Below are 72089 nucleotides of genomic sequence, written 5' to 3'. Positions count from 1 at the left end.
GTTGAAAGCGCTTCCTGAAAGGTGAAGGCAGTGGAAAAGGTGGACAGAGAAATGGAGAGAAGAAAGGTGGGCAAAATCATTCCTAACATTCAGTGTACAAACGTGAAGCTGGATCTGAGTGAACTGAGGGAGGGGTTGGAGTGAGGGGAGTTGTGGTGACATGGATGAAATGGTCTTTTACTCAAAAACTGATCATTGAATTGCAGCCACATTGTACAAGTAGGTAAGAATAAGGTTTAGAAAAATACATTTCATAGGGACTGCAGCACAGCCTACTGATAGAGTGCTTGCCTAGCATGCATGAACACCCGAGGTTGAATCCTCAGTACCACTCACATAGAAAAAACTGGAAGTACTTCTGTGGCTCACTTAATAGTACTCTAACTTTGACAAAGCCAAGGACAGTGCCCAGGCCTTGGGTTCAAGCCTCAGGGCTAGCAAAACACAAAACTTCACAGTCAGTGAATACAAGACAGGGATATTTACCCACATATTACAATATGAAAGTGAGTGGAGCCAATTTTGGCTGTGCAGGTCAATCTAGGAAACAAAAAAGGCATCTGGCAGGGGAAGGGCATGACCACCTGAGCGGGCAGTGGGCATTGATTGAACTTTTCCTTACTTGCCCCAAGGAAAACAGCCAGGGCTATGACAGCACAAAACCACACAGGGGAATCACCATTCCTCCTCCTGGGCCTCTCAGATGACCCTCAACTCCAGCCCATCCTCTTTGGGCTCTTCCTGTCCATGTCCCTGATCACCGTGCTTGGAAATCTGCTCATCATCCTGGCCGTCACCTCTACCCCCACCTCCACACGCCCATGAACTTCTTCCTCTCCAACCTGTCTTTTGTGGACATGTGTTTTACTACTACTACCATCCCCAAGATGCTGGTGAATATCCAGAACCAGAGGAAAGACATCTCCTACCCAGAGTGCCTCACTCAGGTGTATTTCTTCATGATTTTTGGTGGAATGGAAAATTTCCTATTGACCGTGATGGCTTATGATCGCTTTGTGGCCATCTGTCACCCACTGAACTACCCAGATATCATGAACCCTCACTTCTGTGGTCTCCTGGTTCTGGGGTCCTGGTTTCTCATTTTCTGCATCTCACTACTCCATGTTCTACTGATGAGGAAATTAACCTTCTCCCCAGGATCCACCATCCCCCATTTCTTCTGTGAACTAGCTCAAATTCAAAGAGTGGCCATCTCTGACACCCTCATCAATGACATCTGTGTGTACCTGGCTTTTGTGTTGTTTGGTTTGTTTGCTGCCTTAGGAATCTTCTTCTCATACCATCAGATCCTCTCCTGTTTAATGAAGTTTCCCAACACGGCTAGCAAGCACAAAGCCTTCTCCACCTGTGGCTCTCACCTCTGCGTGGTCTCCTTGTTCTACGGGACAGGACTTGGGGTGTACCTCAGCTCTGTGGTGTCCTCCTCCGCCCACAGAAGCAAGGTGGCCTCAGTGATGTACACAGTGGTCACTCCCATGCTGAACCCCTTCATCTACAGCCTGAGGAACCAGGACGTGATGGGGGCTCTGGGGAGACTGCCAGGCAGAGTGGTCTCCTGTCTTGATGGATTGTGAAGCACAGAACAAAGTAGTCCACTGCAAGAGGGAAGACTAATTGGCTGAATATCAGCATCATTGATTCTTTTTCTTCATTATAGGACTCAGTATTTATATATATATATATATATATCCATCTAGAAAATATATATGAATTCCAGAATACCCTGCAAAGCCCCTATGGCTTTGTCTGTCTATATGTGGACATCTGTCTTTGAAAGAAATTTACTTGCTATACTTCAGAAAAACAACTTTCTTGTCAGTGTGAATTTTCCTTAATATTCCCATTTGGCGAGGTGTTATACAAATTCTTCTGGTCATTTCTAATTGAGCATAGAAACCACCTATCACAGTCCGAGGTTACACAGCATCCCCTTAAGTTATCCCCTTCTATATTAAATCTTCCTCCTAAAAAAAATCTTCTTCTTCCTCCTCCGCCCCCTTTTTCCTCCTCCTCCTCCTGCTCCTCTTGTACTTCTGCTTCTGCTGCTACTTCTGCTGCTGCTTCTTCCTCTTCCTATTCCTCTTCTACAGCCCTGGGACTGAATTCTGTCTCTGGTGCTGTTTGTGAGCATTTTTGATCAGGGTTATTCCTCTGCTATTTGAGACACATCTACACAATCCCCATATCAGGGAGCTATTCAGAGGTAAGACCCTCATAGACTTTTGCCTGTGCTGGCTTTAAACCCCAATCCTCAGATCCCAGTCTCCTGTGTAGTTGGGATAACAGATGTCAGTCTCCGCCATTTGGCAAGACAAAATAACTTCATTTTTTACTTAGCAGAAACAGAATAAACACATACAAGAATCCAAATAAAATCTCAACACTTTCAGAACAGCAGTTATGGCCTTACATGTGAGATTTTGTTTAATTTTGAGGGAATATTTTTTTACTAATTCGTCTTTCCACTCAGGTATGAACTTGTTTCCATGATAGCTATAGTAAGTGGCATCCTCACACAACAGTATCTGAACACGCCTGTTTCTTCTCAACCTCACCAGAATTGGTGTTGTAGACTTCCTTCAGCATTGACATAATACAGAATCACACTGTTTTCTTCATTTGCAATCCTATGTAGTTAACAGGTTGAATATTTCTTTGTGGATTTCTTCATGGCCATTTTTACCTCCTTTAATGATTGTCTTGCTTGTGAGCATTGGCTCACACCTGTAATCCTAGCTACTCAGGAAGATGAGATTTGAGGATCACAGTTCAAAGTCAGCTTAGGCACTAAAGTCTGTGAGACTCTTATCGGCAATTAACCACTAGAATACCAAATGTGGTGCTGTGACTCAAGGGCAGTAGCCTTGAGCTGAAGAGCTCAAGAACAGCAATCAAGCCCTGAGAGCAAGCCCATGACCAAACAAAAAAATACATGAATAAATAAAGAAATAAACATTATCTTATCCATCTTTTTCCTCATTGTGAAGTCAACTTAACTGTAAACCTTAATATTTGGTGTTGAGTAGCTGAGAGGCTTTCCTTCTATCTCCTGGGACTAGGGCTCTTCATAAGTGAATACCCCACACACATCTCTCATTCTTATCAGCCTTTCCCATGCTCTGAATAAAGATTTGATTTCTGCAATCCCTTTTGTCAATTTTTCCTCCTATTTAATGAAATACTACAGAACTTTCCAGAAAGTACTAGTCTAGGCTATATCTCCAGTTATGTTCTCTATGATTTCCTGTTGTAATTTTAGCTTCAGGTCTTACAGGCTGAGATGTAGGATGGTGCCTCCAAGCCAGGTTGGGCAGGAAAGTCTGTGACAATCTTACCTCTACCCATAAAACTGCTGGAAGTAAACGGGGCAACCTGTGCTCACACCTGAATCCTAGCTCTTCGGGAGCCTGAGATCTGAGGATCACAGATCAAACCCAGCCTGGACATGAAAGTCCATCAGACTCTTACCTCCAATTAACCACCAGAAAACTGAAAGTGGTGCTGTGGCTCAAACAAGGAGAGTGTTAGCCTTGAGAGCTCAGAGATAGTGCTCAGGCCTACAGTTCAAGCCCCACAAGAAAGAGAGAGAGAGAGGAAAAGAGAGAGAGAGAGAGAGAGAGAGAGAGAGCGAGAGAGAGAGAGAGAGAGGGAGAGAGGGAGAGAGGGAGAGAGAGAGAGAGGGAGAGAGAGAGAGAGAGAGAGAGGGAGAGAGAGAGAGAGAGAGAGAGAGAGAGAGAGAGAGAGAGGCAGGCAGGGGGTGGGGGAGAGAGAGGGGTGAGCTCTCTCTCTCTCTGGTAAGAGAACAACACACAATGTACTGAATGGAGAAACCTGGGAGGTTCTCTCACAGATCTAAATTACACAGGAGCCTGCATTCACCCCTGTCACTCAGCACTATGTCCCAGCCAGAGCAATCCTTCAAGAGAAAGAAAAACATGCACTCAAATTTGAAAAAATAATACATCCCAGAGTGTCACTGTGTGTACAAGATATGACCTCCACTAAAGTAACTCCAATAATCAGTTCTGGTGCTGGTCGCTCATGCCCGAATCCCCAGCTACTGGACAGGCTGAGATCTGAGGATGGAAACTCACAGTCATAATAGGCCTCAAGTCCTCCAGGACCTTTTTTCCAGTTCAGTAGGAACAAGACAGAAGTGGAGTTGTGGCAGAAGTGATAGAGCACCAACCTTGAGCACAAAAGGTTAGGGGGAATTCTCCAATCCAGAACTCCAGGCGTAGAACCAACACACACACACACACACACACACACACACACACACACACACACATACACACACACCATCCATCTTTCAACAGGATCAGGAGGAAATCATATGTTTCCAGTTTTATTTAGGGGGTGTCATTTCTTTTCCTGTGTGTCTGTCTGTGTGTGTGTGTGCATGTGTGTGTGTGTGTTGCTGTTGGAGCTTGAACTCAGAGCCTGGGCATTGTCCATGACTCTTTTTGCTCAAGGATTCTGCTCTTCTGCTTGAGCCACAGCTCCATTCTGCCTTTTTAGTGGTTCATTGAAGAGAAGACTCTACAGACTTTTCTGCCCCACTGGCTTCTAACTCTAAATACTCACATCTCAGCCTCCTAAGTATTTCAAATTACAGGTCTGAGCCAGCAGCACCTAGCTGAGATTGTTTTCTTTTTCCTTTTTCTCTTTCTTTAGATTTTTTTGTCCGTTCTTGGACTTGAACTCTGAGCCTGGACGCTGTCCCTGAGCTCTTCAGCTCAACACTACCTCCCTACTCCTTGAGCTACCACCACACTTCTGCTTTTGTGGTGGTTAACTGGAGATAAGAGTCTCATGTATTTGAATGCCTGGGCTGGTTTTGAACCAAGATCCTCAGATCTCAGCCTCCTGAGTAGCTAGCATGACAGGAGTGAGCCACCATGCCTGGTGGGTGTTTTCTAAGCTGACTTCATAGAAATCCAGCATTTGGGCCAAGGGGAGCAGTAACAGAAGGTAAGGAATAGGGGCTGATATGAGAGATATGAAGATCAGAAAATCAAATGTCCAGTTAACCAGGGAGGATACATTCATTAGATAATAATTAAATGATCATACATTGATTAAATCCACTGAACAGGGCACTGAGCTATTCTTGTGATATTCTGAATGGATACTAAGGGTAACATATATGAGGTAACAAATATAATTTTATAGGGTTCTGGGTGTCTCAGTGTGCTGCTGACCAAATAAAACGTGGTATTTTTATCTATAACTTCAAAGTATAAGACACTGCCAGATCTGCCCACAGTGCACCTCCGATTTCCGCCCATCGTGCACCCTGGAGTACCAGTCCTTCCCAATCCAGAAGGGAAGGTCTCAAGGATCAGCTGATTGTGAATCTTCTTAAAGAGGATCATGTCCCCCAGCACAGATTACACTTGTTGGGGATGGTGCTGTTGGCATGGCCTGTGCCATCAGGAATTGGCAGATGAGCCTGCTCATGTTGATGTCATGGAAGACAAACTGAAGGGAGAAATGATGGACCTCCAGCTCAGCAGCCTTTTCCGCAAAACACCAAAAATTGTCTCTGGCAAAGACTACTCTGTGACTGCAAATTCCAACCTGGTTATTGTCACAGCTGGGGCCCATCAGCAAGAGGGTGAAAGCCATCTTAATTTGGTCCAGCGCAATGCAAACATCTTTAAGTTCATCATTCCTAATGTAGTGAAGTACAGCCTAAATTGCAAGTTGCTTACTGTTTCCAATTCAGTGGATATTCTGACCTAGGTCCCTTGGAAGATAAATGGCTTCCCCAAAAACTGTGTAATTGGAAGTGGCTGTAAGCTGGGTTCAGCCCGGTTCCATTGCCTGATGGGAGAGAGGCTAGGAATTCACCCCTTAAGCTGTCATGGATGGGTTCTCATGGAGACTAGTGTGCCAGTGTGGAGTGGAGTAAAAGTTGCTGGTGTCTCCTTCAAGAATATGAATCCTGATTTAGGCACTGATGCAGACAAGGAACAGTGGAAAGAGGTTCATAAACAAGTTGTTGACAGTGCCTATGAGGTGATCAAACTGAACGCTATACATCCTGGGCCATTGGACTGTCTGTGGCAGATTTAGCAGAAAGTATTATGAAGACTCTTCGAAGAGTTCATCCAATTTCAACCATTATTAAGGGTTTCTATGGAATAGAATGGGACAGAATGGAATTTCAGATGTGGTGAAGGTCACTCTGACTCCCGAGGAAGAGGCTCACTTGAAGAAAAGTGCAGATACGCTTTGGGGAATCCAAAAGGAGCTGCAGTTTTGAAGTCTTCTATGTACCACTTCACTGTCAAGGCTATAAGAGAATTTTAGTCGGGGATTATGCATGTTGTCCCATACTGATCTGTGACTAAAGCAGTAGCATTACAAAAAGACCTGGGAAAAATATTCATTTCCTGAAATTAGGACTAGGACTGGTTCAGGAAAACATGCAGCTGTATTCTGATGGTGGATGGGTCCTGTGTAACTGTAAAAACTGGTAAGTGTAAACAATTTCACCCTCTCTGAGACACCACTGCCAATGCATGGTGCATAGCCCCTAATTACACTTTGAACTAGATATGTTACTGTGTGCTTTGTAAATCACCAAAATACCTAGTTCCAAATTCTTTTCCCAATCACACTTCCTGATATGGGTTGTATAAATCCATTTTCGCATGTCACATGCATCACTGTTTTAAAGGATATCTAATGTATTATATATCAATAGTGTGCATTGCATGTTATGTAAAAAGCTACAGATGAACAGTGCAAAAACTATCCAAATGGGCATATATTGTGGTTTGATCAAAATAAACTCTGTAACTCTACTTTGGCACATAGTCCTGCCCCGATTTCAAGGTTTAGTGGATTTTTATCTTCATCTTCACATATATTGTGCATTATTCAACCCAACCATTCCTTCCCTGTCCCTCAGGCTTGTCCCCATAAATATTTACATTCATTATATATATATATATATATATGGAGAGATAGATAGATAGATAGATAGATAGATAGATAGATAGATAGACAGACAGATAGAGCATTGAGCATATGAATCAAATTCATTCAGTTTATTATTGCATGATCCATTAATTCTGCTGATTTCCATACAATATGTTCCTGCTCCAGAGCATGAAATCTCACACATGGATTGTATATTGTGCGTGAGTGTGTGTGTGCGTGCCATTCCTCAGGTTTAAACTCAGAGTTTCTGAGACTTCTTACTCAAGGCCATTGCTAGACCCACTGTCATCTTTTTAGTGCTAAAAATATAGATAAGAGTCTGACCGACTTTTCTTGCCCAGGATGACTTAGAACCCCAAGCCTTAGCTCTCCACTTCCTGAGTAGCTGGGATTACAGGCATGAACTAAATGCGCTAAGCACATTATGTTATTTTAATGATATTGTGTTCCTTTCTCCTCAATTCTATGTAGCTGGTAGTCTCTTTTTTACCCTCTCTCATATTTTAGAAGAAATCACATAGAAGGAATTCTCTGTCGGGAGGCATCCACAGCCATGTTGACCAGCCATGCTATATTCCATGCACATCCAGGAACTCCATGTACTGAGATCTTCCCCACAAATGCTCCCATTCCCGAGATAGATGCTCGCTCCATGGACTGCACACAATGGGAGGAAAACTCCATCCTCTTATATTGTGAACATTACCTCCACCAGGAAAATAGGTAAAAGAATTAATTGTGCCTGAGAGTTGAAAGCGCTTCCTGAAAGGTGAAGGCAGTGGAAAAGTTGGACAGAGACATGGAGAGAGGAAAGGTGGGCAAAATCATTCGTAATATTCAGTGTACAAATGTGAAGCTGGAACTGGGAGAACTGAGGGAGGGATTGAACTGGGAGGGGTCGGGGAGAGCATGGAAGGAGTGACATGGATGAAATGGCCTTGTACTCACAAACTGATCATTGAATTATAGCCCCATAGTGCCACTACTTAAAAGCAAGGTTTAGAAAAATACATTTAATAGGGACTAGAGCAAAGCCTAGTGGTAGAGTGCTTGCCTAGCATGCAAGAATACCCGAGTTTGAATCCTCAGTGCCACATATTTAGAAAAAGCAGAAGTGGTGCCGTGCCTCAAGTACTAGTGCTCTAACTTTAACAGGTCCATGGACAGTGCCCAGGCCTTGGGATCAAGTCGCAGGACTAGCAAAACACAAAATCTCTGAGTAAATGAATACAAGACAGGGATATTTACCCACATATTACAATATGAAAGTGAGTGGAGGCAAATTTGGCTGTGCAGGTAAACTCCGGGGAGCCATTAGGAAACAAAAAAGGCACCTGGCAGGGGAAGGGCATGACCACTTGAGCTGGCAGTGGGCATTGATTGAACTTTTCCTTACTTGCCCCAAGGAAAACACCTAGGGCTATGACAGCACAAAACCATACAGGGGAATCACCATTCCTCCTCCTGGGCCTCTCAGATGACCCTCAACTCCAGCCCATCCTCTTTGGGCTCTTCCTGTCCATGTACCTGATCACCATACTCGGAAATCTGCTCATCATCCTGGCAGTCACCTCTGACCCCCACCTCCACAGCCCCATGTACTTCTTCCTCTCCAACCTGTCCTTTGTGGACATCTGCTTCACCTCCACCACAATCCCCAAGATGCTGGTGAACATCCAGACCCAGAGGAAAGACATCTCCTACCCAGAGTGCCTCACTCAGGTGTATTTCTTCATGATTTTTGGTGGAATGGACAATTTCCTATTGACCGTGATGGCTTATGATCGCTTTGTGGCCATCTGTCACCCACTGAACTACCCAGTTATCATGAACCCTCACTTCTGTGGCCTCCTGGTGCTCGTGTCTTGGCTTCTCATTTTCTGCATCTCACTAAGCCATGTTGTACTGATGAGGAAATTAACCTTCTCCCCGGGAACCACCATCCCCCATTTCTTCTGTGAACTAGCTCAGGTTCTCCAGGTGGCCAGCTCTGACACCCTCATCAATGACATCTGGATGTACCTGGCTATTGTGCTCTTCGGTGTGTTTCCTGCCTTAGGAATCTTCTTCTCTTACCATCAGATCCTCTCCTCTTTAATGAAGATGTCCAACACAGCTACCAAGCACAAAGCCTTCTCCACCTGTGGCTCTCACCTCTGCGTGGTCTCCTTGTTCTACGGGACAGGACTTGGGGTGTACCTCAGCTCTGCAGTGTCCTCCTCTGCCCACAGAAGCAAGGTGGCCTCAGTGATGTACACAGTGGTCACTCCCATGCTGAACCCCTTCATCTACAGCCTGAGGAACCCGGACGTGATGGGGGCCCTGGAAAGACGGCCAGGCACAGTGGTCTCCTGTCTTGATGGATTGTGAAGCACAGAACAAAGTAATCCATTGGAAGTGGGAAGACAAATTGGTTGAATATCAGATCAGTGATACTTTTCCTCCATTATAGGATTCAGTGTATATGTATGTTTTAGACTCTTCCATCTAGAAAAGACGTACTTATTCACGTGTGCCAGAAAAGCCCCTATGGCTTTGTCTGTCCATGTTTAGACATCTATCTTTCATGGAAATTTACTTGCTATCCATCAGAAGAACAACTTCTGTTTTCAGTGTGGATTTTTCTTAATAGTCCTATTTGGGTTACTGTTGCACAACTTTCGTGGGCATTTCCAATTGAACATAGAAAGCACTTGTCACAATCCAAGTTTACACAGTATCCCTGTAAGTTATCCTCTTCTATATTAATTATTCCTCCTCAAACACAAAACTACTTCTTCTTCTCCTCCTTCTCATCCTTCTTTACCTCCTCCCCTTCTTCCTCCTCCACCTCCTCCTCCAAGAATCCAAATAAAATCCCAACACATTCAGAACAGCAATTGTGTCCTTACATGCGAGATTTTGTTTTAAGTTTGAGGGCAATTCTTTTTTTTCTTTACTAATTTCTCTTTCCCACTCAGATATGAACGTGTTTCCATGATAGATATACTAACAGACATCCTCAGACAACAGACAAGAGTCTGAGGATGCCTGTTTCTTCTCATACTCACCAGAATTGTTGTTGTAGATTTTCTTCACCATTGACATAATACAGAATCACAGTGTTTTATTGATTTGCATGTCCTATGTAGTGAAAAGGTTGAATATTTATCTGTGGATTTCTTTATGGCCATTTTACCTCTCTTAAAGATTGTCTTGGCTGGGACCAGTGGCTCACATCTATAATCCTAGCTACTCAGGAGCTTCAAATTTGAGGATCACAATGGAAAGCCAGCCTGGGCATTTATCTACAATTGACTGCTAGAAATCCAGAAGTGGTTCTGTGACTCAAGGGGTAGAGCAGAAGCCTTGAGCTGAAGAGCTCAAGAACAGCAACCAGGCCCAGAGATCAAGCCCTATCCCCAACCAAAAAAAAATGAATGTGTAAATAAATCAACATTATTTTGTCAATATTTTTCCTCATTGTGAAATCAACTTAATTGTGGACAATTAATTTCTGGTGTTGAGTATCTGAGAGGCTTTCCTTCTACCTCCTGGGACTGGGGCTCTTTGTAAGTGAATACCCCACACACTTCTCTCATTCTCATCAGCCTTTCCTATGTGCCGGGACCAACCGGCAGCAAACCAGGGTTCGCAGATTGGGGTTCCTGAAATAGGGGGCAAGGACTAGGAAGAAATAGAAGAGAGACAGACACACCGGGTCCGGGATGTCCGCAGTCCAGGTAAAGACTGCCGCGTTTATTTTTCACTCCCACGTCTTCCCTCCTCCAGACCCAGGGAACCTCCAGGTGTTACATTCATATGGTAAATCTCAGGTCATTTACATAGAATAGGGCCAGGAAACAATAAGGCAATAAAGCCATTGTCTGATGCAAGTCAAGGTACAGTTTGATTCCACTCTGGCTCCCAACATATCCCCCGTTTTTTATTTTAAAAGAAACGCAAGTGCAATTTTTACTCTTTTCTATACCCCTAATTTATCCTGTCACATTTTTCAAAAATGACTTTGGTCCCTTGGTCTAATGGGGATTGATGGGCGGAGATTCAACTTCTGTGACTTCTTCAAGCTGACTCAGGGGTGTTGTCTCTGTGCTTGACCAGGGACCTAAGAAGCCTAGCCTGTTTTATCAAGGGGTTGCAAGGATTAGATATTAGGAACAATAATTTACTCCAAACTAGAGATCATATTTGACATTTAACAACTGCACAAACCATCTTTGGCTACAATAGTGTAGCTTACATAGCACCCATTTGCAAAGGCTTTTTCTTGATTGTCTGGGGAACTAAATTTCTGCAACCTTAACAATGCTTCAGTTGTCAGATCTAAACAGATTAATAGAGACACAAGCCTCAGATCCACAAACTTTTCCTGAATTTGTGGCTGGTGTCAAAAATAAAAAATAAAAATTTCGCTCAATTAGGACTTTAAACTACCCACTATCACAGAAGATTGACAAGTTCCTGCCCAGTTATGAAAGGCACGGGCATTAGTAAGGCATGCTTACAAACTATTCTATGACCTCCCGGCTCTGATTAATTTGAGTGGCCAAGCACAAGTGACTAAGATCTGACACCATCTCTGCCATCCAAGCAGAGGCTTTCGTGTCCCAGTAGTGTCTCTCCACACAGGGATAAACATGCCATTGGCATTTCACTTTGTTGGTTGCTATACTTGAACTCGGGGCCTGGGTACTGTCTCTCAGCTCTCCAGCTCAAGGCTAGCACCCTACCACTATGAGTCCCGACCTTGGTGCTTGAGTGCTTCCCCCAGCTTTTCAGCTCAGAGCTAGCACTCTGCCACTTCAAGCTCCAAAGCAACTCTGTCCCAGCATCCTGCTGGCAGATTAGACACCATAGTCTCACAGGGACTTTGCTTTGCCCGGGCAGGCTCAAAGCTGCGGCTTTCAGATCAATGAGTCCTACAAAAGCCCACGTTACTCCAATTAAAGCAACAAGGTGGTCAACACAGAAATAGTCTCTAAGCATGAGCTCACCTAGAACCTGGTAAAAGCCAAAGTTACATCTGAATAAGGATTGCTGTCCTTCTCCATGGGCTAGCTGGAAGTTGCTATAAGGTAACTTACAAGAGCAAGCTGAAATAGCAATTAAGCAATTACTTTGGTAGTCCTAATTTTCCTTTTTTCTCTTTCTTTAAACATTTAAGACAACTTCACTTTCAAATATTGTTTAGAAACCCATTTCCAATGTTCTTAATAACTTTTACTGATACTGGCTTAAACAATTAACACCTTAGCCTTTATTTGCAATTGAAAAACCTTTAAGGGCACAAAGAACTCCTTCTGCCTTCAGGCCCCCTAAGGCCCAAGGCACTCCTCTTGCCTTTTAGAAAAAAGGGCTCTTTTGCAGTTTAGATTACTGTCTAGAACTCCAGCAACAGTTTAAACTCAAATAACAGTTTTTCCCTAATTCAAGAACTATAGACATCAGTGCACCAAAAATCTAAGTCTGGACTTAGTTTCCTCTCCTTTTTAAAATACACCCAATAGCATGGAGATAAACCTTTAAACATTCCTTTAAAATACTAATCACATTATCCACATTTTACCATCAGATTTCTAGTGTCAGTTTGCAAGAAAGGACAGGCAAAGTTTCTGACGTTAATGAACAATTTTACATTTAAATCTCTAATACATGTTTCCAAACTTTAACTTAAAGTAATAAATCCCAAATTCCCTAACACCTCTGTGCTGAACAGGATACAATGTTTACAATGTAAACAGCTGTATGCCCTGCAATAAAATGCAGATTTCAGGATCAAGAAAAATATTTACCAGTTTTTCTTTAAGACAACACAATAATTCTTTGAGACATTGTAAAACATTCAAACCTAATATTTTTGTTGAAGTTTTAAGCTTACATTTACCCAATTGTCTTTGTGTTTAAGTATAAATTTATCCATTGTTTTATACAGCATGCTGACAATTTAACCTTGAACATGTTCACTCACTCATTCACACACATTCATACTCAAAGATCATAAAGGCCGCAAAATTAATATCGGCCGTTCAATTTCCGGAAGTTTGTGTCAAGAGAGTTTTGCGACTTTTACTCTTACAGGTGAGAACCAGGTTCAAAACAAAACTTTTTGCAGGCAACTTAGCTGGAATTTATTTTTTCCAGGGCTTGTTACAAGTGCAGACATGGGGGAGCGGCCATGCTAGGCCCAGAAATGTTCAAATAAATAACAAGGATGTGTGCTTGAGTACGCACAGAAAAACCATAAGGATCCATACTTAGAAATGGTACCAATTTTAAAGACAAAACTGGACAAGGAAAAATATGTAACATGAACAAGACAGAGAAACGAAGACTTTTAAATAATCAGACATTGACATATAACAAGAAAATTGGACTCAATCAGATACACTTAACACAAAAAAACATGAGCTCAAATGAATGTTTTCACCAAACAGTTATTTTTAGATTTAGACATGTCTTGCTGGTGGGACTCTCAGGTATGCCTTGTTATCGACAAGAAACTCAGAAGGGGAGGGGGGGTCAAGGCGTCCCTTGACCACCCAGGCCTCTGTTTTAGGCCCACAGTGCACCTTTTCAAACAAACAAACAAAAATAAAATAAAATAAAATAAAACGCAGACATACAGGGGGGTCGGCCGACTTCTACTAACCTCTGGAGGCCTTTGCTTTTCACCTGGGCATCTTTTACAAAAAAGGGTATTAAGAAGAGGGATAGTAAAGACAAAATAATGTCACATATTAAATTGTGTAGAGTCAATGAATATGTTAAAAGGTCCCTACATAATAGTAAAAGGAGGAGAAACACAGCTCATATGAATGTGTGGAAGAAGTGGATCAGTAGCAGTCCCAATTGACATGCACAAATAACTCAGGTCCTTCCCACGTCGCAGGATGCACCACTGGAGGGTTGGGGGTGTAGGCCCAGTGAGTCGATGCTTGGATGGCCACTGTCACTCTCCACGACCCGAACGCAGCGTTCAAGCAGCCAGCGGGCGTCATTTTCTCCTTGTGAAAAAACACATACATGCCCTCGACCCCAGGTTAGAACAGGATCGGGTCCATGCCAAGTACCAGTTAGGGGATCCTTCCACTTTTCTAAGGCAAAAGCACGCTGCTCTCTTTTTTCCCAGAATCGCTGAGCAGCAGATAAATTATTTGAATCCAAATTCAAAAAATTTAAAACAAATAAGGCATGATTAAGTATATTCACAGGGGTAGCAGGATACGACTCTCCTTTCTGTATTTTAGCAATTTGATGTTTTAATAATCCATTCGCTCTCTCCACGATGCCTTGACCTTGAGGATTGTAAGGAATGCCTGTAATATGAGTGATATTATAGGAATGGCAGAAGGATTGAAATGCTCGGCCTGCATAGCCAGGGCCATTATCTGTTTTTATTTGTGAGGGAATCCCCATCACAGCAAAGCATCGAATGCAGTGAGAAATACAGTGTTTAGTGGCTTCCCCAGCAAGGGGGGTGGCCAAGATAAAATTAGAATAAGTATCTACAGTAACATGAACATATTTTAATCTGCCAAATGATGAAACATGTGTGACATCCATCTGCCAAATGTGATTAGAAAGCAGTCCTAGTGGATTTATACCTAAATGGGGGGCTGGTGAAAAAGGGACACAGTTGGAGCAAGTCTTAACTATTTGTCGTGCTGCTTCTCTAGATAATTTAAACTGTCGGCGCAAGGATCGACTGTTTTGATGGTGGATGGCATGTGACTGCTTAGCAAGTTCAACCTGAGTTAAGTAAACTCTGGTGGCAGAGTCAGTAACTGCATTGCCCTCACTTAAAGGTCCAGGAAGATTAGTGTGAGCTCGAACAAAGCCAAAAAACAAGGGTGGTTGCGAGAACAAAGCAAAGTTTGTACTTGGCGAAATTGGGTCTGAATATTGGAGTTAGTAGTTCCAATAAAGGGAACAGTTTCTATGACTTGAAGAGCACGAATTACATATTGACTGTCTGAGTATAAGTTAAAGGGCTCGTCTTGTAACAGGACGAGTGCTTGTAAAACAGCCTCTAATTCCACCTCTTGGGTGGAGGAAAAACCCGTAACCCAAGATTGAGTTTTCCCATTAATGGTCAAAGCAGCCGTTCCATTAGAGGATCCATCTGTAAATACCAAAGCGGCAGAAGATAAAGGCGAGGCCCGTACTATGGAAGGAAATAGAAACGTATGACACGCAGCAAATTGGAGAAGTTTGTTAGACGGGTAGTGATGCAAAATTTTTCCCGTATAATTGGCCCAAGCAATGGCCCAAGGATCGCAATGGGCGAATAGCCAATCTTGTTGTTGTAGATTATATGGGACACAGATAAAATGAGGTTCCTGACCTAAATATTTATGGGAATCCACTCGGCACATATGTATCAGATTAGCTACCAATTCGTAGTAGGGGGTCAGCACTTTGCCGGGTGTTGATGGTAGATAAAGCCATAAAAGTGAGCCATCCTGCCACAATACAGCAGTTGGGGAGTGAGAAGTAGCTAAAATGTAAACTCCCCATGCTTTAGAATAGTCACAATAGGTCACTTGTTGCTGGGAAATTGCCTTCTCTACAATTTGGATGGCCCTCCTGGCATCAGGATTTAATTCGCGCAAGGATGTAGGGTTGGTATCTCCTTTCAAGAGATCAAAGAGGGGTTTTAACTCTCCTGTGGAGAGCTTTAGATAAGGCCGAAGCTAATTTATATCTCCTAAGAATTGCTGAAAATCATGAAGAGTTCTTAAGTGTGAAGTTTTTAATTGTATTTTTTGGCTTTTAAAATAGTGTGGGCCTAATATATGGCCTAGATATGTAGAAGGGGGGTGTTCCTGAACATTTTCAGCTGCTATTATAAGGCCAAAGAGGCTCAGATCTTGCTTTAGTTGTCCAAAGGCTTGTCGTACGACGATAGGGTCAGAACAAGCCAACAAGATGTCGTCCATGTAATGAACAATATAAACAGAAGAAAATTTTTCAGGAGTGGAAGAAATGGCTCTAGCTACAAAACTTTGACATAAAGTTGGGCTATTTGCCATGCCCAGTGGAAGCACAAGCCAGTGATATCGTTTCATGGGTTCTTTAAAATTAACAGAGGGGACGCTGAAGGCAAAGTGCTTACAGTCTTGAGGCGCCAGGGGTATAGTATAGAAACAATCCTTCAAATCTATAATAATCTTATAAGTATCCTTTGGGATTGCCATGGGTGAAGGAAAGCCAGGCTGTAGGGACCCCATCAGTTCCATGGTGGCGTTCACTTTTCTCAAATCCTGTAACAGCCTCCATTTACCTGACTTTTTCTTTATAACAAAAATTGGAGAATTCCATGGAGAGTTAGAAGGGGCCACATGTCCCAAGTCCAGCTGTTCCTGTACCAGCTGCTGAACTGCAATGATCTTTTCTAGAGAAAGAGGCCACTGTTCGACCCACACCGGTTCTTCAGAGAGCCAATTTATGGGATCAGCATGAGGGGCTGGACAAACTACAGCCCCCGTTAAAGAATACCCTAATCCTTGTCTCGTAGGGTGAGACTGGGGTTGGAGTGGCTCTAGCTCCCCCTGTGCTGCTCGGCCTAGTCCCCTAAAGGGGAGGAGGCCTTGATCAAGTAACTGCTTAGTGACCGCAGCACTAGGACTAAACATATACACTCCCATTTTTTCCATGATATCACGACCCCATAAATTAATTGGCAGATGATCCAGGACAAATGGCTGAAAATGACCAGAGTGTCCTTCCTTATCTCTCCAAACAAGGATCGCACTGCTCTGCTGTGGGTCAGTTGCTTGCCCAATCCCCTGTAGGGAAGTCATAGAGGTTGTCAGGGGCCATTGGGCTGGCCAATGTTTTTTAGATATCACAGACACATCTGCTCCAGTGTCTAATATTCCTTTAAAGGGCTTTTCTTGTATAAATATAGTCATCTCAGGCCTCTCTTGTTTTATGCTTTGTACCCAATAGATATCAGAAGATCTAAATCCTGTCTGTCCACATGGGGAATTAGCAGTCTCCCCGGGAGGTAAAGGCACAAGTATTAGTTGTGCTAATTTTTGACCGGCTGGGATCGATACCACGTGTTTCAGGGCAGAGGCCATAACTTTGATTTCTCCAGTAAAATCCTGGTCAATTTTGCCAGATGTAATCTGTATCCCTTTAAGGGCTGAGCTACTTCTCCCTAACAGCAATCCAGCCACTCCCGGGGGAGGCGGGCCAAAGACCCCCATGGGGAGAGCTTGTGTCCCCATCTCTGGGGTCAATACTGAGCAGGTGGAGGAACAGAGGTCCAATCCTGCACTGCCTGGGGTGGCACGGAGGAGGCTGGAGACTGATCTTGGGGGGTTGTTAGAAGATGCACTTGTGGCCGAGAAGAGGGAGGGACTGCCCCATGGTTTTGCGGGGCCAGGGGCTGGCCCCTTCTCCAGTTTCCCAAAAATGGGCGGCCATTGCGATTTGTTGCTGACTTGCAATCTTTAGCCCAGTGCTTCCCTTTACCACAGCGTGGACATATGCCAGGTGATTTTTCTCTCTTTAACCTGGCCTGGCGTGGGCATTGCGTCATCCAATGTCCTATTTGTCCACAAGAAAAGCAACGCCCTGGGGGTCTAGCATCCCGAGAATGCCGCTGACCTCTATATTTTAGAAATTCAATAACAGTCTTTCCTTGTGGAGCGGCGGCTAAAGTAAGGCCTTGTACATGGGAGGGTCCAATATCAGCACACAGTGAAATAAAGTCCGTGATTCCTCCCTTATTCCTATGGGGTCTGATAGCTGCCTGACAGGCGGAGTTGGCATTTTCATAGGCTATGTGTCTAACTATAATCTTCCTTGCGTTCTCATCTTGTACTAGGCGGTCTGCAGTCTCCATTAATCGAGACAAAAATTCTAGATAAGGTTCATTCGGTCCCTGTTTAACTTCTACTAGATTTTTTGTACGATTGGAATTGTGTAACCTTTTCCAAGCCTCTCTAGCTGCAGCATTCATTTGTAAATAGGCCTCCTTTGCATAACCCAATTGATCTTCGGTGTTTTTATAGATTCCCTCTCCTAACAACTGATCAACAGTGTAAGGCAGGTTCTTAGACCTATTTGTTTCAATTTTAGCCCGACACTGTGCAGTGAACTCTGTCTTCCATAAGAAGTACTCTCCTGCACTAAGGCATGCTCTGGCAAGCCGTTTCCAGTCATTTGGGCATGCAATACCAGCACACGCGGCCTCCAATATTACTTGAGTAAAAGGGGCAGTTGGCCCATATTGGGAGCAGGCACTCTTTAAATCCTGTAATAGTTTACCAGGAACAGGTTGATGGTATACTTGTTCATCATGATCAACTAAACTAGGGAAGCATCGAGGCCCTGAAATATCTTCCCTCTCTCTAGCAGCCTGAGTCAGGTTTAATTGCGATGCACTGTGCCTGGTTGTAATGCCTGTTAAAAGGGACTTGTTGCTAGGGCCTTTAGGCTTGCCTAAGGGTTGAAAAAGGGATTGAGGCCGTAAGGCTGCAGCTGGAGGCGGTGGGTGTGAGGGGTAAGGTTTAGAATCAGACACCATAGTGGCCTGAGGGTCATATTTCTTTCCTACTTCAGGGGGGGGCAATCTGCTCCATCCCCATTTTCGATAGAAAATGTAGCATTTCTTCTAACTTCTTCTCCATCGTAGCCATCCGGCCCTCCATTGACTCATCATAACTTTCCTCCTTGATATTCAAACCTGAATTCTGATACTCAATTTCTACTGGTTGTTGTTCCCTTTTCAAGATCTCACTTAGACTCTCTTGGGCTGCGGCATGTGGCTCAGCCTCAGGTTTTTCAGAAGGGTCCTTTAACTCATAAATTTCCCTTAATTCAAGATTAAGTTCAGCATTCTCATGTTGAGGATCTATGCATTCACTTACTAAATTCCATACATCAATAGCCTCTACTGGGGTCTTTTGGGGGCCATATACATTATAATATTCTTGAATTCTTTTTCCTATCCACTGCCAGGTTTTTTGGAATTCCTCCTCTATAAACCTCGGGCATGCCTCCTCGACAAAATGTAGGAAGCTCTGAAGCACCCCTTTTTCCACCCACGTTCCGTGGGCTTCAAGTAGGCCTGTTAAGATCGGTACATATGACCTATGGCTATTAACTTGACCCATAATTTTTACTCCTGACTATACACTCTCTTAAGATCCTCTCTTAATAGTACTACGATATGTTACTCACCACAGGGAGGGGTCCTTCACCTTCGTCCCAGATTTTCAGGGTCCCTGTTTGGGCGCCAGATGCCGGGGCCAACCGGCAGCAAACCAGGGTTCGCAGATTGGGATTCCTGAAATAGGGGGCAAGGACTAGGAAGAAATAGAAGAGAGACAGACACACCGGGTCCGGGATGTCCGCAGTCCAGGTAAAGACTGCTGCGTTTATTTTTCACTCCCGCTTCTTCCCTCCTCCAGACCCAGGGAACCTCCAGGTGTTACATTCATATGGTAAATCTCAGGTCATTTACATAGAATAGGGCCAGAAAACAATAAGACAATAAAGCCATTGTCTGATGCAAGTCAAGGTACAGTTTGATTCCACTCTGGCTCCCAACACCTATGCTCTGAATAAAGATTTGATTTGCTGCAATCCCTTTTGTCAATTTTCCCTCCAATTTAATGAAATACAACAGAACTTTCCAGAAAGTACTAGTTTTGGCTATATCTCCAGTTACATTCTATGTGGTTTCCTGTTGTAATATCAGCTTCAGGTCTTACAGGCTGAGATGTAGGATGGAGCCTCCAAGCCAGGTTGGAGAGGAAAGTCTGTGACACTCTTATCTCTACCCATAAAACTGCTGGAAGTAAACGGGGCAACCTGTGCTCACACTTGGATCCTAGCTATTCGGGAGCCTGAGATCTGAGGATCACAGATCAAACCCAGCCTGGACATGAAAGTCCATCAGACTCTTACCTCCAATTAACCACCACAAAACTGAAAGTGGTGCTGTGGCTCAAACAAGGAGAGTGTTAGCATTGAGAGCTCAGAGATAGTGCTCAGGCCTAGAGTTCAAGGCCCACAACAGAGAGAGGAGAGAGACAGAGAGAGAAAGAAAGAGAGAGAGAGAGACAGAGAGAGAGAGACAGAGAGACAGAGAGACAGAGAGACAGAAACAGAGAGACAGAGAGAGGTGATCTCTCTCTAGTAAGGAAACAGCAAACAATGTACTGAATGAAGAAACCTGGAAGGTTGTAAGATCTAAATTACACAGGAGCCTGCATTCGCTGTCACTCAGCACTGTGTCCCAGCCAGAGCAATCCATCAAGAGAAAGAAAAAGGTGCATCCAAATTGGAAAAACAAAACCCAAAATGTCACTGTGTGTATAAGATGTGTCCTGCACTAAAGTAACTCCCAAAATCAGTTCTGATGCCAGTGGCTCAAGCCTGAACCCGCAGCTACTCCACAGGCTGAGATCTGAGGATGGAAGCTCCCAGTCATCCTGAGCAGGAAGTCCTCCAGGACCTTATTTCCACTTACATAAGAATAAGAGAGAGTGGAGTTGTGGCAGAAGTGATAGAGCACCAACCTTGAGCACAAAAGGTATGGGAGAATCCTCCAGCCCAGAACTCCAGGCCTAGAACCAACACATACACACACACACACACACACACACACACACACACACACACACACACACACACACACTATCCATCTTTCAATAGGATCAGGAGGGAATGATATGTTTCTGGTTTTATTTAGGGGTGTCATTTCTTTTCCTGCGTGTGTGTGTGTGTGTGTGTGTGTGTGTGTGTGTGTGTGTGTGTGTTGCTCTTGGAGCTTGAACTCAGAGCCTGGGCATTGTCCATGACTCTTTTTGCTCAAGGATTCTGCTCTTCTTTAGTTTTTTTTTTGGTTCATTCTTGGACTTGAACTCTGAGCGTGGGTGCTGTTCCTGAGATCTTCAGCTCACCACGACCACCCTACTCCTTGATGCATAGACCCACATCTGGGTCTCTGGTGGTTAATTGGAGATAACAGTCTCACAGACTTTAGTGCCTGGGCTGGTTTTGAACCAAAATCCTCAGATCTTAGCCTCCTGAATAGCTAGGATGACAGGAGTGAGCCACAATGCCCGGTGGTGTTTCTAAGCTGACTTCATAGAAATCCAGCAATTGGGCCAAGGGGAGCAATAACAGAAGGTAAGGAAGTTGGGCTCATATGAGAGAAATGAAGATCAGAAAATACAAATGTCCTGTTAACCAGGGAGGATACATTCATTAAATAATAATAATTAAATTATCATGCATTTATTTAATCCACTGAACAGTGCACGGAGCTATTCTCATAATATTCTGTGTGGATATTAAGGGTAACATATATGAGGTAACAAATATAATTTTATAGGTTGCTGAGTGTCTCCGTGTGCTGCTGTCCAAATAAAACGTGGGATTTTATCTATAGTTTCAAAGCATAAGAAACTTTAACGAAAAAAATTTTAAATTTTTTCCTATATAGATCAAGTGATCTATTACATGTCCAAAGATTCTTCAAGGCAGAAGCCAAATAGATATGGCTCCAGAGATTTAGCCCCTGTTGAAATAAATAGATCCTTTAAGGATTCCTTTATTTAATCAAAAGAAAAGAAAAAAACAAAAATAATATGTTCCCCATGGAATAAATTAATTCCTCTCACCCTGTAACAGCCCACAATGATGCAAGAAATTAACCTAAAAATTTATCCATAATGTCATCTTCACTTTAACTCATGGGAACAAAATGGTTTGGAGACAGGAAAGACATTTCATTTCATAAAGACAATTATTTCATGAAAGGCAATTCATTTCATGAGGACATCTTAGTACATTCATCGATTGAGTTGCAAGAAACTGCACAAACTTCTGACTCCATTCTCTGAATCCAGTCTCCATGAAAACCCCAGTCGACAAACTTCTAAGGAGGAGTTTGGGAGATAAGAAATCTTCAGTGATAACCAAACAGAGAGCCATGATAGCCTGGTAAAGACAGGGGAAATGTAAATTTATGACCAGCGAGGGAAAACTAGACAAAAAGAAAATGGTGTGAGTAGCAGGCAATCCTCTGGAATAGTGAGGATGGGAAGGGCCAGAAGGGAGCTCACATCTGCAGGTGAGGTCGCAGAACTCTAAGGTACATGGAGTTCAGGCTTTGTGAACTATGATTTCCTTCATTTCTGTCACTTGCTGCAACCTAGAGCGCCTTTCTCATGAAGTTCCTTTCTGGAAGGTCTCTTGCTTTTCTTCACTCTTTCCCAATAATCAGCATTATCTGTCAGCTTTGCTACATCGATTATGTATTTATTAATCCCCCGCTAAAGCTCCATTGTTCACCAAGTATTGTCTTTTGGCTTCCAGGCCAGGGACTTGTGTGTCTGTGTGTCTCTGTGTCTGTGCATCTCTGTGTCTATGTGTGTCTATGTCTGGGTGTGTGTCTGTGTCTGTCTGTCTGTGTGTATATGTGTGTCTCTAGGCCTGGCCCTTCAACTCTAACACTGGCACTCTTCCTCAGCTCCTTTTGCTCTAGGCTACCACTCTACTGTTTGAGCTGCAGCTCCACGTCCAGTTTCTTGTGTCATTTTTTGGAAATAAGGCTCTCAGGGCTTTCCTGCCCAGGCTGGCTTTGAACTTCCATTGTCAGACCTCAGACTCCTGAGCAATGATGGTTACATGGATGAACGACCAGTGCTGGCACATTTGACCAAAAATGTATGGTATGTTTCCCAGTAGTGTCCATAACAAAATCTAGCCAACAACAAATTATTAGTAAGGAAGAATTCCCCTTCGTGGGTGTGTGTGTGTCTGTGTCTGTGTCTGTGTATGTCTGTATGTACCGTCTGTGTATGTCTGTATGTACTAAGCCCAGCTGTCATAAAAAACGACATCGCCCCATATGTAAGGAAATGGAAAGACTTAGAAAAAAATCATATTAAGTGAATTAAGCCAGACTCAAAGGAACATAGGCTCAATGGTTTCCCTCATTTGTTATACTCAGTAGAAACCTTGGGCTCTCTAGCAGAGATTTGCAATAGAGCAAAACCTAGATACATAAGGCAATACACTATGATGCTAAATGAAAGGACCTCCAGGATATAGAAACAAAAGCCATATAACGAGTGATTGTTGTCCTTAATGTACTATGTTATCTCTCATCTCTTTTGCTGTCCCTTAGTAATCTCATATTGTTACACTATTTCACTTTGTTATCTGATATATTGGATAAATGCGAATTTGGTTATTTGAAATTGCATAGGGAAGGGGGGGAAACAAGATAAGGGGTGGGAGTGGGGGGAAGGAAAATGGGGACCAAGATATTAGAAAGGGTATCAATGTATGTGAAATAATGCACCTTCTATCTGGTGAATATAATGTAACCCTTCTATTAATTACAATAAAAAATATGAAAAAATGTGCTAAGCTCATTACATGTTATTTAATGATGCTGTGTTCCTTTCTCCTCATTTCTTTGCAGATGGTAGTCTCTTGTTTACCCTCTCTCATATTTTGGAAGAAATCACCTAGAAGGAATTCTCTGTCGGGAGGCATCCACAGCCATGTTGACCAGCCATGCTGTATTCCATCCACACAGGTAACAGATGTGTCGTGTTGAGAACAGCTCAGCCCACGAATGCTGCCTGGCCTCAAGAAAATGTTGCTGAATGACCTCCGGAGACTCTACAACTGAGATCTTCCCCACAAATCCTCCCATTCCTGAGATAGATGCTTGCTCCATGGACTGCACACAACGGGAGAACAACTCGATCCTATTACAGAGTGAACGTTCCCTCCACCAGGAAAATAGGTAAAAGAATTAATTGTACCTGAGGGTTGAAATCGCTTCCTGAGAGGTGAAGGCAGTAGAAAAGGTGGATAGAGAAATGGAGAGAGGAATGTTGGGCAAAATCATTCGTAATATTCAGTGTACAAATGTGAAGCTGAAACTGGGTGAACTGAGGGAGGGGTTGGACTGGGAGGAGTTGTGGAGACCATGGAAGGAGTGACATTGATGAAATGGTCTTGTACTCACAAACTGATCATTGAATTATAGCCCCGTGGTACAACTACGTAAGAATAAGGTTTAGAAAAATACATTTCATAGGGAATGCAGCAAGGCCAAGGGTTAGAGTGCTTGCCTGGCATGCACGAAGATCCGAGTTTGATTCCTCAGTACCACATACATAGAAAAGGCCAGAAGTGATTCTGTGAATCACTTAATAGTGCTCTGACTTTGACAATGCCCAAATGCAGTGCCCAGGCCTTGAGTTCAAGCCTCAGGACTAGCAAAACACAAAAACTCACAGTCAGGGTCCGGGAGTTTGGTCTAGTGGTAGAGTGCTTGTCTAGCATGCACAAATATCCAGGTTCGATTCCTTGGTACCACATACATAGAAAAAACCTGGAAGTGATGCTGAGGCTCAAGTGGAAGACCTCTAGCCTTGGGAAAGTCCAAGCACAGTGCTCAGGCCCAAGCCCGAGCCCACTGGAAAAAATTAAAAAAATAAAACTCACAGTCAGTGAACAGAAAACAGAGGGGATATTTACCTACATATTACAATATGAAAGTGAGTGGAGCCAATCTTGGCTGTGCAGGTCAACCCCGGGGGAGCCATTAGGAAACAAAAAAAGAATCTGGCAGGGGAAGGGCATGACCACCTGAGCTGGCAGTGGGCATCGATTGAACTTTTCCTTACTTGCCCCAAGGAAAACAACCAGGGCTATGACAGCACAAAACCACACATGGGAATCACCATTCCTCCTCCTGGGCCTCTCAGACGACCCTCAACTCCAGCCCCTGCTCTTTGGGATCTTCCTGTCCATGTACCTGATCACCATGCTCGGAAATCTGCTCATTATCCTGGCAGTCACCTCTGACCCCCACCTCCACACCCCCATGTACTTCTTCGTCTCCAACCTGTCTTTTGTGGACATCTGCTTCACCTCCACCACCATTCCCAAGATGCTGGTGATCATCCAGATCCAGAGGAAAGACATCTCCTACCCAGAGTGCCTCACTCAGGTGTATTTCTTCATGATTTTTGGTGGGATGGAAAATTTCCTATTGACTGTGATGGCTTATGACCGCTTTGTGGCCATCTGTCACCCACTGAACTACCCACTTATCATGAACCCTCACTTCTGTGGCCTCCTGGTCCTCGTGTCTTGGCTTCTCATTTTCTGCATCTCACTAATCCATGTTGTACTGATGAGGAAATTAACCTTCTCTCCGGGAACCACCATCCCCCATTTCTTCTGTGAACTAGCTCAGGTTCTCCAGGTGGCCAGCTCTGACACCTTCCTCAGTGACATCTGGATGTACCTGGCTTTTGTGCTGTTCTGTGTGTTTCCTGCCTTAGGAATCTTCTTCTCTTACCATCAGATCATCTCCTCTTTAATGAAGCTGCCCAACACGGCTAGCAAGCACAAAGCCTTCTCCACCTGTGGCTCTCATCTCTGTGTGGTCTCCTTGTTCTACGGGACAGGACTTGGGGTGTACCTCAGCTCTGCGGTGTCCGCCTCTGCCCACAGAAGCAAGGTGGCCTCAGTGATGTACACAGTGGTCACTCCCATGCTGAACCCCTTCATCTACAGCCTGAGGAACCAGGACGTGATGGGGGCCCTGGGGAGACTGCCAGGCAGAGTGGGCTCCTGTTTTGATGGATTGTGAAGTACATGGCAATGTAGTCCATTGGAAGTAGGAAAACAAATTGGCTGATTATCACCATCAATGATACTTTTCCTTTATTATAGGACTGAGGATAGATAGATAGATAGATAGATAGATAGATAGATAGATAGATAGATTTCTTATTTAGAAAAGACATACTAGGGGCCAGGAGATTGGCCTAGTGGTAGAGTGCTTGCCTAGCATGCACGAAGATCCAGGTTCGATTCCTTGGTACCACATGCATAGAAAAAAGGCAGAAATGGTGCTGAGGCTCAAGTGGTAGAACTCTAGCCTTGAGAAAGTCCAAGAACAGTGCTCAGGACCCTGAGCTCAAGCCCATGACTGGCAAAAAAAAGAAAACATATACTAATTCAGATGTTCCCTGCAAATCCCCTTTGGCTTTCCCTGTAGATGTATGTACATCTATATTTCAAAGAAATTTGCTCGCTAACCTGAAAAGAACAACTATTCTTTTCATTGTGAATTTTCTTAATATTCCCATTTGGATTGGTGTTGTACAAATTTTCCTAGGCGTTTCTAATTGAACATAGAAAGCACTGTTCACAATCCAAACTTACACAGTGTCCCCTTAAGTTATCCTCTTCTAATTCTTCTCCTAAAACACAAAATGAGTTCTTCTTCTTCCTCCAACTCCTCCTCCTCCTCCTCTTCTTCTGCTTCTGTTCGTGCTTGTGCTTCTACTTCTGCTTCTCCTTCTTATTCTGCTTCTACTTCTGCTTCTTCCACTTCCTCTTCATCTTCTCCTACAGCCATGGGACTTGAATTCATTGCCTGGTGCTGTCCTTGCACATTTTTGGTCAGTTATTTCTCTGTTATTTGAGACACATCTACACAATCCCCAGTAGAGGGAGCTAATCAGAGATGAGACTCTCAGACTACAGCCTGTGCTGTCTTTAAACCCCAGTCCTCAGATCTCAGCCTGGGTTGAGAGATGTCAGTCTCCACCACTTAGCAAGACAAATAACTTCATTTTTTACTTAGCAGAAACAGAATAAACACATACAAGAATCCAAATAAAATCCCAACCCTTTCAGAAGAGCAGTTATAGCCTTACATGTGAGATTTTGTTTAAGTTTGAGGGCATTTCTTTTTCTTTTTTTTTTTTTTTACTAATTTCTCTTTCCACTCAAGTATGAACTTGTTTCCATGATAGCTATACTAAGTGACATCCTCAGACAACAGTGTCCGAGCATGCCTGTTTCTTCTCAACCTCACCAGAATTGGTATTATAGATTTCCTTCAGCATTGACATAATACAGGATCACAATGTTTTATTGATTTGTGTATTCTATGTAGTTAAGAGGTTGACTGTTTCTTCATGGATTTCTTTATGGCCATTTTTACCTCTCTTAAAGATTGCTTGGCAGGGAGCAGTGGCTTACACCTGTAATCGTAGCTATTCAGAAGGCTGAGATTTGAGGATCACAGTTCGAACCCAGCCTAGACACTAAAGTCTGTGACAGTCTTATCTCCCGTTAACCCCAACAAAACCAGAAGTGGTGCTGTGACTCAAGAGGTAGGGCAGTAGGCTTGAGCTGAAGAGCTCAAGAATAGCAACTGGGCCCAGAGATCAATCCCCATGACCAAACAAAAAAATAAATGAGTAAATAAATAAATAAACATTATCTCATCAATCTTTTTCGTCATTGTAAAGTCAACTTAATTATGGACCTTTAATATTTGGTGTTGAGAGGTCTTTCTTCATCTTCTGTGCCTGGGTGATGTTGTAAGTCAACATCCCACACAATTCTTTCATTCTAATAAGCGGTTCCAGTGTTCTGAATAAAGTTTTGATTTGCTGCAATCTCTTTTCTCAATTTATCATCCTATTTAATAAAATATTACAGAACTTTCCAGAAAGGACTAGTCTATGCTACTTCTTCAATTATGTCCTCTAGGATTTCCTCTCTCATTTGAGCTTCAGGTGTTCCAGGCTGAGATGTGAGGATGGCTATTCAGAACCAGGTTGGGCAGGAAAGTCTGTGACACTCTAATCTCTACCCATAAAACTGTGGAAGTAAGCTGGGCCTGCATTCACCCTGCCACTCACCACTGTGTCCCAGCCAGAGCAATCCATCAAGAAAGAGAAAAAGGTGCGAACAAATTGGAAAATCAAATCCCAGAATGTGGCTGTGTATACAGGATGTGACCTCCACTAAAGTAACTCCAAAAATGAGTTTTAGTGCCAGTGGCTCAAGCCTGAACCCCCAGCTACTCCACAGGCTGAGATCCGAGAGTGGACGCTCACTGTCATCCTGGGCAGGAAAACCTCCAGGACCTTATTTCCACTTAAATAAGAATAAGACAGAAGTGGAATGGTGGCACAAGTGGTAGAGCACCAACCTTCAGTACAAAAGGTTAGGGAGAATGCCCAGGCCCTGAAATCCTGGTCCAGAACCAACACACACACACACACACACACACACACACACACACACGCACGCACGCACGCACGCACGTACACACACTCCATCTTTCAATAGTGTCTGGAGGGGATCATATGTTCCTGTGTTTATTTAGGGGATTTCATTTCTTTTCGTGTGTGTGTGTGTGTGTGTGTGTGTGTGTGTGTGTGTGTGTGTGTTGCTCTTGCAGCTTGAACTCAGAGCCTGGGCATTATCCAAGACTGGTTGTTTTTTTTTATATTAATTAATAAAAGGGTTACATGATATTTGCCAGATAGAAGGTGCATTAATTCACATATATTGATACCCTTTCACATGCCTTGGTCCCCATTACCCACCTCTCCCCCCCCACTCCCCTCTTGGTTTTCTCCCCTTCCCTATACAATTTCAAATAACCAAATACAAACAAATCCAATATATCAGATAGCAAAGTGAGATACTGTAACAATATGAGATACCCGAGGGACAGCAAAAGAGATGAGAGATAACATAGTACATTAAGGACAACAAACGACATCGCCCCATTTGTTAGGAAATGGAAAGACTTAGAAAAAAATCATATTAAGTGAAGTATGCCAGACTCAAAGGAAATTAGGCTCAATGGTTCCCCTCATTTGTCATAATTAGTAGAAACCATGGGCTCTACTAGCAGAGATCTGCAATAGAGCAAAACCTTGATACACAAGGCCATATAGTATGAAGCTAATTGAAAGGACCTCCAGGATATTGAAACAAAAGCCAAGACTGGTTTTGCTCAAGGATTCTGCTCTTCTGATTGAGCCACAGCTCCATTCTGCCTTTTTAGTGGTTCATTGAAGAGAAGACTCTACAGACTTTTCTGCCCCACTGGCTTCTAACTCTAAATCCTCACATCTCAGCCTCCTAAGTATTTCAAATTACAGGCCTGAGCCAGCAGCATCTAACTGAGACTGTTTTCTTTTCCCTTTTTCTCTTTATTTTTTTTGTGGGTCTTTGCATTTGAACTCTGAGCCTGGGTGCTGTCCCTGAGCTCTTGAGCTCAAGACTACTGCCCTACTCCTTGAGCCACAGACCCACTTCTGGGTTTCTGGTGGTTAATTGGAGTCACACGGTGTTTAGTTCCTGAGCTGGTTTTGAACCGAGATCCTCAGATCTCAGCTCCAGAGTAGCTCGGTTGACAGGAGTGAGATACCATATCTGGCAGTGTTTTCTAAGCTTGACTTCATAGAAATCCAGCAATTGGGCCGAGGGGAGCAGTAACAGAAGGTAAGGAAGTTGGGGCTGATATGAGAGAAATGAAGATCAGAAAATACAAACGTCCAGTTAACCAGGGAGGATACATTCATTAAATAATAATTAAATAATCATACATTGACTAAATCCACTGAACAGGGCACTGAGCTATTCTTGTGATATTCTGAGTGGATACTAAGAGTAACATATATGAGGTAATAAATATAATTTTATAGGGTGCTGGGTGTCTCAGTGTGCTGCTGACCAAACAAAATATGGGATTTTTATCTATAACTTCAAAGAATAAGTCACTATTAAATAATGAATGAAAATCAAGAAATTGTTTTTCCCTGAAAGAACAAGTCATTTATATTACATGACCAAAGATTCTTCAAGACAGATGCCAAATTGACGATTTTAGTTCCTATAGCCATTAATAGTTCCTTTGAGAATTCATTGTTATCTTTTTTACCAAACCAAAAGGAAAAAAAAACAAAAGAAACTGTGTTCCCCTTGGAATAAATTAATTCCTCTCACCCTGTAACAGCCTACAATAATGCAAGAAATTAACCTAAATCTGTTTATCCATGATGTCATCGTCACCTAAACTCATGGGAACAAAATGGTTTGGAGACAGGAAAGACATTTCATTTCAAAAAGACAATTATTTCATGAAAGGCAATTCATTTCATGAGGACATCTTAGTACATTCATCGTTTGAGTTGCAAGAAACTGCACAAGATTCTGACTCCCTTCTCTGAATCCAGTCTCAGTCAAAACCCCAGCCAACAAACTTCTAAGGAGGAGTTGGGGAGATAAGAAATCTTCAGTGATAACCAAAACAGACAGCCATGATAGTCTGGTAAAGACAGGGGAAATGTAAATTTATGAACAACAAGACAAAAAGAAGATGGGGTGAGTAGCAGGCAATCCTCTGGAATAGTGAGGATGGGAAGGGCCAGAAGGGAGCTCACATCTGCAGGTGAGGTCCCAGAACTATAAGGCACTTGGAGTTCAGGCTTTGTGAACTCTGATTTTCTTTCTTTCACTCATTTTCTGCAACCTAGAGCTCCTTCTTCAAGAAGTTCCTTTCTGGAAGGTTTCTCGCTTTTCTTCACTCTTTCCCAATAATCAGCGTTATCTGTCAGCTTTGCTACATTATATATTCATTATATATTTATTAATCACCCGCTAAAGCTCCACTGTGCACCAGGTATTGTCTTTTGGGTTCCAGGCCAGGGACGTGTGTGTGTGTGTGTGTGTGTGTGTGTGTGTGTGTGTGTGTGTGTGTGTTTTCCTAGGCCTGGGCTGAACTCTATCCCTGGCACTGTTCTTCAGCTCCTTTTACTCATGGCTAACACTCTACTACTTGAACAGCAGCTCCACTTCCAGCTTTTTCTGTCATTATTTGGAAATAAGGGTCTCAAGGACTTTCCTGCCCAGACTGGCTTTGAACAGCAATTGTCAGATCTCAGACTCCTGAATAACAATGATTACAGAGATGAAGCACCAATGCCAACTTTGGACTTTTTTTTTCTTATCCTCTCCAATATTTTGCTGGCATATTTGACTGAAAATGAATGGTTGGTTTCCCATTTGTGTCCATAACAAAATCTAGCCAACAACGGAATTATGAATAAGGAAGTATTCCCCTTCGTGGGGGGGCTATGAGTGTATGTGTATGTGTCTGTCTGTGTGTCTGTCTGTCTGTGTGCCTGCATGTACATGTGGCAGTCGTGGGACTTGAACTGTGGGTCTGGGTACTGTCCCTGAGCTTCTGAGCCATACCAAGTGAACTATAGCTCGTGTGGCTTTTGGTGATTAATCAGGAATGAGAATCTCATTAATTTCCCTGCCTGAGCTGGCTTCACACCCTGATACTTCAATTGCAGCCTCCTAGTAGCTAGAATGCTAGCTGTGAGCCACTGGCACCCAACTTCCCTCACTTAGTTTTGCACATGCACACTGGCTTCAGTGTGCACAGAATGGATTTCTATGTATAGCAACTGGGAAAACGGGTTTTGCTGTGCTATTTCCATACAGGCATATATTGTATTTTGATCACAATAAACCCCTCTGTAGGTCTTTCTCTGGTCCATAGTCCCAGTCCCTGATTTCAACAGGGTTTGGTGGATTTTATCTTTATCTTCACATATTCTGTATTATTCAATACCACCATTCCTTCCCTGTCCATCAGGCTTGTCCCCATAAAAATTTACATTCAAGATAGATAGATACATAGATACATAGATAGATACATGGATAGAGCATTGAACATATGAACCAAATTCATCCAGTTTATTATTGTATGATCCATTAATTTTGCTGATATCCACATAATTTGTTCCTGCTCCAAGGCATGAAGATGTGTGTTGTATATTGTATATCTATGTGTGTGTTTGTGTGTGTGTGCCCGTCCTGGGATTAAACTCAGTATCCCTCAGACTTGTTAGTCAAGGCTACCACTAAAGCCACAGCTCCAACACTTCCATTTTTTTGCTGCTTCAAATTGGAGTTGAGAGTTTCACAGACTTTCATGCCTATGCTGGCACTGAACCATGAACCTCAGATCTCAGCCTCCTGAGCAGCTAGCATGACAGGCATAAGCCAAAGGTGGTTTCCTCAATATATTGTGTGTTTGCGATATGATGTTGCTTTCTCCTCTGGCACTCTCTTCTTTACTTGCTCATATTTTAGAAGGAATTCTCTGTCAGGAGGCATCCACAGCCATGTTGACCAACCATGCTGTATTCCATCCACACAGGTAACAGATGTGTCGTGTTGAGAACAGTTCAGTCCAGGAACGCTGCCTGGACTCCAGGTGATGTTGCTGAATGGCATCCGGGAACTCCATGTACTGAGATTTGCCCCACAAATGCTCCTATTCCTGAGATAAATGCTCGCTCCATGGCCTGCAAACAACGGTAGGGCGACTCCACTGTGATGGCCTCTCATGTCTCTTTTCACGTGGTCCACATTCACCCAGATCCACAAGAAGTAACACAATTATACCTGGGAGTTGAAAGCGCTTTCTGACTGGGGAGGTGAGGGGAAGACATGGGCAGATGAATGGACAGAGGAAGGGTGGGCAAATGCAATCCTAAAACTCAATGTACAAACGTGAAGCTAGAACTGGGTAAACTGAGGGATGGAAGGGGCTGGGAGACATGAGCATGACGGGATGACACTGTACTCACAAGTCCTATGTTGAATTGAAAGCCCTGACTACAACTACTTACAAATAACTTCAAATACAACCATGTGAACATTCACTCAACTTTTGCTTACTTGTCCCAAGGAGAACAGCCAGGACTATGACAGCAAAAAACCTCACAGGGGAATCACCATTCCTCCTCCTGGGCCTCTCAGATGACCCTCAACTCCAGCCCCTGCTCTTTGGGATCTTCCTGTCCATGTACCTGATCACTGTGCTCGGAAATCTGCTCATAATCCCGGCAGTCACCTCTGACCCCCACCTCCACACCCCCATGTACTTCTTCCTCTCCATCCTCTCCTTTGTAGACATCTGCTTCACCTCCACCACTATCCCCAAGATGCTGGTGAACATCCAGACCCAGAGGAAAGACATCTCCTACCCAGAGTGCCTCACTCAGATGTATTTCTTCATGATGTTTGGTGGAATGGACAATTTCCTATTGACCGTGATGGCTTATGATCGTTTTGTGGCCATCTGCCACCCACTGAACTACCCAGTGATCATGAACCCTCACCTCTGTGGCCTGCTGGTGCTGGCGTCTTGGCTGGTCATGTTCTGTGTCGCCATGCTCCATATCCTGCTCTTGGTTCGCCTGACCTTCCCCGTGGGTACTGAGATCCCCCATTTCTTCTGTGAACTGGTTCAGCTTCTCGAGGTGGCCAGCTCCGATGCTCTGGTGAACACCATCTGTCTCTATGTAGTAACTGCCCTGGTTTGTGCATTTTCTGCCTCTGGGATCCTGTTCTCTTACCGTCAAATCCTCTCCTCTTTAATGAAGCTGCCCAACACTGCTAGCAAGCACAAAGCCTTCTCCACCTGTGGCTCTCACCTCTGCGTGGTTGCCTTGATCTATGGCACAGGCTTTGGGGTGTACCTCAGTTCGGCTGTATCTCTTTCTCCCAGATACCGGGCAGTGGCTTCGGTGATGTATTCAGTGGTCACCCCTATGCTGAACCCCTTCATCTACAGCCTGAGGAACCAGGATGTGATGGGGGCCCTGGGAAGACTCCTACGCAGAGCTGTGCCTTGTCCCAAATGGATTCCTGACCCCAAATTAAGTGGGCACTACAAACCATAAGGAACATGCAGTGAGTTCTCCTATCCTGGCCCTGAATATGTTTGCGTGTCTGTCTGTGTCTGACTGTGCATGTGTCTGTGTGGAAACTGAAGCTTGAACTCAGGGCACTTTTCTCTCTCATATAGCTATTTCACCGAAGGCTGCCACTCCGCCACTTGAGAAATATCTGCACTTGTGGATCTTGCTGGACAGCTGGACATAAGAAGCCCTCAGAATTGTTTGTCCATGATAACTTTGAACTGAGATCCTCAGATCTCAGCTTCTTGGGGAGCTAGGACTGCAGATGTGAGCCACTGGCGTCTGACTGTCTAGGCTCTTTCACCACTGTAAATGTCTTCTTTCATTGATTGTTTTAGTTCCCAAAGTACGTCTGACTCCACTTGGATATGTGTGTGCTTGTTACTCTCAGTTACTTCCTCCATCATTCCTTTGAAACTTTTCTTCCCTGTAGACTGATTTAAAGGTCAGCTTTGTTCAGATTTTCCTGAGAGTTCTAATTTGACATCCAGAACATTTTTTTTACCAACAATACTGAGACGGTTTCCGAGAAAATCATCTTGTTGAATAATTCAGTCCCATCACTTAAAACAGTTAATATCTTGGATCTACACAAGTGTCAAAAGGAAAATCCTAACCAATCAAGACGGGTGCTTGTTTTACATCTGTAACATTTTTTCATCTGGAAATCTTTCCTTGAACTAATTATTCCTGGGGCTGGACCTCAGGGCTTGGGCACTGTCCTTGGGCTTTTTCCTCAAGGTTAGTGATCTACTACTTGAGCCATAGTAAGACTCTTGGCCTTTCTATATGTGTGGTACTGAGGAATCCAATATGGGTCTTCATGCATGCTAGGCAAGCACTCTAAAACTAGGCAAAACTCCTGACCCCTGAACTAGTTATTCTTACTAAGCCAATTTCTCAATGGAGGAGACAATTTAGATTGCACAATAACCAGACACCTGACACTGCACCCAGAGGGCAAACCCTGGCTCTCCTACCTTTTCTTTTCTTTTTCTTTCCTTTTCCCCCCCAGTCTTGGGCTTGAACTCAGGCCCTGAACACACTCCCTGAGCTTCTTTTGTTCAAGGATAGCAAGATACCACTTTCAACTTTTTCTGTTTATATGGTAGTGAGGAATCAAACTCAGGGCTTCATGCATGCTAGGCAAGCATTCTACCACGAAGCCACATTCCCAGCCTACCTTTTGCATGAACACATGTTTGGATTTTCAAGAATATAGTAACAGTCTAGCTTGGAAATTTTTTTTCACTTGTATGTGAACATCTAGAGACACTATAGCATGGTGCTTCCTTTCTGATGGAATTCTATTTATTTATGTAATATAGTAATTTACATATAAACATAAATTTACATATATAATTTCATACATAAATATACTATATTTTCTTTTCTTTTTTCTTTTTTGCCAGTTCTGGAGCTGGAACTCAGGGCCTAAGCACTGTTCCTGGGCTTTCACCAAAAAATAGTGTTCTAGAACTTCCATCTTTTTCTGGTTAATTAGAGATAAGAGATAAATTATATATGTGTATACATATATACATATACATAGGATTACAGGCATGAGTCACCAAACCCAGCTTAAGAAATCTACTTTTGGCCGGGAGTTTGGCCTAGTGGTTAAAGTGCTTGCCTAGCATGCATGGAGACCCGGGTTCGATTCCTCGGAACCACATACATAGAAAAAAGCCGGAAGTGGTGCTGAGGCTCAAGTGGTAGTGCTCTAGCCTTGAGAAAGAGTCCAAGGACAGGGCTCAGGCCCTGAGCTCAAGCCCAGGACTGGCAAAAAAAAAAGAAATCCACTTTTGCTTCCATGGCTTTAATAGAAGCCAGGCATCAGTGGCTTACCCCTGTCATTGTAGCTACTCAGAAGGCTGAAATCTGAGGATCAAGGTTCAAAGCCAGTCCAAGCACAAAATTTAGTGAGACTCTTCTCTCCGTGAACCACTAGAAAACTGGAAGTGGTGCTGTGGTTCAAGTGGTAGAGTGCTAGCCTTGAGAAAGCCCAAGGACAGTGCCCAGGCCCTGAGTTCAAGCCCCAGGACTGGCAAAAAAAATGAATGACAGGATGTACAAGTCCTGTGGGAGAAGGCACAGTGGGAGCAGAGGGAAGATGGACAGGGAGGGAGAAAGGGATGCAGACTGCCAAGATACTTTGCATGCATACATGGAGAGAGCAACAGGGTAAATCTAATCAGAGTGTATTATAAGCAAATAATAGGTCAAAGAAACCTACTGACTTTCAAAAGGACAAGAAGAAAACCCTTTTAGGGAATTGGTGGCTCATTCCTCTAATCCTAGGATGATGGGACTTGAGGCTGAAGGTTCAACACCAGCTGAAGCAGGAGAGTCCATAAGACTCTTATCCTCAATTAACTCTCTGTAAAGGTGGAAGTAGAGCTATGGCTCAAGTGGCAGTAGTGGTAGAGGACTAGCATTGAGGGAAGAAAAAAGCTCAAGGACAGTGAAGGGCAGCACCCAAGCCCTGAGTTCAAGCCCCAGGACTGGAATGATAAACATAAAGACAGTGAGACCAAAGAAGAAAACTCTTAGGAGAGGAACACAAAGGTGCAATGCCTCTTTGCATCTCATCATGTGGACTAATATTTATTGAAATCAACTCCAGATAATGGAAATAAGAGGTTTTCTTCTTCATTACTGTTTTTGTTTTCTTTTCTTTTTCTTTGCTTATCTATCTTTGGGAGGTTAAGAGAGGCACAAAAATGGAGGAGCAAAGGGTGAATAAACACAGCAGTGGCACTTATTATACACTACCATAAAAATGAACTAAATAATTTCTGGGTGGGGGTGGGGTGGAAAAACTGGGAAAGTGAGGGAAGTGCTGACCTTGTCCAAAAAGAAATGTACTCTTTCTCTGCATTATGAAACTGTAACCCCTCTTTTATGATAGCAATAAAAATAAAAGAAAGAAAAAACTTTAATGTAAGTTCTGTGTTGAGCCATTGGTAAAATAAACAAAATCATAGCTCATAACTGTATGCTCTCAAATGGTTGCTTGCTCTTATACACATTTTTAATTACTTAATAAAGCTATCATGTCAGAGTGGTTTGTGATTCCTGTGCTAACAACGTTTAATTGTGTTCAAAATTGAACTAACAATCTTCCTAAACCTTACTTCTTTTTGTTTTATTTTACTTTTTGAGAAATTCAGTTCTTTCCTGATAAAAATGGATCGTTTATTTTGGAGAGAATTTACTGAAAGTTTAAGGAAAAAAGTCAATTCTGTAATGGGTGAAGTATTGACACTCAAGAAATAAATAAATCTCCCAATTTTTTTGTCAGTTGTGGGGCTTGACCTCTGGGCCTGGGTGCTATCCTTGAGGTCTTAAGCTCAAGGCTCCACCCTAACTCTTGAGCCACAGCACCACTTCTGGTTTTTCTGGTGGTTAATTGGAGATAAGAGTCTCACAGACTTCAGTGCCCAGGCTGGCTTTGAATCACGATCCTCAGATTTCAGCCTACTGAGTAGCTGGGATTATAGGCGTGAGCCACCGGTGTGAATCTTCCGTTTTTTTTTTAAAGACTAACTTGAGGTGGCTCCATTTTTTATTTTGACAGCTATTAATTGTACAAATCAATGGGAGTCAGCGAGATAATTCTGTACATATACACTTCATCTATATTGTTCACGTCTATCTTTCCTTCTCTTAGCCGTGGCACCTTCTCCCACATCCCCATCTCTCCCCAGCACCCTTCCTGGTCTCTAAAAATTCCCTCAAAATCTCTCTCCCTTCACCCATCTCAGTCTCTGGCATCTACTATTCCATCTTTCTGTGCCTGACTTGCCAACACAACGTAATGTTTTCCAGTTCCAACCACATTGCTGCCTCTGACAGATTTTCCTTTTGAATGGCTCCATGATCTTCCATTTTCCCCATCTTCTCTTGTTTCCAGGTATTTGAGAGAACTGAATCCTCTGCTTATAGTTTCAGATGTGTGATGATCAGGAGAATGTACCGTACCTATCACCTGTACAGTCCCAAGGGCTGAGGCGGAGTTGTGTGATATGTTCTTATCACACCATGGTGACTTGGGGTTCTGAACATTGACAGAGGCAGCACAGTGGACAATAGTTGCCTTGGGAACGATTCTTGAGTTTCTACAACATAACTGTGATGTCACATGTCCAAGGACAAAAATGGGAAGTTGAACTGACCTTGACACAAAGTCTTCACGGAGTAACTTTGATTGAGGACAGAAAAACAGAGTGGGAGGGAAAAAGTACAAGACTTAGAGGCAGAGTTTACTCACTCACTGCCAGTCCTCTGCCCACAGCTTGAGAAATCCAGGCCCAATGAAGCATTCTACTGAGAAGCTTCCGTAAGGCTGTCTTGATGTCCCTGTTCCTCAGGCTGTAGATGAAAGGGTTCAGCATGGGGGTGACCACTGTGTACATCACCGAGGCCACCATGCCCTCCCGGGAAGAGGATGAAATGCCAGTGCTGAGATACACACCAAGGCCTGTCCCGTAGAATAAAGAAACCACAGAGAGATGGGAACCACAGGTGGAAAAGGCTTTGTATTTGCCATCTGCTGAAGGGATCCTCGTGATGGAGGACACAATTTGGACGTAGGAGAAAAGGATTCCTGACAAAGGAACAAAGCCCAGAAGACTGGTCACCACATAGAGCAGGATGTGATTGATCAGGGTGTCGGAGCAGGCCAAGGTTAGGATCTGAGCAAGCTCACAGTAGAAATGTGGAATGACCGCATTGGCTCAATGGTTTCCCTCATTCGTCATAATCAGTAGAAACCTTGGGCTCTACTAGCAGAGACCTGCAATAGAGCAAAATCTGGATACATAAGGCCATATAATGTGAAGCTAATTGAAAGGACCTCCAGGATATTGAAACAAAAGCCATATAATGAAGGATTGTTGTCCTTAATGTACTATGTTGTCTCTCATCTCCTTTGCTGTCCCTTGGTTATCTCATATTGGTATAGTATCTCACTTTGTTATCTGATATATTGAATTTATTTGTATTTGGATATTTGAAATTTGATAGGGAAGGGGGGAAAACCAAGATGGGTGGAGGGTGTGGGGGGGGAGGGAAATGGGTACCAAGACATATGAAAGGGTATCAATGTATGTGAATTAATGCACCTGCTATCTGGCAAATATCATGTAACACTTTTACTAATTACAATAAAAAAAATTTAAAAAAAAGAAGTTAAAAAAAAAGAAGTAAAGGACCTCTAAGATGAAAATTTTTAAAACCTGAAAAAGGAAATTAAAGCTGAATTAAGGAAGTGGAAACCCCCCCATGCTCCTAGATTGGAAGAACTAACAAAATGAAAATAGCAATCCTGCCAAGGGCTATCTACAAATTCAATGCAATGCCCATCAATATCCCAATGTCATTCTTTAATGACATAGAATAAGCAATCCAAAAATTAATATGAAATAATAAAAGACCCCAAATAGCAAAAGCAATCCTTAGCAGAAAGAACAGCGCTGGAGGAATATCAATACCACGCTTCAGAGTCTATTACAGAGCTATAGCAATAAAATAACAGCTTGGAGCTGGGCGCTGGAGGCTCATGGTTGTAATCTAGCTACTCAGGAGGCTGAGATCTGAGGATTGCAATTCAAAGCCAGCCTGGGCATGGAAGTCATAAGTCCATGAGACTCTTATCTCCAATGAAGCACCAGAAAACCGGAAGTGGTGCTGAGACTCAAGAGGTAGAGTGCTATCCTTGATCTGAAGAGCTCAGGGAGAGCCCCCAGGCCCTGAGTTCAAGCCCCATGGACAAAAAAGAAAAACAGCTTGGTACTGGCACAAGAACAAGCCTGAAGACCAATGGTCTAGAACCGAAGACCCAGAAATCAACCCACAGAACTATGGTCACCGAATATTCAATAAGAAGACCAAAAAAAAGAGAAATAGAATGGAAGAAAGCCTCCTCAACAAATGGTGCTGACACAATTGCTTAAAGCATCTGTAGAAAACTAAAATTGGATCCTTATATTCACCCTACAGCAGAATAAATGCCACATGGGTCAAAGACCTCGAGGTAAAAGCAAACACTCTGAAAACTCTACAGGAAGGAATAGGAGATAAACTAGGGATCCTTGGCTCAGATCAAAACTTGCTTAATAATGGTCCAGAAATACAACAAATTAAAGAAAGTTTGGACAAATGAGATTTCATTAAACTTCAGTGCTTCTATATGGCAGAGGACATAGCTAGCAAGTTAAATAGAAAACACACAGAGCAAGAGAAGATCTTCACTTAGCCATACAACAGATGTAGCTCATAGCTAAAATATACCTATGGTTCAAAAACTTAAATATCTCAAAGACAAGTTCTCAAAGAAACAACCATCCCATTAAAAGGTAGCCTAAAGACTAAAAAAGAGACTGCTCTAAGAGGAAATAAGAATGGTCAATGGACACATGAAAAAATGCTCAACATCTCTGGCCATAAAAGAAATATGTAATAAAATAGAAGAAAATAAAGAAAAGTAGATAGAAAATTGAGCAATGACTACACTTCTGGTGGAAGTGTAAGCTCATTTAACCACTGTGGAAAGCAATACGGTGGTTCCTTAAAAGACTAAACACAGAGCTCCCATGTGACCTAGCAATTCCACTCCTTGGCATTTACCCACTCATCCAGAAACAAGGACATATTAAAGCCACTATTTTGCAGCACTATTTACCATAGCAAAGACATGGAACCAAACCAGATGTCTCTCAGTAGATGATGAAGAAGATGTGGTACTTCTACACAATGGAATTCTATGCTGCCATCAGAAAGAATAACATATCCCCATGCACAAGAAAATGGAAAGACTTGGAAAAAATCATTTTAAGTGAAGTAAGCTAGACCCAAAGGAACATAGGCTCAATGGTTTCCCTCATTTGTAATAATCAACACACACCTAGGACTCTCCTAGCAGAGAATTACAAAAGCTCAAAACCTAGGTACATAATGTCATATAGGATGAAGCTAAATGAAAGGAACTCTAGGATATGGAAACAAGAGCTTTATCTTATGTGATTGTTGTTCTTAATGTACTGTTATTCTCTTCTCTTTCGTTGCCCTTTGGTTAACGTCATATTATTACTGTATCTGAGTTCGTTACCTGAGATATTGTATATATGTTTATTAGTTTATTTGAAATAGGAAAGGGAAGGGGGAAATAAGTGATTGGACAGAGGTGGGGGAGGAAAATGGGGAGAAAAACATGAGAAGGGATATCACTGTGTGAGAAGTAATGCACCTACTATCTGGCAAATGTAACTGTAACACCTCTATATATTACCCCAACAACAAAAAATAATAATAAGTGCCGGGAGTTTGGCCTAGTGGTGGAGTGTTTGCCTAGCATGCACAAAGACCCAGGTTCAATTCCTCAATATCACATACATAGTAAAAGCTGGAAGTGGGGCTGTGATTCAAGTGGTAGAGCTCTAGCCTTGAGAAAGCCCAAGGATGGCACTCAGGCCCTGAGTTCATGCCCCAGGACTAGCAATAATAATAATAATAATAATAATAATAATAATAATAATAATAATAGAAGATTGAGCAATAAAAAATATAACCAGAGGCCAGGAGTTTGGCCTAGTGGTGGAGTGCTTGCCTAGCATGCACTAAGACCCAGGTTAGATTCCTCAGTACCACATACATAGAAAAAAGCTGGAAGTGGTACTGTGACTCAAGTGGTGGAGCTCTGTCCTTGAGAAAGCCCAAGGAAAGTGCTCAGGCCCTGAGTTCAAGGCCCAGGACTGGTAAAAAAAAATGTATATATATATATATATATATATATATATATATATATATATATATACAGAATTAAGTTTGCACACAACTAAAACTGGCCTAGGGCTCACTTTAGACTATATATCTAAGACTGAGCAGAATAGCAAAAAGAAAAATAAACTAAGACGAACAAAAATATACGTTCTCCAATTTTTTTTCACGGGTGGGGGGCATGTTGTTTCTCCCAATATCAGATATAAAATCGCTTACTGGAGTCTCTGCTTTTGTGCTGTGATTGGCTGTCCTTGTAAGACAACCGGAATCAGGGTGGGGGCATGGGGTGGGGAGGAGAGAATTTCTTATTTCACAGGGGAAGGCCTCTGTGCTATTTGGGCCTACCATTCCTTTTCCATTCTGTAATCTACATGTTACCTCATGGGAACAAAACCGTTTGGAGACTACCAGAAAGACAACAGGACAATTTAGTTAATGAAGAGATCTGATTATAGTTCACCTATGGAGATGCAAGAAACTTTACATGCATTTCTGACTCCCTTCTCTGATTCCAGTCTTCATGAAAACTGTAGACGATCTTCTGAGGAGAAATTGGGGACAAGGGAAAGCTTTGGTGATAACCAAAAGACAGAACGGGGGTGTCCTGGTAAAGAAAGATGGAATATAAATTCATGACAAGAGTGAGGTAACAAGAAAACTGAGTAAGTACCAGGAAAACCCTTGGAATAATGAGATTGGAAAGGGCAGATGCCCACATCTGCCGGTGAGGTCCCAGGACTTCAAGGAACTTCTCATCCTCACTAAGCTTATGCTTTGCCAAGCTCTGATTTCCTTTCTTTCTCTCATTTTCTAAAGCCCAGAACATTTTTCCCCATAAAGTTCATTTCTGGAAAGTCTCTATCTTTCCCCAACTCTTTCCCAAGAATCAGCCTGTGGGTCAGCTTCTCTGTGTCCAATAATGCAATCATTAACCACCCACAAAAGATATATTGGACACCAGGTATTGATTTGACTTTATTTTTCAGGTATGTTCACTAAATACTTTGCTGTCATATATGATTTAAGATGTATTGTTTGAGCACGCGGGGTTGAGGGGGGCAAAAAAGATGTATTGTTTGTTTCCACTTAGTGTCCATAAGAAAATCTACCCCCAATGGTTTTCTTTCTTTCTCTTTCTTTCTTTCTTTCTTTCTTCCTTTCTTTCTTTCTTTCTTTCTTTCTTTCTTTCTTTCTCTCTCTCTCTCTCTCTCTCTCTCTCTCTCTCTCTCTCTCTCTCTCTCTCTCTCTCTCTCTCTCTCTCTCTTTCTTTCTTTCTTTTTTTCTTTGCCAGTCCTGGGGCTTGACGTCAGGACCTGAGCACTGTCCGTGGGCATTTTCTTCAACACTAGTGCTCTACCACATGAGCCACAGCCCCACTTGTGGCTTTTCTATGCATGTGGTACAGAGGAATCAAACCCAGATCTTCTTACATGCTAGACAAGCACTCTACCACTAGGCCAAATGCCTAGCCCATTATTCATAAGGCTAGTACTTAGAGGAATTCTAAGTGTGTGTGTGTGTGCGTGTGTGTGTGTGTGTGTGTGTGTGTGTGTGTGTGTGTGTGTGAGAAGGGCCTTGAACTCAGTGGCTGTGCCCTGTTCCTGAACTTTTGTGCTCTAGTATTCTATCTCTGGAACCTCAGCTGTATTTCCAGATTCGGTGTACTTAATTAGGAACGAGTCTCACAGACTCCAGCTGGGGCTGGCTTTGACCCTGATTCTCAGGTCTCAGCCTCCTGGGTAACTAAGATGGCAGATGTGAGCCGCTGACACCCAACTTCAGTGACTTATTTTTGCAGTGAATTTTGGTGTTAACCAACATCCTTATGTTCCGTGGGCTTCCATTCCTGAAGTTGTTGCCAACACACTCTCTTATTGTTCTTCAACAGTTTTGATTGTCTTGTTTGTTTCTATTTGGTTTTGTCTAGATCTATATGTTAGGATTGTTATATGGTTGACAAGCTGGTCTGAGTTATCCTGGAAAAGGTGGCACTCAGGCTCATATCAATATCTTACACTTGATAGAAAAAGTGGTCTACAAACTAAGCCAAGGCCCCTCCACCTTCTTCTTTTTCCAGGTAGAGTCTTATGCTTCTAGGCTAACTTTGAGCGACTATCCTCTAACTTTTGAGTATCTAGGATGATAGGGTTCTGTCACCATGCCTACCATGATCTTAACTTCTTATTACATAGCCGACATTTTCATTTCTTCTACACTTAGATTGTCACAGGACCCAAGTGATATCCACACAATCATAAATAGTGACACAAGAAATCCCCCACAACCCACAAATGGACAGAATTTACCCATGTAAAGGAAACATTAAGGATATGGAAAAAGAAATCTTTACAATGGGCCTTCTTCACCCTCATTCTCTGATCATCACAGCAACTTCTCAATTCCCCTCCTCTACCAGCCCACTGAATACAGAGCACATGCACATTCTCTTCTCTGTGCATAGAAGGTTTTTGAATCCACAGATATTAACAGGTAATTTCTAGAATATCAATCTACCAGTATTTTATGCTTCTGAGACCACTAGAAATTACCACTTATCAGAATGTAAATGTACACTATTGTTTATGTTATAAGCTATGTGCATATTCTTCTAATTGGGTTTTAAATTGCAATTATAACATATGTTGTAAGTTAATTGTACTAATACCAATAAACTAGTGTGAATAAGGAAAAAAAGAATGTTTTTAATCCATATGTGTGGATTGTACAAAGGGGTTTTGCTTTGGTACTTCAACAGCTTTTATTGTACTCAGCAACCTCACGTGCGCATTGTAGTGTGTGTGTGTGTGTGTGTGTGTGTGTGTGTGTGTGTACATGTTCACGAATGCTCATATGCACCAGTCCTGAAGCTTGAGCTCAGGGCCTGGATACTGTCTCGGAGCTTTGTTACTCAAGACTACGGCTCTAACACTAAGGCCACAGCTCCTCCACTTCAGTCTGTTTTAGGGTGGTGCTTCAAACTGGGGGTAAGAATCACACAGACTTTTCTAGTCCAGGACGTTTTGGAACTTCAAACCTCAGCTCTCAGCCTCCTGAGTAGCTAGGCATACAGACCACAGGCACTAAGCTCATTGTGGGTTGTTTTATTGGCATAATACTGCTTTCTCCTCTTTTCTATGTTGCTCAAATGCTTTTTTTTCTCACTCCCTCATCTTGAAAGAGGTCACCTGGAAAGCATTGTCTGGGAGGAGCCATCCACAGCCAGCCAGACTACATATTGCATTTGAGCCACACAGGTAACAGACTTACCGTGTTGTGTCGTGAAAACTGTTCTGTCCATCAACACTGCCTGGGTTTAAGAGGATATGGCTGGTGACAGCTAGGACCCCCACTTGTTAGGATGTTCCCAGCAAATCTTCAGATTTAGGAGACAGACGCTTGTTCCATGTTCTATAAACCCCACAGGACTGTTTCATGAGGACACCATTGCATTTCTCTATTCAGGCCTATTAGGTTGTGAATATTCGCACCACATACACAAGTGGTAAAATAATTGTTGAAAGAACTTTCTGAGAGATGAGGTCCCTGGGAAGGAGAGTGAGGATGGATGGGGGGAGGAAAGGTGGGGAAAAGCACTACTAATGTTCAATGAGCAAGTAGGAAGCTAGAACCAGTGGGATGGGGAGAGCTGGGAGAGATGGGGAGAGCAAGGAAGGAGTGACTTTGATGAACAGGCATTGTGCTCACAAACTGATAGTGTGAATTGAAACCCCTTGGTACAACTACTTAAGGATAAGTTAAAAATATATTTAATATTAAAAGAATAACTTTCTGAGGGCTACTAATTAATACAGCTGAATAAATCAATGTCCTTTATGTCACTTAGGAGATAGCTATATAGGCAAACAAATAGACAGATAGATAGGGATGATTTGAAATCTAAAAGTGGCTTCTACAAGAACTGTATTTATATAAAAAAAATACTTCCATGACAAGTGTCACATCAGAAAATAAAGATTGTTGCCATTGTAAATAAATAATACATCACTATTACACAGTTGATAGGATTAAAAAATATGGAGGTAGGGAAATGGGTACCAAGACATGTGAAAGGGTATCAATGTACGTGAATTAATACACCTACTATCTGGCAAATATCATGTAACCCTTTTACTAATTACAGTAAAAAAATAAAAAATAAAAATATGGAGGTTATCAAAAGAGGCACATGAAATCACTTTCCAATATTCTACAAGGTTGTAACAAAATCAATCTCTTTAAATTTCAAAAGGAAATCAAAGAAAAGCACTGGTGATACACATGTCGTGCAAGCTACTCAAGAGACTGAAAACTGAAGACCATGGTTCAAAGCCACCCCGGTCAAGAGAAGTCTGTGAGAATCTTATCTTCCATGAGCCACCAAGGAGCTGGAAGTGGATCTGAATTAGCAAAATGCCTTAAGCAAAATAAACTTACGGGCAGCACCCAGGCCCTGAGTTAAAAGCCTCAGAAATACCACCAGAAAATAAAGACATAAAACTCAGGGAATATAAAACAAAGTATATTTACTCAAATACTATAATGTTAAAGTGATTGGCTTTGCACAGCACTCCCGTGCGAAGCAATCAGGGAAAGAAAAAGGCTTCCCTGGGTGGGCATGAGCACCTGAGCTAGCAGTGGGTATTGATTGAACTTTTGCTTTCTTGCCCCAGGGAGAACAGTCAGGCTATGACCACACAAAACCACACAGGAGAATCACCATTCCTCCTCTTGGGCCTCTCAGACGACCCTCAACTTCAGCCCATGCTCTTTGGGCTCTTCCTGTCCATGTACCTGATCACCGTGCTCAGAAATCTGCTCATCATCCTGGCCGTCACCTCTGACCCCCACCTTCACACCCCCATGTACTTCTTCCTCTCCAACCTGTCCTTTGTGGACATCTGTTTTACTATTACTACCATCCCCAAGATGCTGGTGAACATCCAGACCCAGAGGAAAGACATCTCCTAACCAGAGTGCCTCACTCAGTGGTATTTCTTTCTGGTTTTTGCTCGAATGGATAATTTTCTATTGACCGTGATGGCTTATGACCGTTTTGTGGCCATCTGTCACCCACTGAACTACCCAGTTATCATGAACGCTCACTTCTGTGGCCTCCTGGTCCTCGTGTCTTGGCTTCTCATTTTCTGCATCTCACTAATCCATGTTTAACTGATGAGAAAATTAACCTTCTCCCCAGGAACCACCATCCCCCATTTCTTCTGTGAACTAGCTCAGGTTCTCCAGGTGGCCAGCTCTGACACATTCCTCAGTGACATCTGGATGTACCTGGCTTTTGTGTTGTTCTGTGTGTTTCCTGCCTTAGGAATCTTCTTCTCTTACCGTCAGATCCTCTCATCTTTAATGAAGATGTCCAACATGGCTAGCAAGCACAAAGCCTTCTCCACCTGTGGCTCTCACCTCTGTGTGTTCTCCTTGTTGTACGGGACAGGACTTATGGTGTACCTCAGCTCTGCAGTGTCCTCCTCTGCCCACAGAAGCAAGATGGCCTCAGTGATGTACACAGTGGTCACTCCCATGCTAAACCCCTTCATCTACAGCCTGAGGAACCAGGACATGATGGGGGCTCTGGGGAGACTGCCAGGCAGAGTAGTCTCCTGTCTTGATGGATTGTGAACCACATAACAAAGTATTCCATTGGAAGAGAGAAGACAAATCGGCTGAATTTCAGCATGGTCAAAATTTTTCCTACATTTTAGGACTCAGTATATATTTTCCATCTAAAAAAGAGATATTAGGTCATGTCTACTCTGCAAAGCCCTATGGCTTTGTTTGTCAATATGTGGCCATGTCTTACAAACAATTCTACATGCTATCTTTTTAAAATCTTTTTTCTTTGCAATGTGAATTGTCCTTAATATACCCATTCAGGCATATTAAGGCATTTCTAAATTGAACATAGAAAGCACTTATCACAATCCAAACTTACACAGTATCCCCCTAAGTTATCCTCTTCAATGTCAATTCTTCCTCTCAACATTCTGAACAACTTCTTATCCTCCTCCTCCTCCTCCTCTTTTTCCTTCTCCTTCTCCTCCTCCTCCTCCTTCTCTTACTCCTTCTTCTGTGATAGCCCTGGAACTTGAATTCAGCCCCTGGGTGCTCTCCATTTGCATTTTTGGTCAGGGTGTCCCTTTACCATTTGAGACACATCTACCCAATCCCCTTTTGGGGAAGCTATTCAGAGATGGAACTCTCATAGACTTTTGTCTGTGCTGCCTTTAAACCACTATCCTCAGATCTCAGCCTCACACCCTCACAGCTGGGATTACAGATATCAGTCTCTGTCACTTGTCAAGATGAATTTTATTTTTGACTTCGCAGAACCAGAATAAACACATACAAGAATCCAAGTAGAATTCCTACACTTTCTGAACAGCAATTATGGCCATACATATGAGATTTTAAGTCAAGAGTTTTATTTTTTCTTTGTTTTTTTTTACTAATTTCTCTTTCCCACTCAGGTATAAACTTGTTTCCATGGTAAGTGTATAAGTGACATCCATGCCAACAGTGTCTGAGGATGCCTGTTTCTTCTAAGCCTCACCAGAACTAGTTGTAGATTTCGTTCATGATTGATATAACACAAAATCACAGTGTTTTATTGATTTGTTCACCGTATGTAGCTAAAGAGGTTCAATATTTCTTCATGGATTTCTTCATAGCCAATTTTACCTCTCTTAAAGACTGTGTTAACAATCCTTTACTTCACTGTAAAGTCAATTTAAGTGTGAATACTTAATATTTGGTGTGGAATATCTGAGAGGCTTTCCTTCTCTCTCCTGGGACTGGGGCTCTTTGAAAGTAAATATCCACAAAGCACTTCTCTCATTCTCATCAGCATTTCCTGTGCTCTGAATAAAGTTTCGATTTACTGAAATCCCTTTTGTCAATTTTTCCTCCTATTTAATAAAATATTACAAAACTTTCCAAAAAGTACTAGTCTCGGCAATATCTCTCCTTAAATTCTCTATGATTTCCTGTTTAAATTGAGCTTCAAGTCTTACAGGCTGAGATGTGAGGATGGCTCTTCAAAACCAGGTTGGTCAGGAAAGCCTGTGACACTCGTATCTCTACCCATAAAACTGCTGGAAGTAAATGAGGCAACCTGTGCTTACACCTGAATTCTGGCTACTCGGGATCCAGGCATCTGAGGATCACAGATAAAACCCAGCCTGGACATGGAAGTCCATCAGACTCTTACCTCCAATTAACCACCAGAAAACTAAAAGTGGTGCTGTGGCTCAAACAAGGAGAGTGTTAGCCTTGAGAATTCAGAGATAGCTCCCAGACTTATACTTCAAGGCCCAGAACAGTGAGGGGGGGAGGTGAGCCCTCACCTGTAAGGGAACAACAAACAATAGAAACCTGGAAGGTCCAAAGATCTAGATTAGACAGGAGCTTGCATTCACCCCTGTCACTCAGCAGAGCAATCCATCAAGAGAAAGAAAAAGCTGCATCCAAATTTGAAAAACAAATCTCAGAATGTCACTGTGTGTATAGGATGTGACCTCCACTAAAGGAACAACAAAAATCAGTTCTGATGCCACTGGCTCAAGCCTGAACCCCCAGCTACTCCACAGGCTGAGATCTGAGGATGGAAGCTCACAGTCATCCTGGGCGGGAAGTCCTCCAAGACCTTATTTGCAGTTAAATAGGAACAGGTGAGAAGTAGAGTCATGGTAAAAGTGGCACCAACCTTGAGCACAAAAGGTTGGAGAGAATTCCAAGACCCTGAATTCCAGGCCAGGAACCACACACACACACACACACACACACACACACACACACACACACACACACACGCATACATAATATCCGTCTTTCAATAGGATCATAAGGTGATCATATGTTCCTGGTTTTATTTGGGGGGGTTCATTTCTTTTCCGGTGTGTGTGTGTGTGTGTGTGTGTGTGTGTGTCGCTCTTGGAGCTTGAACTCAGAGCATTGTCCCTGACTTTTTTTGCTCAAGGAAACTGCTCTACTACTCAAGCCAGAGCTCCATTCTGGCTTTTAATGGTTCGTAGACGATAAGACTCTCACAAACTTTTCTACCACAGCTGGATTCTGACTCTAAATCCTCACATCTCAGCCCCCTAATTAACAAGGACTATAGGCCTAAGGCAGCAGCACCCAACTAATATTGTTTGCTTTTTTCTTTTACCTTTTCCTTTGATGTCACTCATTGGACTTGAACTCTGGGCCTGGGTGCTATCCCTGAGCTCTTCAGCTCAAGACTACTACCCTACTACTTGAGCCACAGCCCCACTTCCATTTTTCTGGTGGTAAATTGGAGATAAGAGTCTTAAGGGCTTTAGTGCCCAGACTGGCTTTGCACCAAGGTCCTCAGATCTCAGCCTCCTGAGTAGCTAGGATTACAGGAGTGAGACATCATGCCCGGTGGTGTTTTCTAAGCTGACTTCATAGATATCCATCAATTAGGTGGAAGGAAGATGGCAAGGAGACAATAGGGACGCTGCCTATCTCTCTCACACAAAAAGAGAGAAACAGGGAGTCTCACGAGCCAATTATCTTAACAAATCCACAACAAACTCAAAAAGCAACGGAGAAGGACTCAAACCAGAAAAGAAATCCAAACAAAGCTCACATCCATCTTTCTCAAAGAATTCAGAACTCGAGGACCCCTCCCCCACCCCTTGCCGCCAACGGCTGCGGAGGGCGAGGGCCGGGCAGCCCAGAACCCCAGAAACCAGCATAGGACTGGGCCAGCGAGCAGCAGAAGCAGCGGAACCCAGATGCGGAACCAGAACAGCAAGCAGCAGAACCCAGACACAGAACACAGGCTGCAGAGGAGACTGGAGGGGAGTGAAAGACTCCCCACCACCGTGGAACACCCACAGATGGAACGCAGAGGCGTGAGTAGCACAGCGCATCCCAAAACACATAGGGAAAGCAAAGCGGTGCCAAGCAATAGAACTTAATTCCGACCCCTCCACCCCGCCCGAGAAAGACTGGCAGGAGCAGGGGGGCAAGGAATTTAGAATCCTGTCCCTTCCCTCAACATCCCCCTCCCTCAGGCCATTGACTGGAGATTGACAGGCAGGCTACCTAAGACCCAGCACCCACCAAGGGAGGCGGAGCTGTCCCAACTCCCACCCGCCCAAGGGGCTCAACTCCCAGCCTTCTCACTGGAGACTGACAGGTGGGCAGACCCTAAGACTCAGCACCACACCTGGGGAGGTGGAGCTGTCCCAGCTCCCACCTGCCAACCAGGCTCCTCTCCCAGGCCACTGGATCTGGAGAGGTGAGGGCGCTGGGACCCTCCCTTACAACAGCGGGTAGGGTGTGCAGGAAAATAGGAGCCAGCATCTGCCCCCCCTCAATTCTTGAGCGGGGCATCCTCCAGCTGGGAATCCTGAGCAAGACAGCACCGAGGGGCCCCCCACAGTCACAGACTCTCTGACAAAGCAGTGGAAACACAGCAGGGATCTGAAGGGCCAACCAGCAGCCAAGGTAACCTTCTGAGAATCAAAAAGGCACGGCTCTGCTCCTGGAGCCCATGTCCTCAGCTGGGCCCCACCCCTGGGAACAGAGCGGTCTCCTGCTGGTCTGACTGAGAGCCCCTGGAAACTTTCAAACCCCAGACCCTTGGCTGGGGGCCACCCCTGGAAGCAACACAGGAAAAAGTCTGCCCAGCATGCTCAGACTGAAGCGCACAGATCCACCCCATGGTCCACTGTGAGGCCACTGGTTGGGCTAAGATACGATTGTGCAGCAAAACAAAGTTTTATTCTAATATTTTTCAAACTTTGTACTCAAATATGCTACCTACTTACCAACTTAGGTCAGGTATCCTTATGCTATGCCTTCTCTTCATTACGATAATATTCTTACACTCCTATGTTAATCCTCTTGTACCTGTCCTGACCTCTCTCATTCTATTTTTCTATCCCTGGTCCTCTGTTCATCTTTCAACCCTTATAATGCATGGGTCTACACTTGATGGCTATTGAGAAATACTGTATATGTAAGTGCTTAATTATTGTCAAGGCTCAGAGGGACTTAAAGACAATAGAGATTGGATTGAGAGGCTTATTGTTTTGGGTATAAATTGCTTATCAGTGGATGTATCAGACTGGTCTGTAAGTGCACAAAAAGAAAGAGTAATAACACCAATCAAAATTGTGAGCATCTAGTGTCTGCCAGCTACAGAGGTCTAGATTGGTTATATCTGAAAAACTATAATCGTGTTTAGTATTAATCTTGCTCCCAGTTCCAAATGGGCAGAACAAGAAACTAAAGAAAAATGTCAAATCAAGAAACAACATGCCCCACCCAATGTAAACAAACAATGGAACAGTCACTGGCAAACCTAGAGGAGAGTCTTCCAAGTGCTATACAAATGCAATTGATAAACATCATTAATGGAAAATGTGAAAATATAAAGAAAGAGATAAGGGAGGAAGCCATAGCTAAACAAGAGGAAACCATAAACAAGGTGATAAGTGAAAAAGAAGAAGCCATAAAAGAGGCCATATTAAAGGTTTTTCAAAGAAAGATGGATCAATTCATAGAATCCATTAATAAAAACGTGACTTAACTCCAGCAAATGTCCAAAGAAAGTACAGCTACTGAGCAATACACTCAAAGGGAAATCAAGGAGCTAAAGAAATCCTTACATGATCTAAAAGAAGAGATGCAAGGCATCAAAAATGAGCAATTAGAAGCAAGGGAGATGAAAAATAAAGTAGATAGCTTTGATAGCATGTTAGACAATGCAGAGGAGAGAATTTCCGGGGCTGAAGATAATTTAGTTATTATAGAGAAAGAACAGAAAACGAGTCAATCCAAATCTAGGAAATATGAGAGAGCACTTCAGGAGGTCCAAGATACAATTAGAAAGCCTAATTTAAGGCTAATTGGTATTGAGGAGGGTCTGGAGAAAGAGGTCAATGGTATTGGAAACATACTTCAGGGAATCATCTCAGAGAATTTCCTAAATATCCACAAGGGCAAGCCCATCCAGATAAAAAAAGCTTTTAGAAACACAAACAGACCTGATCAGAAAAGAATATCCCACCGCCACATCGTAATCCTAACTGGATCAATAGAAACCAAAGAAAGGATCCTAAATGCAGCCAGGGAAAAGGGATCAATAACCTATAAAGGCAAACCAATAAGAATATCCCCAGATTTCTCAGCAGAGACGATGCAAGCAAGAAGTGACTGGAAGAACCAAGAATACATTACCCAGCTAAGCTCTCATTCATAACTGAGGGAACAATAAAAATATTCCATTCCAGGGAAAAGCTGCAACAATATGTAGCAACAAAACCAACACTACAGAGAATTCTCAAAGACGTTCCATACGTAGAAAACCAAAATAAATGCAATATAGTGAAAGAAATGGCACCTAAACACCATACCATCTAAGGACCACAAGAACTGTAAAGACACAGGCCCTAATAAAAGCTTTTAATAATGGTAGGAACTAATAAATATCTCCCAAGTCTAACTCTCAATATCAATGGATTTAACTCTCCAATTAAACAGCATAGACTGTCTACTTGGATCAAAAAGCAAGAGCCACCATTCTGCTATCTTCAAGAGACACATCTTACCCCCAAAAAAATCATCTTTTGAAAGTGAGAGGTCGGAATAAACTCTATCAAGCTAACGGCCCCCATAAACAGGCTGGAGTTGCCATCCTCATATCAGATAAAATAGACTTCAAGCTAAAATTAGTAAGAAAAGACAAAGAAGGTTACTGCATACTACTAAAGGGATCTTTCCTCCAGGAAGACATAATGATCCTAAATATTTACACACCCAATCCCGGAACTCCGAACTTCATCAAGCAAACTTTACTTACACTGAAACCATACATAGATCGAAATACAGTGATTGTCGATGACTTTAACACACCACTCTCACCTATGGACAGATCAACAAGGCAAAAACTCAACAGAGAAACCTTAGAACTAAACAACTATGTAGACCAACTAGATCTAACCGACATCTGCAGAATAGTCCACCCAGCAACAACACAATATATGATTTTCTCAGCAGCACATGGAACATTTTCCAAAATAGACCACATCTTAGGCCATAAAACAAACCTGGACAGATTCAGAAACACTGAAATTATTCCCTGCACGCTCTCTGACCCCAAAGGCATCAAATTGGAACTGAACACACATCTCCACCAATGAAAACCCTGTAACTCATGGAGACTGAACAACACATTGTTGAATCACCAATGGGCCATCGAAGAGGTGAGAATAAAATCCAACATTTTATGAAATTTAACAATAAGGAGTACCCAAAATACCAACTCCTTTGGGACACAGCAAAGCAATGCTCAGAGGAAAATTTATATCGCTCAGTGCCTACAACAACAAGTTGGAAAAATCGCAAACCAACAAGTTAATGTCTCACCTTAAGCTCCGGGAAAAAGAGCAACAAACCAACCTTAATCCCATTAGGAGAAAGCAAATTATAAAAATCAAAGCAGAATTAAATAATTTGGAATCCAGAAAAACTATAGAAAGAATCAACAAAACAAGGAGTTGGTTCTATGAAAGAATTAACAAAAATGACAAACAGCTAGCAAATCTTACCGAATAAAGTAGAGAGCTTACCAAAATAAACAAAATCGCAAAGGAATATGGTAACATCATGACAGAAATTACCAAGATCCAGAATATCATGAGGGAATACTTCTCAATCCTTTATGCCAACAAATTTGAAAATCTAAAAGAAATGGATGAATTCCTAGCCAATATTAACATACCCACACTGAACCAAGAAGCACTAAGCCAACTCAACAGGCCTATTTCTAGCTGTGAAATAGAAATGGCAATTAGACAACTTATACCTAAGGAAAGCCCAGGGCCAGATGGATTCACAGCTGAATTCAGTAAGGTCTTCAAAGCAGAGCTCACACCACTACTCCTCAATCTCTTCAACGAAATTGTAAATGAAGGTTCTTTACCAAACTCATTCTATGAAGCCAGTATAACCCTCATCCTCAAACGAGACAGAGATTCATCCAAGAAAGAGAACTATAGACCTATTTCTTTGATGAACATAGATGCAAAACTTCTCAACCAAATACTGGCCAACCATCTACAACAACTCATCAAAAAAATTATACACTATGATCAAACAGGATTCATCACAGGGAAGCAAAGCTGGTCCACCATACACAATTCAATTAATATAATTCAACACATCAACAGGAGCAAGGACAAAAATCACATGATTGTCTCAATAGATGCGGAAAACGCATTTGACAAGATCCAACACCCCTTTATGTTAAAAGCTTTGGAGAAACTACGAATCGATGGAACATTCCTCAATATAATGAAGGCTGTGTATGACAAACCCACTGCTAGTATTACACTTAATGGTGAAAATCTAAAGCCATTCCCTCTAAAATCAGGAACGAGACAAGGATGCCAATCTCTCCACTACTCTTGAACATAGTACTAGAATTCCTAGCCAGTGCAATAAGGCAAGAAGCAAGCATAAAGGGGATCCAAGTAGGGAAAGAGGAAGTAAAACAATCCCTCTTTGCAGATGACATGATTCTGTATTTAAAGAATCCTATAGACTCTACTCCCAAGCTCCTTGAGCTGATTCAAACCTTTGGAAGTGTAGCAGGCTATAAAATTAACCCTCAAAAATCAACTGCCTTCCTTTACACCAACAGTGAGAGGAACAAGGCAATAATCAGGAAAGCAACCCCTTTCACAATAGCCTCAAAGAAAATAAAGTACCTAGGAATTAGCTTAACTAAGAAGGTAAAGGATCTTTTTGATGAAAACTTTAAACCCTAAAAAAGGAAATTAAAGCAGAATTAAGGAAATGGAAAAACCTCCCATGCTCCTGGATTGGAGAAATCAAGGTTGTGAAATTGACAATCTTGCCAAGGGCTATCTACAAATTCAACGCAATACCCATCAATATCCCAATGGCATTCTTTAAAGAAATAGAAGAGGCAATCCAAAATTTCATGTGGAATAATAAAAGACCCCGTATAGCAAAAACACTTCTTAGCAGAAAGAACAGCGTTGGAGGAATTTCAGTTCCAAACTTTAGACTCTATTACAGGGCTATAATTATCAAAACAGATTGGTTCTGGCACAGGATCAGGCCTGAAGACCAATGGAATAGAACTGAAGACCCAGATACTAAACCACAGACCTATGGCCACCTAATCTTGGACAAGGGAGCCAAAAAAATAGAATGGAAGAAAGACAGCCTCTTCAACATGTTGTGCTGGCAGAATTGGTTAAGCACCTGCAGAAAACTAAAGTTGGATCCTTCTTTGTCTCCCTGCACTAGAATTAAATCCAAATGGATCAAAGACCTGGAGGTAAAAGCTGACACACTGAAAACTTTACAAGAAGGAATAGGAGATACACTAGGCCTCCTTGGCACAGGTTGAAACTTTCTTAATAAGGACCAAGAATCACAACAAATCAGAGAAAAGCTGGATAAGTGGGACTGCATTAAACTGCGGACCTTTTGTACGGCAAAGGACATAGCTAGTATATTAATTAGGAAGACTACAGAGTGGGAGAATATCTTCACCAACCAAACAATGGACAAAGGCCTCATATCTAAAATATATCAACAACAAAATTGAATCCCTCCAAAACTAATCTCCAAAGTAACAACCATCCCATTAGAAAATGGGCCAAAGAATTGAAGAGAGTCTTCTCTGAAGAAGAAAAAAAAAGGGCCTATAGACACACGAAGAAATGCTCAACATCTCTGGTCATTAAAGAAATGCAAACCAAAACAACTCTAAGATCCCACCTCACTCCAGTTAGAATGGCCAGGATCAGGAAAACTAATAACAACAGATGCTGGAGGGGATGTGGCCAGGAGGGATCACTACTACACTGTTGGTGGGAGCGCAAACTTGTTCAACCACTATGGAAAGCAGTGTGGCAATGCCTCAAAAGGCTAAAAATAGAACTCCAATATTACCCAGCAATTCCACTACTAGGCATTTACCCAACCAGCCAGAAACAAGGGCATACTAAATCCACTAGCACAACAATGTTCATTGCAGCACTATTTATCATAGCAAAGATACAGAACCAACCTAGATGTCCCTCAGTTGATGAGTGGATCAACAAGTTGTGGTATTTGTACACAATGGAATTCTATGCTGCTGTCAGAAAAAATGACATTGCCCCATTTGTTAGGAAATGGAAAGACTTAGAAAAAATCATATTAAGTGAAGTAAGCCAGACTCAAAGGAACTTAGGCTGAATGGTTTCCCTCATTTGTCATAATCATTAGAAACCTTGGGCTCTTCTAGCAGAGACCTGCAATAGAGCAAAACCTTGATACATAAGGCCATATAGGATGAAGCTAATTGAAAGGGCCTCCAGGATATTGAAACAAAAGTCCTGTAACGACTGATTGTTGTCCTTAATGTACTATGTTATCTCTCATCTCCTTTGCTGTCCCTTGGTTATCTCATATTGTTAAAGTACCTCACTTTGTTATCTGATGTATTGAATTTATTTGTATTTGGTTATTTGAAATTGGATAGGGATGGGGGAAAACTAAGACGGGTGGGGGTGGGGGGGAGGGTAATGGGTACAAAGACATGTGAAAGGGTATCAATGTATGTGAATTACTACACCTTCTATCTGGCAAATATCATGTAACCCTTTTATTAATTACAATAAAAAACTGAGCCCTGTAGCCAGGCTCTGGTGACCCACTTCTGTAATCCTAGCTACTCAAGAGGCTAAGATCTGCAGATCATGGTTCAAAGCCACCCTTGGCATGAAGTCTGTGAGATGCTTATTTCCAATTAAACATCAGAAAACCAGAAGTGTCACTGTGGTTCAAGGAGTAGTGCAGTAGCCTTGAGCTGAAGGCTCAGGAACAGCCCTCAGACTCTGAGTTCAAAAACGAAAATTCAAACTGATCTCAGAGATAATCATATGGCATTCTGTCAACCATGGCTCATTGTTGTGTGGTGTTTCTCTCACAGACAGCAGCAGCAGCTTCCACCACCTCCTCCATCTCATCGTCGTCATCATCATCATCATCATCATCATCATCATCATCAACATCCTCTCAGTAAAGCCATCCTCATGGTCCATAAAACACACCTCCAAATCCCTTCTCCATTCACTCTCAGCACTCACTCACTTAAGCTGTCTCTCTTCAGCCATGACCCGGGTGGACACGCCTGAGGACCCCAGACTTGCCATGTAGCACCAGTTCAGCCTCTGTCCTCAGAGTGAATGTGAAGACACCATGGAAGCAGACCTGGGGGACGCTGACAAGGAGGAGGCAGGTCCTGCAGGCAGGAGAGTGAAGGGCACGGAGCACAGGCTCCCCCTCCAATTCTAGGTGGCCTAGGAGGACTGAGGCCCATAGCTCCCAATTAGCCAAGTTGAACACATCAATGACCAAGTCTCTATGGACATTTCAAACAGAGAGCTGAGAGGACCTAAAGGAAATCCATGCTAGGTTCAAGACTCTCTGTCTATGCAGATGATAAATACACTAAAACTTCTATCACGTATGCTTATCTGATGGAGAGATGGCATGGACTTTTCACACTCCTTATAATTGATCTCCAAACTGGGGTGACTTTTAATGAATTTTCATTGTTCTCTATCCATACCATATATCTTCAGAATTATTATGATTCTAACTTCAAAGTTTACATTTTTTCTAATTTTATTTTGTTTTATTATTCGTATAAACATTTAATCAAACATTTTCTTTTCTTCCCACCCCCAAATGCCTACAGAAAACATTCCATGATTTAAGGATATATAAACCCTGAAGCAGTATAAACCCTGAAATTACAAATACAATAAAGACAACGAGTTGAGAAGTTGGGTATTAATTTTCCAGGTCTGTCTATTCCCTTACAAACAGTACAATATATTTTTTTCTGATGGGTGTATACAATTTCATTGTGGGTTTTTTTGCATTTTTTATTGTAATTAGTAAAAGGGTTACATGATATTTGCCAGATAGAAGGTGCATTAATTCACGTAATATTGATACCCTTTCACATGTCTTGGTACCCATTTCCCTCCCCCCACACACACACTCCCACCCGTCTTGGTTTTCCAGGTCTCTCTATTCCCTTACAAACCTTACAATGTATTTTTTCTGATGGGTGTATACAATTTCATTGTGTTTATAGACCACATTTTCTTGAGTCATTCATCCACCGAGAGGTATCTCGGTTGATTGCATATCTTGGATAAGTAAACAATGTTTCCATGAAAATGGTGGTACTGGCAGTTGCAGTGGGAAAATGTTTGTAGTGGATTTTTATCAAATGACCCAGAGTGGGAATGGTGGGTCATAGAGAATCTCTGTTCAGTCTTTTAAGGAATCTCCATAGCTTTCCAGAAATTTTACCAACAACATAGGAATGTCCCCTTCTGGCCACATCCCCACCAGCATCTGTGATTATCAGTTTTCTTCATAATGGTCATCTAACTGAGGTTTGGTGGAATCTCAAAGTTTTTTGATTTGCATTTTTTGTCAGTCCTGGGGCTTGAACTCGGGGCCTGGGCACTGTCCTTAGACACTTTTTAGTACTCTGCCATTTGAGGCACAGTGCCACTTCCACCTTTTTCTTTGTGTATGGTGCCAAGAAATTGAATCCAGGGCTTTGTGCATGGGAGGTGGGCACCCAACCATTAGGCTATGCTCACAGCCCCACTTCCTACTTTTTCCGTGCATGTGGCACTGAGCAGTTGAACCCAGGCTCTATGCATGCTAGCTAAGCACTCTAATATCAGATTAACATTTGTCCATTCAATCCCATCTTCACTGTTACCATACATCTGCTGTGGTGACTAGTGCAGGAATTCCCTCGGCTGTAAGAGATGTTGTGGCAGATCCTAAGCAGATGGCAGGGAAATGAGGTAGAGGCTAAAGCTTTATGCTTCTCACATGAGGAAGGAAAGAAGTTGTTTTCTGATACACAACAAATCTACATAGGTATCTAGAAATGGACATCCTTATATGTTGAAGAAAGACAACAAGACTCTGACCCTCAATTAAACACCAAAAAAGTTGAAAGTGTTGTTATGTCTCAATGAAAGGAGGGCCAGCCTAGACAAAAAGAGAAAAAAATCAGGAACAGGGTAAGGTCCAGAGTTCAAGACCAAGAAAAAAGGATTGCAGTGCTAAATTTCAGAAATCTTAACAGCTTTAGTTTTGAAATCTCACTGCTTGAGATCTCATAATCTCGGTGACTTCTTTCTTTTCCCTTTTTTCAAAATTTTACTACGGTTAAAAGCTGTACCAGAGGATTCAACTTGTCATGTTTATTTATGAAGTCTATGATCAAAGTCATTCATTTCACAGTTCTTATAGACTCTCTCATGTCCTACCTATCCCTTCACTTTGTTTGGATCCCTTTCCACATATGTACCTGAGCAAATGCAGTCATGATATTCTTTTGAACTCAGGATCTGGGTGCTGTCCCTGGTGCTGGTTTTGAACCATGACCCTCAGATCTCAGCCTCCTGAGTAGCTAAGATGACAAGCATAAGCCAGCATCACACAGCTTTATTTCCCTTTAGAGTTTCCTGATGTTTTTAACCATTCTGAGTATATTTTATTTTGTTTATTCCAATTTCAATAAATAATGAAAATCCCAACTATGTGTCAAATATACCTGTAGCACCACACTATACATTACAACAAAAAATAAAAAGATAAATTTTGAAAAGTGGACACAAACAGATCATTTTTGTTTTGGTAGCACCAGTGTTTGAACTCAGGGCTTTCTGATTTCTTGGCAAATGCTTTCTTTGCTTTTAGTAATTTACAGATAGGGGGACTTTTTGGGTTTTTTTAAGGAATTTATTAATGTTGATTTTTTACATCATATTTTAAATGACAAGTTTAACAAACAAGTGTTCAAGGAGGGAATCTCTCTTTACAATCACTGGGACTTAGTATGTAGAACTTAATCAAAATTAGGCTAAGGTTTTGTATGTCATAGGAACATATTAATTTAAGAAATAAGACATTTTGTCTATAGAGTCATAGGTTTTTATGTCTATATAGTTACATTTATATTTCCATTACCATGTCCATAGCATTGGATATGCAAATATTGTGTCCTTGCTCTTGTACTCTTAATAGCCACATATTAGGGATACCAAGCGCCTTTTGTTCCTTAGGTATTGACTTGTCTCACTCAACATGATTCGCTCTAGATTCATCCATTTCCCTGCGAATGCCATTGTTTTATCTTGTCTGTTAGCTATGTAGAATTCCATTGTGTATATATACCACATTTTCTGTATCCATTTATCTGCAGTAGGACATCTGCATTGTTTTCATCGCCTGGCTATTGCAAATAGTGCAGAGATGAACATAGCTGAGCAGGTGTCCTTGTAATATCTTGGGTCATGATGTTTAGGATAGATGCCCAGAAGTGGTATGGCGGGATCGTAGGGAAGGTCTATTTTCAGTTCTTTAAGAAACCTCCACACTTCTTTCCAGAGTGGCTGAACTAGTCTGCATTCCCCCCCCCGCAGTGTAGTAGGGTTCCTTTTTCTCCACAACCCCACCAGCAACTGTAAAACTATGGAACGCTTTACGAATTTGCATGTCATCCTTACGCAGGGGCCATGCTAATCTTCTCTGTATAGTTCCAATTTTAGTATATGTGCTGCCAAAGTGAGCATGATCTAGGACTTTTTAATGCACAGGTCTGCCCTGATACTTATATCTCAGGGATGAGCCTCTAACTGCCTGCTCATAAAAGCAAGGTTAATGATTTTTGTGGTTTGCTTGCTTCTTCGCATCTTGGGATGTACCATTCCTGGGGTTTGAACTTAGGATGTGGACACTTTCTCTGATTTTTTTCCTCAGGGCTATTTTTCTTCTTCTTGAGTCATAGCTTGACTTTTTGCTCTGTGTGTGTGTTGTAATTGAATTTAAAACTCATAGGTGATGATGAGGGAAGAACTGGAACAGTGGGAAGGTAGGAATTACATTATCCAGAATGAAATGCACTCTTTGCCTGTCTTATGTAATGGTAGCCCATTTATATAACACCTTTAAAATAACAAAAGTCATCAGGGGCAAAAATTAAGCACTAGTTTATAATTTTTAAATTAACTCAAGCTAAAACGCTGGCTATAAAATAACATGTTCGGCCTTCAAAGTCTGTCCAATAGTATTGAGGTAAAATGTACACATTACAAAATTTGCCACTCAGTCCTTGCAATATTCTTTGTTGGGACTAACATCTGTAAACATTCATCATTCTTTACAAACTAATAATTTAAACATTACAAAGATATATTCCTCCTTAAGGAATCCATCCTGACATAGCCAGAATGGTTTTCCACTGCTAATGGATTGTACTAATTAAACTAGATGCATACACTATTCAGACAGGTAGAATTTATAGGACTATATGCTGAAGATTCTTGCTTCTGTCAAAACCACATAACAAATGAACTTCCTACCTGCTGGTGTCAACTCCTGGTTTGTACAACCTGCTCAGGGCACTTTTGGGGTCCCTGTTCCTCAGACTGTAGATGAAAGGGTTCAGGCGAGGAGTGACCACTGTGTACATTACTAAGAACACAGCGCTGCCCTTGGGAGACTGTGACATAGCTGACTCAAAGTAGACACCAAATGCTGTCCCAAAGAATAAGCAGACCAGGACAGGTGAGAACCACATGTGGAGAAGGCTTTGTACTTCCCGCTTGAAGACGACGTTCTCAGTACAGAAGAAATAATCTTGTAGTAAGAGAAAAGGATCCTTAAGAAAGGAAGGAAACCATATATGGTACCCATGATGTATTTAAATAAATTACTTCTGAATGTATGCTCACAGGAAAGATCCAGAACTTGAGAAGGGTCACAGAAAAAACTTGGTATTTCCAATTGCTTGAAATCGGTCATCTGTAACACCATCCACACATGCAGTTGTCCTTCCAAGGTGCTGGTGACAAATGACAGCAGAATCAAGAAGACACAGAGACAAGGGTTCACGATGAGTGGGTAATTCAGGGGGTGACAGATGGCCACAAAGCGGTCATAGGCCATGGCAGTAAGAAGCAAAACATCCATACAACCAAAAATGAGAAAAATAGACATCTGTTGAGGCAGCCCACATAGGAGATGGCTCTGCTGTGAGTGTGGATGTCCACCAGCATCTTGGGGACCATGGTGGAGGTGAAGCCAATGTCAGCTAAGGACAGGTTGGAGAGGAAGAAGTACATGGGTGTGTGGAGGTGGGGGTCAGAGGTGACAGCCAGGATCATGAGCAGATTTCCGACCACAGTGATCAGGTACATGGACAGGAAGAGCCCAAAGAGCATGGGTTGTAGCACAGGGTCATCTGAGAGTCCCAGCAGGTAAAATTCTGAGATATGTGTTAGATTACACATCTCTGCATTAGTTGGAGATCTTCGATATAAAGAGAGAGCAATATTTAATGAAGAAGTCAGAATTCAACAATCATTCTGAACTCAAATATGCACAGTTCATAACAACATTCTGGCCGATACTTTTCAGTTATCACAAACCCAATCATCCTATATTTTTTTCTTTCTCATGATTCCCTTTCATGTATTCATTTTAAATACTCAACTGTGTTAGGACATTATAGGTAGTGTTTTCTGATCACAGGAAATACAGCTTATTCTTTATTATAGTCTACTTCACAGGTGTGATTTTTTAATCTGTAAAATTCATTTTCATCAATTCTGTAAAGAAGCATGCCTACATGCTTCATTTTATGATACGGAAATAGTGAATAGGGCCATGGTGAAAGATTCAAATTGTCCTACTCATGAAAACTCTGTAAAATATACAGAGCTGCATGATCCAAAGCAATTTCACATCGAGAGTCCAGGACTAGAAAATCCTCTACAATTTCTGCAATACCCCAGGATATTTCTTCATCCTTGCTTTTTTTCCAACTTTCATCTTTGTTTCACTGCATCCCCCCTTTTTCTCCCTGTCTTTCTCGGTCTCTGTCTGTCTTTCTCTGTCTCCGTCTCTCTGTCTCTGTCTCTCTGTCTCTCCGTTTCTCTCTCTGTGTCTCTCTCTGTGTCTCTCTGTGTCTGTGTCTGTGTGTGTGTGTCTCTCTCTCTCTGTCTCTCCCCACCTCTCTCTCTGTGTCTCTGTCTCTCTCTGTGTCTCTGTCTCTCTCTGTGTCTCTGTCTCTGTCTCTCTGTCTCTCTGTCTCTCTGTCTCTCTCTCTGTCTCTCTCTCTGTCTCTGTCTCTGTCTCTCTCTCTCTCTCTCTCTCTCTCTCTCTCTCTCTCTCTCTCTCTCTCTCTCTCTCTCTCTCTCTCTCTGTCTCTGTCTCTCTGTCTGACTTTGTGTCTGTGTGTGTCCGAGGATTCTGACTCTGGGCCTGGGTACTGATCTTGAGGCTTTCCTGCCCAAAGGAAAGCTCAAACACTTGAGTAAGAAACTCCACTTTTGGCTTCCTGGTAGCCAATTGGAGATGAGAGCTCACTGGTTTTGCTGCCCACGCTGGCTCTGAACCTCTATCCACAGAACTCAGCCTGTTGAGTAGCTAGGATTTCCTGGTATGAGGCACCAGGTCTTGGAGAGTAGCACAATTAAAAAAGAACATGGACATTTCTATCTCCTACATATAAATAAATCAAGATCTCCAATATGACATCTACTTCTTCCTGAAGTAATTTCAGGAATTGAGGAATTTTCTGACAGTGGAGCAAGGGATTTCTGGGATGTAGGCAATGTTGTTTGACATTTAGTTACTGGGTTTCTTCCTTTTCAATCATCTATCTGATTATTGCACTTCCTATACTGGTTGCTAGCTGTGACCCCGGTGGCTGTTTTGTGATCAGTCAATAATCCCCTAGAGAAGAAATTCGTGTTCTCTTTCTGGAAGTCAGAGAGAAATGAGACAGATGTCCAGATTCTCACTGGGGGACTAACAAAGGCTATCACACCACTTTCCAGTATTTACTATTTGGTGACAATAGACAGAAAGTTAGATTCACACTGTTTTTTATCTAACCATCTACCAACACTTCCATATGAATTGAGTGTTCAGTCATATCATGTTAGATAACTATACAGACTGCAGTAAACAATAAGAGATTTTAAGTAAGAATCCTGTGACATTCTATAGAGCAGATTAATAATTTTTACATTCTTCACTACTTCTATTCCTGAGACTCCTCTAACAGGATTCCAAATTACTGGCTTGTCTTCATTATATTCATTATGTAGAAGCAGTCCTTGCAGCTGTTACCTCTTTAGTTAGGAAACAAGGCATTTGACAGTATTTCTTGACAAGAAGGAAAACTCTAAATCACCAGAAATCTTGCAGAAAGCACGCTTGTATGAATTGTGTGGTACACTCACTACACACTTGGTTGTGTTGCTTCTCTGTTGGGTCATGTTCATGAAGTACAGATGAAAAGATTGTTCCATGCCTGAAGTGTATGAAAACTCAGGCTCAATCCTAACACTGGACCATGAGTAATGCAACACAGGAGAATTTCCAACTGGGGCTAATATTGCATTGGAGATATTTAGGGAGATGTCAGGGGACTGGCTGGTAATAGGCTCTTCAATGATTGTGGATGCACAATTCACAGAGCTCACAATTTGCCAAACTGATGCCGAACAAATCATCTCTGGGCACCCCATAACATGGAGGAAGATGGGGGAGAACAAATGCCTTAAAGTATAGTTTTGAAGCATGTCCTTTGGTAAATGAAACTGATCTGTCTATGCAAAGATGACAAGATGAAAAGTATGGGTAATTATAGACTGTACAGGAAGGCTATTCCGCATTGCAAACCCTTTGGACAGTTCCTAGACAGTTCATTAACAAAATATCTAGAATATCAGTGTCTTGAATAGGGGACTGGCAGGAAGGAATAAATCACATGGAATCACTGAACAGACAGTGAGAGAATTTTGTCACCATACTCAATGTGCATGTATAAAAGGAAGTGTGGATATTAATGTGGCAGGTGGGGGAGGGGGAGAGGGATTATTTTGGAAGGTGTGATTGGGTTTAAGATGCGTTATACATGTACATAAATGTCTTAAATGGAAAGTTCTACCTACAAACAAGTGAAGAATTAATATCTCCAAAACGAGGCTGCACTGCTGGGTCACATCTGTGATCCTATCTACTCAGGATGCTGTGAGTGAAAGGTTAGGATTATTTTTAATTAAAGATTTTATTAACATTGATTTTTACATCATATTTCAAATAACAAGTTTAACAAACAATTGTTTAAGAAGGGAATCTCTATATACAATCACTGGGACTTACTTTTTAGAATTTAATCAAAATTAGGCTAAGGGTTTGTATGTCATAGAAACATTAATTTATGAAATAAAACATTATGTCTATAAAGTCATAGGTTTTTATGTCTATATAGTTATGTTTATATTTCCATTACCATGTCCATAGCATTGGATATGCAAATATTGTGTCCTCGCTCTTCTACTCTTTGGATCTAATACCCACATATTAAGGACACAATGTGCCTTTTATTCTTTTGGTCTTCACTTGTGTCACTCAACATGATTCTCTCTAGATTCATCCACTTCCCTGTGAATGCCATTATTTTATCCTGTCTCTTGGCTATGTAGAATTCCATTGTATACATACACATATATATGTATATATATACATATATATCACATTTTCTATATCCATTCATCTGCAGTAGGGCATCTGGATTGTTTCCATCACCTGGCTATTGTGAATAGTGCAGAGTATTATGATATTCAGTGTAGATGCCTAGAAGTGGTATGTCAGGATAGTAGGGAAGGTCTATTTTCAGTTCTTTAAGAAACTTCCACACTACTTTCAAGAGTGGCTCAATTAGTTTACAATCCCACCAGCAGTGTAGTAGGGTTCCTTTTTCTCCACAACTCCACCAGCAACTGTCACTGTCTGAGTTCAAAATCTTGGCTATTCTTGCTGTGGTAAGGTGGTATCATAGGGTTGTTTTTATTTGCATTTCCATTATGACCATAGATGAGGAAACATTTTCTCATATGTTTTTCTGCCATTTTTATCTCTTCTTCTGATAATTCTTTCTTTACTTCCCTTGCCCATTTGGTGAATGGTTTGTTGAGTTTTGGGGCGGGGAGTAGTTTCTTGAGTTCCCTGTAGATACTGGATATTAAGCACCTGTCAATTGTATTATTGGTAAATATCTTTTCCCAGTTGGTTGGCTATCTCCCTATTTTGAGACTATATTTTTATCTGTACATAAAGTTTTATTTTTTTATTTGCACTCTTATTTTCCATATATTTTTATTGTAATTAATAGAAGGGTTACATTACATTCACCAGATGGAAGGTGCATTACTTCACATACATTGATACCCTTTCTCATGTCTTGGTGCCCATTTCCCACCCATCTCATCCCCACCCTCATCTTGTTTTCCCCACTTTCCTATCCAATTTCAAATAACCAAATACACATACAGCCAATATATCAGATAACAAGGTGAGATACTGTAACAATATGAGATAACCAAAGGACAGCAAAAGAAATGAGAGATAACATAGTACATTAAGGATAACAATCACTCATTATATGGCTTTTGTTTCTATATCCGAGAGGTCCTTTCATTTAGTGTCATACTGTATGGTCTTATGTATCTACGTTTTGCTCTATGGCAAATCTCTACTAGAAGAGTCCAACTTTTCTACTGATTCTGGCAAATGAGGGAAACCAATGAGCCTATGTTCCTTTGAGTCTGGCTTACTTCACTTAATATGATTTTTTCTAAGTCTTTCCATTTCCTAACAAATGGGGCAATGTCATTCCTTCTGAAAGCAGCATAGAATTCCATTGTGTAAAATATCACATCTTGTTGATCCAATCATCAACGAAAGGACATCTGGGTTGGTTCCATATCTTTGCTATGGTAAATAGTGCTGCAATGAGCATTGTTGTGTTAGTGGATTTAGTATGTCCTAGTTTCTGGATGATTGGATAAATGCATAGCAGTGGAATTGCTGGGTCATAAGGGAGCTCTATGTGTAGTCTTTTGAGGAACTGCCATACTGCTTTCCATAGTGGTCGAACGACTTTGCACTCTCACCAGCAGTGTACTAGTGATCACTCCTGGCCACATGCTCTCCAGCATCTGTTATTATTAGTTTTCATGATCCTGGCCATTCTAACTGGAGTGAGGTGGAATCTTAGAGTTGTTTGGAATTGCATTTCTTTTATGACCAGAGATGTTGAGCATTTCTTCATGTGTCTATAGGCCATTTTTGTTTCTTTTTTTCCATATTTTTTATTGTAATTAGTAAAAGGGTTACATGATATTTGCCAGATAGAAGGTGCATTAATTCACATACATTGATACCCTTTCACATGTCTTGGTACCCATTTCCCTCCCCCCCACACCACCCACCCATCTTGGTTTTCCCCCCTTCCCTATCAAATTTCAAACATCCAAATACAAATAAATTCAATATATCAGATAACAAAGTGAGATACTATACCAATATGAGATAACCAAGGGACAGCAAAGGAGATGAGAGACAACATAGTACATTAAGGACAACAATCATTCATTATGTGGCTTTTGTTTCAATATCCTGGAGGTCCTTTCAATTAGCTTCGTACTATATGGCCTTATGTATCAAGATTTTGCTCTATTGCAGATCTCTGCTAGTAGAGCCCAAGGTTTCTTCTGATTATGACGAATGAGGGAAACCATTGAGCCTAAGTTCCTTTGAGTCTAGCTTACTTCACTTAATATGACTTTTTTATTGTAATTAGTAAAAGGGTTACATGATATTTGCCAGATAGAAGGTGCCTTAATTCACATACATTGATACCCTTTCACATGTCTTGGTACCCGTTTCCCTCCCCCCCCAAACCCCCCACCCGTCTTGGTTTTCCCCCCTTCCCTATCAAATTTCAAATATCCAAATACAAATAAATTCAATATATCAGATAACAAAGTGAGATACTATACCAATATGAGATAACCAAGGGACAGAAAAGGAGATGCGAGACAACATAGTACATTAAGGACAACAATCATTCATTATGTGGCTTTTGTTTCACTATCCTGGAGGTCCTTTCAATTAGCTTCACATTATATGTCCTTATGTATCAAGATTTTGCTCTATTGCAAATCTCTGCTAGTAGAGCCCAAGGTTTCTACTGATTATGACGAATGAGGGAAACCATTGAGCCTAAGTTCCTTTGAGTCTGGCTTACTTCACTTAATATGATTTTTTCTTAAGTCTTTCCATTTCCTGACAAATGGGGCGATGCCATTCTTTCTGACAGCAGCATAGAATTCCATTGTGTACAAATACCACAACTTGTTGATCCACTCATCAACTGAGGGACATCTAGGTTGGTTCCATATCTTTGCTATGGTGAATAGTGCTGCAATGAACATTGTTGTGCTAGTGAGTTTATTATGTCCTTGTTTCTGGGTGGTTGGGTAAACGCCAAGTAGTGGAATTGCTGGGTCATAGGGGAGTTCTATGTTTAGCCTTTTGAGGCACTGCCACACTGCTTTCCATAGTGGTTGAATGAGTTTGCACTCCCACCTACAGTGTAGTCGTGACTTAATATAATTTTTTCTAAGTCTTTCCATTTCCTAACAAATGGGGCGATGTCATTCTTTCTGACAGCAGCATAGAATTCCATTGTGTACAAATACCACAACCTGCTGATCCACTCATCAACTGAGGGACATCTAGGTTGGTTCCATATCTTTGCTATGGTGAAAGTGCTGCAATGAACATTGTTGTCTTTCAACCCTTATACTTCATGGATCTACACTTGATGGCTGTTGAGCAACACTGTATATCTAGGTGTTTAATTATTCTCTAGGCTCAGAGGGACTTAAAGACAATAGAGATTGGATCGAGAGGCTTATTGTTTTGGGTATAAATCGCTTATCAGTGGATTATTAGACTGGTCGGTAACTGCACAAAAAGAAAGAGTGATAACACCAATCAAAACTTGTGAATATCTAGACTCTGCCAGCTACAGAGGTCTAGGTTGGTTATATCTGAAAAACTATAATCGTGTTTAGTATTAATCTTGCTCCCATTTTCAAATGGGCAGAACAAGAAACTCAAGAAAAATGTCAAATCAAGATGTGATCTATTTTGGAAAATGTACCTTGTGCTGCTGAGAAAAATGTATATTGTGTTGTTGCTGGGTGGAATATTCTGCAGATGTCTGTTAGATCTAGTTGGTCTATATAGTTGTTCAGTTCTAAGGTTTCTCTGTTGAGTTTTTGCCTTGTTGATCTGTCCATAGGTGAGAGTGGTGTGTTAAAGTCACCGACAATCACTGTATTTCGATCTATGTATGGTTTCAGTGTAAGTAAAGTTTGCTTGATGAAGTTCGGAGCTCTGGGATTGGGTGTGTAAATATTTAGGATCGTTATGTCTTCCTGGAGGAAAGATCCCTTTAGTAGTATGCAGTAACCTTCTTTGTCTTTTCTTACTAATTTTAGCTTGAAGTCTATTTTATCTGATATGAGGATGGCAACTCCAGCCTGTTTATTGGGGCCGTTAGCTTGATAGAGTTTATTCCGACCTCTCACTTTCAAAAGATGATTGTTTTTTGGGGTAAGATGTGTCTCTTGAAGACAGCAGAACGATGGCTCTTGCTTTTTGATCCAACTAGACAGCCTATGCCGTTTAATTGGAGAGTTAAGTCCATTGATATTGAGAGTTAGGATTGAGAGATATTTATTAGGTCCTACCATTTTTAAAAGCTTTTATTTGGGTCTGTGTCTAGACAGTTCTTGTGGTCCTTAGATCGTATGCTGTTTAGGTGCCATTTCTTTCCCTATATTGCATTTATTTTGGTTTTCTATGTATAGAACCTCTTTGAGAACTCTCTGTGATGTTGGTTTTGTTGCGACATATTGTTGCAGCTTTTCCCTGGAATGGAATGTTTTTATTGTTCCGTCAGTTATGAATGAGAGCTTAGCTGGGTACAGTATTCTTGGTTGGTAGTTATTTGACTTAAGGGCATGACATATATGCTTCCAGTCACTTCTTGCTTGCATGGTCTCTGGTGAGAAGTTTGGGGATATTCTGATTGGTTTTCCTCTATAGGTTACTGAACCCTTTTCCCTGGCTGCCTTTAGGATCCTTTTTTTGGTTTCTATTGATCCAGATCAGATTACGATGTGGCGGTGGGATGTTCTTTTCTGGTCAGGTCTGTTTGGGGTTCTAAAATCTTCTTGTATCTGGATGGGCTTGCCCTTCTGGATATTTGGGAAATTCTCTGAGATGATTCCCTGAAGTATATTTCCAATACCATTGACCTCTTTCTCCTCGCCCTCCTCAATACCAATTAGCCTTAAATTAGGCTTCCTAATTGCATCTTGGACCTCCTGAAGCGCTCTCTCATTTTGTTATCTGATATATTGAATTTATTTGTATTTGGATATTTGAAATTTGATAGGGAAGGGGGGAAAACCAAGACGGGAGGCGGGGGGGGGAGAGAAATGGGTACCAAGACATGTGAAAGGGTATCAATATATGTGAATTAATGCACCTTCTATATGGCAAATATCATGTAACCCTTTTACTAATTACAATTAAGAAAACTCAAAACAAAGAAAAATGTCAAATCAAGAAACAACATCCCCCACCCCCCTCACCCAATGTAAACAGCCAATGGAACAGTCACTGGCAGACCTAGAGGAGAGTCTTCCAAGTGCTGTACAAATGCAATTGATAAACATCATTAATGAAAAATGTGAAAATATAAATAAAGAGATAAGGGAGGAAGCCATAGCCAAACAAGAGGAAACCATAAACAAGGTGATAAGTGAAAAAGAAGAAGCCATAAAGGAAGCCATAATAAAGGCTGCTCAAAGAAAGATGGATGAATTCATAGAATCCACAAATAAAAAGGTGACTGAACTCCAGCAAATGTTCAAAGAAAATAAAGCTACTGACCTAACCACTCAAATGGAAATCAAGGAGCTAAAGAAATCCATACATGATCTAAAAGAAGAGATGCAAGGCATCAAAAATGAGCAATTAGAAGCAAGGGAGATGAAAAATAAAGTAGATAGCTTTGATAGCAGGTTAGACAATGCAGAGGAGAGAATTCCTGGGGCTGAAGATAATTTAGTCATTATAGAGAAAGAACAGAAAATGAGTCAATCCAAATCCAGGAAAAATGAGAGAGCGCTTCAGGAGGTCCAAGATACAATTAGGAAGCCTAATTTAAGGCTAATTGGTATTGAGGAGGGCGTGGAGAAAGAGGTCAAAGGTACTGGAAATATGCTTCAGGGAATCATCTCAGAGAATTTCCCAAACATCCAGAAGGGCAGACCCATCCAGATACAAGAAGATTTTAGAACCCCAAACAGACCTGACCAGAAAAGAACATCGCACTGCCACATCGTAATCCAAACTGGATCAATAGAAACCAAAAAAAGGATCCTAAAGGCAGCCAGGGAAAAGGATTCAGTAACCTATAAAGAAAAGCCAATCAGAATAACCCCAGATTACTCAGCAGAGACCATGCAAGCAAGAAGTGACTGGAAGCATATATGTCATGCCCTTAAGTCAAGTAACTACCAACCAAGAATCCTGTACCCAGCTAAGCACTCATTCATAACTGAGGGAACAATAAAAACATTCCATTCCAGGGAAAAGTTGCAACAATGTGTCGCAACAAAACTAACACTACAGAGAATTCTCAAAGATGTTCTATACATAGAAAACCATTTTTAT

General features: G+C 42.0%; 3 protein-coding genes, 1 non-coding gene and 3 pseudogenes across 4 annotated transcripts; 5 read left to right on the top strand and 2 right to left on the bottom strand.

The window, feature by feature from the left end:
* The window catches only part of LOC150068065 (L-lactate dehydrogenase A chain pseudogene), a 6408-nt pseudogene extending 96 nt beyond the window's left edge, over positions 1-6312 (top strand).
* Positions 6313-8397: 2085 nt separating this feature from the next.
* Positions 8398-9345, top strand: LOC150068064 (olfactory receptor 7D4-like). The gene has a single exon (XM_090337649.1). It carries the CDS (start codon positions 8398-8400, stop codon positions 9343-9345), a length of 948 nt encoding a protein of 315 aa, XP_090193775.1.
* Positions 9346-24676: 15331 nt separating this feature from the next.
* On the top strand, positions 24677-25624 carry LOC150068063 (olfactory receptor 7D4-like). Its single transcript, XM_090337598.1, has one exon. The coding sequence runs from the start codon at positions 24677-24679 to the stop codon at positions 25622-25624; it is 948 nt and encodes a 315-aa protein (XP_090193724.1).
* A 6952-nt stretch (positions 25625-32576) lies between these two features.
* LOC150068062 (olfactory receptor 7D4-like) lies at positions 32577-33557 on the top strand. Its single transcript, XM_090337549.1, has one exon. The coding sequence runs from the start codon at positions 32577-32579 to the stop codon at positions 33555-33557; it is 981 nt and encodes a 326-aa protein (XP_090193675.1).
* A 4283-nt stretch (positions 33558-37840) lies between these two features.
* Positions 37841-62767, bottom strand: LOC150068059 (olfactory receptor 7E178-like; annotated as a pseudogene).
* LOC150068061 (olfactory receptor 7D4-like) lies at positions 46044-46991 on the top strand (annotated as a pseudogene).
* Positions 60942-61048, bottom strand: LOC150068060 (U6 spliceosomal RNA). Its single transcript, XR_016538660.1, has one exon. It is a non-coding gene; the product is annotated as a U6 spliceosomal RNA (small nuclear RNA).
* Positions 62768-72089: the final 9322 nt, after the last annotated feature.

This window comes from Megascapheus bottae, chromosome 1 (assembly GCF_031878675.1).
Source record: "Megascapheus bottae isolate mThoBot1 chromosome 1, mThoBot2.hap1, whole genome shotgun sequence".
NCBI classification, from domain to species: Eukaryota; Metazoa; Chordata; class Mammalia; order Rodentia; family Geomyidae; genus Megascapheus; species Megascapheus bottae.
This window is presented reverse-complemented; position numbering and strand designations above follow the sequence as displayed.

What these genes read in the sequence shown, in the direction of transcription:
- LOC150068064 (XM_090337649.1), top strand. Translation starts at nt 8,398, where the DNA reads ATGACAGCACAAAACCATACAGGGGAATCACCATTCCTCCTCCTGGGC.
- LOC150068063 (XM_090337598.1), top strand. Translation starts at nt 24,677, where the DNA reads ATGACAGCACAAAACCACACATGGGAATCACCATTCCTCCTCCTGGGC.
- LOC150068062 (XM_090337549.1), top strand. Translation starts at nt 32,577, where the DNA reads ATGACAGCAAAAAACCTCACAGGGGAATCACCATTCCTCCTCCTGGGC.